The sequence below is a fragment of the Erythrolamprus reginae genome, chromosome 3, assembly GCF_031021105.1.
Source record: "Erythrolamprus reginae isolate rEryReg1 chromosome 3, rEryReg1.hap1, whole genome shotgun sequence".
In the NCBI taxonomy this organism is placed as follows: Eukaryota; Metazoa; Chordata; class Lepidosauria; order Squamata; family Dipsadidae; genus Erythrolamprus; species Erythrolamprus reginae.
Window position 1 is genome coordinate 101,471,542 of NC_091952.1, and position 72,089 is coordinate 101,543,630.

Sequence of the window (72,089 nt, forward strand, 5' to 3'; positions counted from 1 at the left end):
GTGTGGTTGCCATACTCCAGGCAGAAAACTTGGCCGCGTGGAGGGTGGCATCAGCTGAAAATTCTGCCGCTGCCAGAAGTTTACCTAGGTCTTGCCGAAGGCGGCCGTCCTCTGGTCCTAGTCGGGCTTGCATTTCCTGCAACCACACTATCGATGCCCTGTTGAAAAATGATGCAGCAGCCGCCGCTCGAAACCCCCAGCTCGCCATCTGGTGCGTTTTACGCAAGAGGACCTCAGCCTTTCTGTCCTCTGTTTTAAGGCTGTCACCCATCTCGGAAGGAACTAAAGCCTTGGAAATCAGCTGCATTACTGGCTGATCTATGGGAGGAAATTCTAAAAGCTTTTCCACCTCCTCATCGAAGGTGTAAAATTTCCTCTCCATGGCTGAGGGGCCTTAAGCAGCTGCCGGGTATTGCCAGGGGCGCTTCACGCTTTGACAGAAAATTTCCGAGGAAGGAATGTGGTCTGACTCGGGTTGAGGCTCCTTAAATAACACCACAGAAGGTTTGGCCTCGCCAGTGGTCTCATCAGGTTTGGTAGGCCCAGGTAAGTCTACTGCCTGCTTGGCTTTATGGAGTAGAACTCTAAAAACTGATGCTTTGAACAACCCAGCAGTAACAGGCTGTTCAGGGGCCGTTTCATCATCAGATAAATCATATTCCTTTTCAATTTCCTCAAAGGGAGATTCTTCAGTCCAAGACCCCAAACCCGAGGGGGGCGGAGCAGACCACAAGTTCCTAGATTGTAATGGGTGAGTTGGTTGACTATGTTGATTCACCCCAGCTGCCATTCCTTGCGAATAGGTGTTTGTGATAATGTCCTGCAGCATGGGGAACATTTGTTGCCAGGCCTCTGGCTGTACACGAAGCCCTGCCACTGTAGGCGTGAAAGTTGCTGTTGGGCCTTGCATGCTCCTCACTGAGTGAGATGTAGAGCCTGGCCTAGGTATGCTGAGGCCTGGAGAAGGAAGAACCTGAGGCATGGATGATGTCTGCCTGTCTGGAGACCAATCCCTCTCAGATAAGGCCTCTGAAGGTCTGGAGATGAACTGAGGAATTGAGGATTGTCTGACCAAGCCCAAATGCTGCAAGGACAGTGAAGGGATGGGTGGGGGAACATGAAGAGCTGCCTCCAGCTTCTGTTCCAAGGCCTTGATACGCCTTTCCGCCTCTTTAAGGGAAGAAGAGGGGGCGTGAAATGTCTTGGCCTTATTTATTTATTTATTTATTTATTTATTATTTATTAATAGAGTTGAAAGGGACCGTTAGGTCATCGAGTCCAACCCCCTGCCTGAGCAGGAAACCCTACAGAACCCCAGCCAAATGGAAGTCCAATCTCCTCTTGAAGGTGTCCAGAGTTGGGGAGTTCACCACCTCCCCTGGCAGGCAGTTCCATTGGTTGATCGCTCTGACCGTCAAGAAGTTCTTCCTTATTTCCAGGTTGAATCTCTCCTTGGTCAGCTTCCAACCATTGTTCCTCGTCCGGCCCTCTGGTGCCCTGGGGAATAAAGAGACCCCCTCCTCACCGTGGCAACCCCTCAAGTATCTGTAAACTGCTATCATGTCCCCTCTAGACCTTCTTTTTTCTAGGCTGTCCATGCCCAGTTCTCTCAATCTCTCTTCGTAAGTCTTGGTTTCGAGTCCCCTAATAATTTTGGTTGCTCTTTTTTGCACTTTCTCCAGAGTTTCGATGTCTTTTTTGTAGTGAGGTGACCAAAATTGGATGCAGTACTCCAGGTGGGGTCTGACCAGGGCATAGTACTTCCCTGGTCTTCGAGCGTATTCCTCTGTTGATGCAGCTTAGGATTGAGTTGGCTTTTTTGGCTGCTGCTGCACATTGCTGACTCATGTTTAGTTGATTGTCCACCAAGACTCCAAGATCTCTTTCGCAGTCACTACTGCTGAGTGGGATATCTCCCAGGCTGTATCTATGTCTAGGGTTCTTTTTGCCAAGGTGGAGGACTCTGCATTTGTCGGTGTTGAACCTCATTTTGTTGGTATGGGCCCACTGTGATAGTCTGTCTAGGTCTTCTTGTACTCTGAGCCTGTCCTCAAGGGTGTTGGCTACCCCCGCCAGCTTGGTGTCATCTGCAAATTTTATTAGTTCCCCTTTTATTCCCTCGTCCAGGTCGTTGATGAAGATGTTAAAGAGTACAGGACCCAGGACAGAGCCCTGTGGTACTCCACTGTCTACTTTTTTCCATGTGGATTTGGTGCCGTTGAGGACAACTCGTTGGGTGCGATTGGTCAGCCAACTGTTTATCCATCTACATGTGTAGTAGTCTACTCCATTTTTTTCTAGTTTGTGGATTAGGAGATTGTGGTCGACTTTATCGAAAGCCTTACTGAAGTCCAAGCATATGAGGTCCACTGAGTTGCGTTGGTCAACTGACTTGGTTATGGTGTTGAAAAATGATATGAGATTGGTTTGGCATGATTTGTTTCTGATGAATCCGTGCTGGCTATTGGATATGATCTTGTTTGTTTCTAGGAAGTGGGTAAGTTGTTTTTTGATTATTTTCTCCAGTATTTTTCCAGGTATAGAGGTCAGACTGATTGGTCTATAGTTACCTGGGTCGGTCTTTTTGCCTTTTTTGTGGATGGGGACTACGTCAGCTCGCTTTCAGTCTTCCGGTAGGTCTCCAGTGATCCAGGATATTTGGTAGATGAGGAGGAGTGGTTCCGCTATGGTGTCTGCCAATTCTTTTAGGACTTTGGGGTGAAGTCCGTCTGGCCCTGGTGATTTGTATTCGTTGAGTTCCCTCAGTTGTCCCTCACTGTGCTTTTGTCTATGTTGAGTTTGGTTCTGGGGCAGTTTGTTGCAGTTAAATTGCAGATTGGTTGGAGGGAGGTTTCCTTTTGTGTGAAGACTGATGCAAAGTAGGCGTTGAGTAGCTGTGCTTGGTCATTGCTGTCTGTGATTTCTCTACCCTCTTCGTTTTTTAGTGTGACGATTGTTTCTTTGATTTTCTTCTTATTGTTGATGTGTTGGAAGAATCTTTTTTTGTTGTCTTTGACTTCCGCTGCAAGGTGTTGTTCATATTGTGCCTTTGCTGTTTTTATTTTTTGTTTGCAGGAATTGGCTGTTTGCTGATATTCCGCTTTGGTTATGAGTCCTTCTTTCCATTGTTTGTACTTAGCTTTTTTTCCTTTTATGTCATCTGCGAGGGCTTTGTTTAGCCATGCAGGTTTAGTTTTGGTTTTCCTGTTTTTCATTTTCATGGGGATTGCGTTGTTTTGCGCGTCTATGATGCTGTTTTTTAGGATCGCCCAGGCTTCCTGAGTGGTTTTTCCTTCTAAGAGTTCGTTCCAGGGGCATTGTTCAAGGTTCGCTCTGAGCTTGTTAAAGTCCGCTTTTCTGGAGTCTGGGACTGTGGTGGTGTTGGGTATAGTAGCTAGTGATTGCACTATGTTGAATTTGAGGATGACGTGGTCGCTCTCTCCCAGTTTCCCTTCTTCTTCTGTTCCCTCTATTGTTTCTTCCCTGTTTGTTAGTATTAGGTCTAATATAGCATTCCCACTGGTTCCTGTTTCAACTTTTTGGGTTAGAAAGTTGTCAGCTAGACTGGAAAGAAATTTGGCAGACTTTCCGCTTGGTGCTGAGTTAGTTTTCCAGTTGATGTCTGGGTAGTTGAAGTCCCCCATTATTGTCGTGCTGTGTTTGTTGCATATGTCTGTTAGTTGGCATGTGAAGAGGTCGTCCGTTGTGTCTGTTTGATTGGGTGGTCTGTAGTATACTCCAATTGTGGTGTTGCTCTTTTTTTCTTTTATGATTTCTAGGGGGTTATCATCTTTGGTTGGATGTAGTTCTGTGGCAGTGTAGTGGTCTTTGATGTATAGTGCAACACCTCCTCCTTTCTTGTTTGACCTGTTCTTCTTGAAGAGGTTGTAACCCATTATCTGTGTGTTCCAGGCGTGCATTTCGTCCCACCAGGTTTCTGTGATTCCAATTAGATCGTATTGGCCCTCGTGTATTAATAATTCCAGTTCATCCTGTTTGTTTCCCAAGCTTTGTGCGTTTGTGTACAGGCATTTTAGATGTTTCTGTTTGTTTGCAGGTAGAAATTTTTTATTCTCAGGTTTGTTTGTAGGCTTGTCCCGTTCCCCTTCCTTGTTTTGTTCAGTGTTTTGTCGTATAGTTTGGTCACCCTCCCCTCTCAGAGCTAGTTTAAAGCCCTCCTGATGAGTTGAGCTAGTCAGTTGCCTAGGAGGTTCTTCCCCGCTCTAGTGAGGTGTAGCCCGTCGCTTGCTAGAAGCCCTTCTTGGAGATAGTGCAGGCCATGGTCGAGGAAGCCAAAGTTCTTATGGCGACACCATCCTTTAAGCCAGTGATTTATCTGGGGGATTTTGCGTTCTCTGGCGGGGTGTCGTCCTCTAGTGGGGAGGATGGAAGAAAAAACAACCTGAGCACCTGTTTTTCTGATTGTGTTGCCCAAGTGGTCATAGTCTTTAATAATTTGGTTCATGTCTTTCCCTGTGTCGTTGATTCCCGCATGAATCACCAATAGTGGGTAGTAGTCCGTGGGTTTGAGTATTTTGGTGAGGTTTTCAGTTATGTCAGAGATTTTAGCTCCAGGGAGGCAGCACACCTCTCTAGATTGGTGGTCTGGTCTGCAGATGGGAGGCTCAGTTCCCCTGAGGATTGAGTCTCCAATTACCAGTACTCTCCTTTTCTTTTTGGCTGGCTTGGGGTGAGGGAGGTTAGCTTCTGTTGTTGAGGCTTTTGGTGGAGTTGTGTTGTGCTTGGTTCTTGGTGGTTCTTTGTCAGATGTTTGCAGGTTTTTTGTTCCGAGAGTACTGAATATTTGTTGCTTGTAGGCAGTGGGGTTGGGAGGAGGAGGGTTGGAGTTGGTGGAGGCTTGTTTTTTCGTCTTAGGGTGATGTGTGTCCAGCTATTACTGCTTCTGGGGCGTGGATTCGGCTTAGCTCCTCTGGGGTGTTGGTTTTGTTGGGAGTCTGATGGATTTTCTCATTGTGGTGTTGGTGCTTCAGGGTTGTTAGGTTTTTCTCTAGGTTTTCGATTTTTTCCTCAAGTAGCTGGATGAGTTTGCATTTGTTGCAGGCAAAGTTTGGGAGGTTTGAGGGGAGGAGTGAGTACATGGAGCACAAACTGCAGCACACCATGGATTCAGTTCCGTCTTCATCTATGCTTGTTCGGGGAGTGACTTCTGTGTGCATGGTTGGTGTATCTTCTCTCTCTCTCTCTGTGTTGTTCTTTATGTGTGTGGTAGGTTGCAGGGTGGGTGCGGGAGAGTGCAGAAGTGACATGTCTGCTCTTGTTGCTGGGTTGGTGATTTCCTCTGCTTCCCTGGTCAGCAAACCCGGTGTTCTTTTGCCTTGCGGTGAGCTTTTAGCTTCTTCCCAGCATGCACCAGGAGTATGCAAATTACCCCCTGAAGCTCAGATTCCTGGGTGGTGAGTTCCTCTGCTTCCCTGGTCAGCAAACCCAGTGTTCTTTTGCCTCGCGGTGAGCTTTTAGCTTCTTCCCAGCATGCACCAGGAGTATGCAAATTACCCCATGAAGCTCAGATTCCTTATCTTTGGCCTTGGCCTTGACCTTTTCCTTGGAACTTGCAGCAGGAGAAGACACCGCCTCCGGAGCGGCGTGATCTTCCATTCTACTCACAGATTTATTGATCAACCAACAGAATAAGCCAGCAACCGTTCTCTCCTCTCATTCGGCTCAAATAGTTGCTGTCAAAATAGGGGCTTGCGCAAACGCAGAATAGCCCAACGTTCATTCGCGCCCATTTGGGCGGAGAGGAACTTTCCCGCCTTTAAATGACAGCAGTGCAAAGAGACCGCCTAAAAATGGCGTTGCCCTGAGGCGTTAGCCATTCGCCCGCTTTACTTCTCCACAGTGAGAAGGACAAGCCGCTTGCTTCTTCCAGCCCTTGGAATCCGGCTCGCAAGGCAACGCTGACAGGAAGGCAAAAAGTGGCGAAATCAGCGGCGGCGGCGAAATTGGCGGCGGCGGCACGGCCGCCAAACAGCTAACAGACGCTGGCAACTTGCCAGCGGCTTCTCGCCACGGTTCTCAGCGCTCATCGAGCCTCCCAGTGGGGAGGACAGACCCCCCCACCTTCGGCTCGCAGCCGGGTATGGCCTCGGAGGCCAGGGCCCCCAGGCTGTGTTGCTCCTCGATCAGCACGGTACCCTCTGAGGGAAGAGGCTCCCGAGGAGATCTCAATGGGGTGGTGCCCACGGAGGGCAGAGACCCCTCTGAAGAATTTTCATAACCTGTAGCAAAGACAAAAAGAGAAAAAAATTAAACAGATACAATTTATTACTTTAAACACATTTTAAACCATTTAAAACACATTTTAAACTCAGTAGACAAAAACTACAGTCTCTACATTTGGACTGAGTCTTTAAAACTGAGCTCTTGGGGGCTACTAGAGGCGGTGCCTGCTAATTATTTAAATTAACTCAGTCTCTACCAATAGGATTGGATTTTAACCCATGTTGGACTCTCCTTCCAGTAGCACTGGAGAACAGCCATTATTTTTACAATATTTTCTTCTTTATTTTCCTGTATGTTCTGGAACCTCAGAAACAAAGCAGTATTTTCAAGTTCCATGGTAAGTAAAACTTCTTCCATATTTTTAATAGTTGTCAACCTGTTAGTTTCTGTTTCTTGCATTTTTGCCTCCATCTTTTCACTCTTCTCTTCTATTTCTTTTATTTTTTGCTCATTCTTTGATAATGTTAATTGAATAGACTCTATTTTCCCATCCATTTTGACTACTCTATCCTTTACTCTTTTAATATTACCCCTCATATCTTCCATGTTTTCTGTCATCTTTTCGTAATTTTAATTGATTGATTGCTGCATCCTTACCATGGATTGGAATGTAGTCGCTGAAGACATCAACATTTTACTACATTCTAATCCAAAACTGGCAAAAAGCCAGTTTTAAATTAAATATGTTAATTTAAATATAACAAGAATATAACTCCAATTAACCATATACTTCTATTATATTTATTTAAACTATTTCAAAAAAGAGTTGCTATGTGTCAGGTTTGTCTATTAATATCTCTGCCTCTCTAATATTGAATAGTTAATGTAATTAAAAATTAAAGATCTAATAATAATAATAACAAGCAAGCAATCTATCACTATAGTAAGGAATAAAGCAAATCAATCAATGACAGTTCATTTACAAAGCAATGTTAAATAAAGTAGCCAATAAATAGTTAAGTAATTTTGATTAATTAGGTTTGATCAGTACTGTATTTATATTAACTCTATATTTAATAGGGAGTCAATTTTAAATGAATATCAGAAGAGGAAACAGAGAAATAGGAATTAGGATATACCTAGACAGTTTTATATTGATTATTAAATAAGATCAGTTTTGAACTCTTAATGTTATTAATAGAATAGAATAGAATAGAATAGAATAGAATTTTTATTGGCCAAGTGTGATTGGACACACAAGGAATTTGTCTTGATGCATATGCTCTCAACGTACATAAAATAAAATATACATTTGTTAAGAATCATGTGATACAACACTTAATGATTGTCATAGGGGTCAAATAAGCAATGAAGAAGCAATATTAATAAAAATCTTAGGATATACGCAACAAGTTACAGTCACAGTCAACATGGGAGGAAATGGGTGATAGGAATAATGAGAAAAACTAGTAGAATAGAATAGAGTAGAATAGTAGAATAGAAGTTATAGTCATACAGTCAACATGGGAGGAAATGGGTGATAGGAATAATGAGAAAAACTAGTAGAATAGAAGTGCAGATTTAGTAGAAAGTCTGACAGTTTTGAGGGAATTATTTGTTTAGTAGAGTGATGGCGTTCGGGAAAAACTTGTTCTTGTGTCTAGTTGTCTTGGTGTGCAGTACTCTGTAGCGACGTTTTGAGGGTAGGAGTTGAAACAATTTGTGTCCAGGATGCGAGGGGTCAGTAAATATTTTACCCGCCCTCTTTTTGGCTCGTGCAGTATACAGGTCCTCAATGGAAGGCAGATTGGCAGCAATTGTTTTTTCTGCAATTCTGATTATCCTCTGAAGTCTGTGTCAGTCCTGTTGGGTTGCAGCACCAAACCAGACAGTTATAGAGGTGCAGATGACAGACTCAATGATTCCTCTGTAGAACTGAATCAGCAGCTCCTTGGGCAGTTTGAGCTTCCTGAGCTGGCGCAGAAAGAACATTCTTTGTTGTGCTTTTTTGATGATGTTTTTGATGTTAGGTGACCATTTTAGGTCTTGAGATATGATAGAACCTAGAAATTTGAAGGTCTCTACTGTTGATACTGTGTTGTCTAGTATTGTGAGAGGTGGAAGGGTTTCTCTTAAAGTCTACCACCATTTCTACAGTTTTGAGTGTGTTCAGTTCTAGATTGTTCTGGTCACACCACAAGGATAGTTGTTCAACTTCCCGTCTGTATGCGGATTCATCATTGTATCGAATGAGTCCGATCACTGTTGTATCATCTGCAAACTTCAGTAGTTTAACAGATGGATCGTATGAGATGCAGTCATTAGTGTATAGAGAGAAGTGGTAAGAGTACACAGCCTTGGGGGGCACCTGTGCTAATTGTACATATATTTGATGTGATTTTTCCTAGCTTCACCTGCTGCTTCCTGTCTGTTAGGAAGCTTGTGATCCACTTACAAGTGTGTTCAGGTACCGCTAGCTGATTTAGTTTGGTTAAGAGAATGTCCGGTACGATGGTATTGAATGCTGAACTGAAGTCCACAAAGAGGACCCTGGCGTAGGTCATTGGAGATTCAAGATGTTAAGTTAAGAAGTTAACTTAAGTTAAGTTAAGTTAGTTAAGAACCTAATTGTCTTCTAATTAATGTATCAGTCTGACCCAATCCTAAATTAATTCAACAATGTTCCTTATTGGTCATCAAGTTGCTTATAGTTCTAATCCGTTTATATCCAAATTAATAAACCCGCTGAGCTGGTGATACTCCCTTTATTTTCAGCGTGGGGCTTCCGGTTTGCCTAGTCACCTCTAAGTCTTCTGTTCTTTCAACTTGCACAAAACTTCATATACATTCAAAAAAACCACCGTGCCCTTTGCTATTCAAACAGCTCATCCGGAATGATTCCCAAGTAGGTCTAAATCTGGTATTAGGAGGAGGGAGTCTGTGGCTGGTCTCCTATCTCCGATTTCCGATCTCCAATCACCCATCCGCCACTTCAACTCTTTCTCCTCGCCCATCTTTCAAGTCCTCACTGTTCCTGATGAAATGCAATGACTGCTGCCTTGCCCCGATCAAATCAAATACAATCAAATCAATCCAACCAGACAGCATCAAGGGCTCCTCTCTCCAAGTCATTCTACTATTACCACCTCTTACTCCGAACCTTTCCACAAATCCGCAATCCCCATCGTTTTAGTCCCTTATTTGGCTTATTTTGGCTGTTATTTCTTGCTTCCCTTTTAAGTGTCAGGCAGCTGCATCAGCTGTGGTCCTGAGGGTAATTCTCGCTTTCTGGGGGATCACCACAGATACACGGGAAGTTCCTCTTTAAGTTGTGGAGGCTCTCCAAGCTGCAACCAAAAAAGCTCAAAAGCAGAGAACAGCCCTGGAGTTCACTGGAGGCTGCCCTGCCATGATGCGATGTCAAGTTGGAAGTAAAAAAAAAAAATCAGGACTTTTAAAAAATGCTGCGGGATGTGGGACAAATTGTTAAAAATTGGGACTGTCCTGCCCAAAAGTGGGACATCTGGTCACCTTACCTAAAGGATCAGAGTAGAGGAATTAGAGGGCAAATATAATTTTAAAATTATGTGCTATTCTGGACACTGTCTCTCAAGTCTAGATTCCAATTTTGGAAATAAAAATGTCAAGGCTGTTCTGCATTCTCACCTATTACTTTGTCTTCTAGTTTCCATTACTGATTTTGTGATGGAAAACAATTTGTTGACAAAATTAAGAGAAAACATGAAACGTCTCCAAAAGGAGGTAAGAGAAAACATTTGTTCATACTCTGTCACAGTAAATGTGTGATGGAACATATAGAAATTTTAGGCAGGTAGCTAGGTAGCTAGGTAGGGATAGATAGATAGTATAGAGAGAGAGAGAGAGAGACAGACAGACAGACAGTCAATCAGACAGACAGATAGATAGAAAGAACAGTAGGTAGTTGGAGAATGCCGCTGGCGACTCACCGCTGGCGAGGGTTGCGGCGTGGGCCGGGGAAGGAGGCCGCCATGTTGGGGCGGAGCCTGCGGATCCCACGTCATCCCCGGGGGCCGCAGCGCAGCGTGTGGGTGCTCGGTCACCCAGTGAACCGGGCAGGAGGGAGGCAGCCCTATAAAAGGGGCTGCCTCGTGGCGCAGTGCCTCCTGCCCGCTGGCGCGGGACATCTCTTGCTCCCCCCCGATCTCGCCGCAGGACTGAACGGCGAGGGGGGACCAGCGCGCTTTTCTCCCCGTCGGGAGGACTGAGGTGGACGGTTTGTGAAGCCCCCGGGATCGATGGCGATCGCCGGGGGCGGCCCTGGTCTACGGGGGTGGGGGTGCGGCGGCGCCCAGCGCCCGTGCACGGGCCGTTCATGGCGACATCGCTTCTCCTTGTTCGTTGCCGGCAGCGCACAGGACGGCGCCGGCCGGAAAATTGCAGGATTCGCCGGCGGCTTGCTTGGGAAAGGGAGGAGGGGGTCAGATGGCTGCTGTGCCGGCGCCCCTCCTCCCCCCCCACCCCCATGGCATCGTGTAAATGGCGGCAGGGCGCGCAGGGCGTCGACGGCTTGCCGGCCGGGTTTGCCGGGCTGGTGTTCCGCCGGGTGGTTGCTTAGGGCTCTGAGGGCCCTGCCGGCTACGCGCCTGGAGCGTTTCAGTCAGGGAGGCTCGGGCGAGAACTGGGGAGTGGGCGACGGCTGTGGAGAGGCCGTTCGCCCTTCCTCCACGTGGTGGTTTTTTCCTTTTGGCCACAGAGTTCGGGGTCGGGACTCTGCGCGGCGGGGGGGGGTTTCTTGCCTCCCGGCGGCCCCTCCCCCATTAATACCAGCCAGGCTGACGCCGCGTGGGTGGGCCCGTTTCCCCTGGTGGTGGAGTGCTTTCCATGGTCGTTGCCCCTGGCCAGTTAAATGAGTACACAGCGTTTGCTGTGAGCCGCCCCGAGTCTTCGGAGAGGAGCGGCATACAAATCTATTAAATTATTCTGGTTGTGGTTGTTATTATTATTATTATTATTATTATTATTATTATTATCATTATTATTGCATAAATCAGTTCATATGGTAGTGAACGGTTGGGAGAATGGTTCCAGCTGTGGGCAGAAGTTGTTTGCTTCACGGAACCCCACAGGATTAATTGGTTGAGTCACGGCAGCCCGGATTGAGGGCGGGGGATTTATTAATTGGTCATAAAATTAACTGCTGGTTTGCCCCCCCCCTCCCATTTCGTGGCAAAGGGGTAATTTATCAACTATAATGCCAATAGTGAACTATTTATTCCCCGATCTCATTTTGCATATAGTTAATAGGGCAACCCAGTTATTAGATAAGAGGCATTTCATTCTTGACTGATTATTGAACAAGGAATTTTACACACACATAATTAAGGTAATAATTATTATTAATCCACTGGAATCAGGAGGAACTTACACTGGGGATATGGATGAACGCAGTGCTTGAGGGAACTAATTCCTCCCCCTTTTTAGGGAGCTTTAGCTGATTAAGTGGTGGGATTAATTGAACCACTGGGTTCAGTTTTATTTAATATACTATTAATTCATGTTATTTATTTTAGTCCTAGTGGTGAGTTTAGGGTTTACAAATGAGAGAACCAAGATATATATATATGGTCGGTGGCAGGGGGGCGACATGCAAAATTAATGAATGGTTATTATGATTGTTATTACTGTCATTATAAGGGATATAATTAATTTTAATTTATGATTTATGAGCTGGATACCAGTAATTTAGCTGGACACCAGCTTCACTATGCCCTTATTGCGAGGAGGGGGATTGCCCACAGGGTGGTTCCCACCTTTCCCCAGTTAGGGCAAGGCCTGGAACACACACATACACGTCCTGGCGGTAAGCAGGCGAGGCGCAGTCCCTCACCGTAACGGTTTACGTCTCTAGCAGATTTGAGGGTATCTGTGTGCACTGTCCGCTTGGGTGCCTTGTTTGTTGTCATTGTCATTGTTATTTATTATTTTATGGCTTTATTGTAGGAGTAGTTGATCCTTGGGACAATCGTTCAGCAGACATGGGCAGTGGATCGGCAGTGGCTGGATTTAGACATGCCTGGGATAAACATATCCATTGTATGATGGCATACGGGAAAGAGTGTGAGGGCAGACTGGATGACCATGGGGTCTTTTTCCTGCCATCGATCTTCCATGTTTCTCTCATTGGCCACTTTGGCCTGGGCACATGGTCCATAAGAGGTACCTGTTGACCTTGTTACATGGGGAGGTAGTAAAATTGGCAAGGGACGTTTGGGCGATGTGGGCAAATACTTCAGGACACTTTGAACCTGGGGTACGCTATGGCAGTTCCATTCGGGACAAGAACCATAAGGAAACAGACATTGGTAAGAGGGACATTCCAGCAGGGAAGCACTCCCGCCTTTTACAAGATGTTTTATGGGTTAAGGCACTAATACCGCCCCAGACGCTGGGGGGTAGGGATTTGTCACTATAGGCATGACTGTTGGTGGCTCCTCACTACTAATGTTTCTGAATTTTGCCACAGGTCTAAATGTCATTTTGTACTGGGGGCCATAACATTACGGGTGCAGTCGGTAAGCAGGCCTTTTTCTGTACCAACAAAACTGGGAGATACTATTAATATCATAACTACAGCCGGCAGATTCCCAGGTCATTACCAGGCCGAAGTTTGGAAATCCCCTAATCTCTGGTTAATTCTAGCGGAAGTACGCAATGGGGAACCAGATTGTGGGGGCAATAGCCGGGCTCTGTGTGAAAGGGGCTGCGGCCGACATTTTGTGAGCCGCCACGGGTCTAGGGACAAGGGGCGGCATGATAATTGCATAAATGAAGGAATGAATGAATTAGTCAGTTTATCGCAGCCACCTTTAGTGGTTCAGTGAAACGGTGTAGTCATTTCCTGGTATGGGGGGCTTGCACGAACGCTAAGTTTTCCGGTCATCTGAGTCGAACTCACGCTTCAGTTGACTTGACCTTAAGATGGGTTATTAAGCATGGTACTAATTGTTTCAGGGAAGAATAATTATGAAATGTTATTATCATCAGATTTATCGAAGTGGGGGTGTCAGGAGGTTAACATTAATACTATGGTTATAATGATTAAGTCAGGTTGGTCTAGCTAATTCATGCGCTTACGGTAAAGGAGGCATTTTCAGGGGCCTTTGCTTCTCTGCATAAATTTCTCGCTACTATTCTACTCCCTGGGGGATCGAGCAGGGCCACGGAGCTTATTGGCTCGTCTCCCAGACAATTTAAGGCTGAAGAAGAGTGTGGTGACTGCCTGAGAGGAATACAGGAACATGGGGCTGCGACGGTGGCACAGCTGGTTCTGCGGCAGGGTAGCGAGACAGCAACAGAAGGCCTGGTTTGTTAACAGGGAGTATGTGCGCATGGGCAGGTGGTTGGCAGCCACATGGCATGGGCGGGGGCACAGGGTACCCAGAATGGTGGGCGGCGCCTTCGATCAAGCAAAGGAGTGCAGGTGGGGACCGCACGGTTACACGCCCTCGTGTATGGGCAACAAGGGGGGGCTTAGCTCTCCTAACGAAAGACCCGGTGGCTAACTATTGTGGACGGGGGGAACGATCAAGGGATGGTCCAGGGAAGGGACACAGATGGGGGAGAATTAGTAAGCCGCTATACCTTACCCAGTTTCAGGGGCAGCGGCATTGGTGGAGACCCAGCTTCTCACCCAGCGAGGCAAGGCCGTTTCACTCGACAGCCAAAACTATGGCCTTTGGGACACGGGGGTATGCCAGGTGCTGTCCTGGTCGCACAGTAGTGGATCGGGTACGGTTCCCTGGGCCAGGAAATCGATGTTAAATTGGGGGCTGTGGCAACCGCATTGGTTGAGCTCGAAGTCTCCAGTAACGCAGATGGTGGACTGATCACCGGCCAGGCGTATCTAACAGGACAGAGGCCTGGGTGTGAGGGACCCAGCCCAGGTACAGCGAGGAAGCCAGGGAATGGTCCCTTTGTACCATAATACGGGCCTCCACTGAGCAAATAACAGTGGGGGCCGTTTTCGGGAGGATTGGCAGGTATCGGGTGGTATTCCCTCAGCAATACTGATTGCGGTTTTCAGCGAGTTCTCCGCAAAGTAGCGAATACGGTGGCGGATTGAAGTCAGTGGGTTTTCATGGCGTAGATTCGTGCACCTGAGTACAAGCGTTTTTGGGAGCGGGTGGCTAACACTGTCTTGTTATTCTTATCGTTTTTCTAGGTCCTGGCCCTGCTCCACTTTATTACGCGCAAAGTGCGACGGAGTTGCCCTTCCTTTGCCCACAGTAGCGAACGGCGGCCACTGCGTGGCATGTCGGCTGGATGTACAGCTGCAACATTGTCTTCAGGAATGTGGAGGTTGCTGAGTCACTGGGGCTTCAGTGGAAGGGGCTTGAGCTCGGAGGTCTCCATATGAGACGAGCCTCTCCCGTTGTGGAAGTTGGGAGCAGTGAGGGGCCGGACCCAGATTGTTTGGTGTGGCCCACTGGTGGCAACCGCCTGTTGCTGGTGAATTTGGAAAGGAGGACTGACACACGCCTGTTATACCATGTATTATCGGAGGTGTGGTGGTATGCCAAGAGCACAAGGTGGTGGAGGATGCCAGGTAGAGAGTCAACAGGGCAGCGAAGGAATGGGTACTCCAGACGGGGGGTGGAGTGATAGATCTCCCCAACATTCAGAGTATCACAGTTAGCTTTATTCAGAAGGGACGGGGTACATTTGACAGACGAGGGGAATGACAAATTCATAGCGGACCTGCAGAGGTGCCTGCACATTCATGTGCAGGGGGGGGAGCAGGGGGAATAAATTTATAATTTCACCCCCTGCTGTGGCCGAAAGGGGGCGGAAATGGGCGTAAGCAGCAACTGTGTGATCTCCTTTAGGGGCACCTCTACTGAGGTGAGGGGCGATCTCCTTCTCGGATTACAGGGCTCGACCGGCTTGGGTTCGGGGAGGGGGTCGCTCCTGTGGCTCGCTCCTGTGGCTCGCTGCCTGTGGCGTATCAGAGACCAGTGGCGAGCCATCCCACACGCCGTGGGGGCGTAGCATTGGGCAGGGGGCAGGTGTAATTTTACCTGACCCTGCACCCGGGCAAGGAGCTTTCGCCCTAGAGTTGCTCAGTTGAGTTTGTTGGAAAGTTAACTCCGCCCCCATTTGATTTATGCACCTTTGCAGGTCACGTGGTTTAATTGGCTAAATAGTTAATTTGAATTTTGTTTAATAAAAGTGACCCTATTTATACCCACACCTTTGTGTCCGACTGTTACTCCGCCTGCGCCGCAATGCCGCTGGCGACTCACCGCTGGCGAGGGTTGTGGCGTGGGCCGGGGAAGGAGGCCGCCATGTTGGGGCGGAGCCTGCGGACCCCACGTCATCCCCGGGGGCCGCAGCGCAGCGTGTGGGTGCTCGGTCACCCAGTGAACCGGGCAGGAGGGAGGCAGCCCTATAAAAGGGGCTGCCTCGTGGCGCAGTGCCTCCTGCCCGCTGGCGCGGGACACCCGCCCACCCTCCCTCTGTTACAGGGCGCATATGATGGGTCGCCCTCGGTGGGGCCGAGTAGGAATTTTTTGCAGTCACAAGGAATTGGCCGAATTGTGGCTGTTTTTTCGCCTACTCCACTCTGTGCGTGGGAGTGTGGTTAGGGGGTGGTCTCACCAACTAGCGCCCCCCCTCAAGGTCACTGGGGGGGGACGGCCGAAAGGGGGCGGAAATGGGCGTAAGCAGCAACTGTGTGATCTCCTTTAGGGGCACCTCTACTGAGGTGAGGGGCGATCTCCTTCTCGGATTACAGGGCTCGACCGGCTTGGGTTCGGGGAGGGGGTCGCTCCTGTGGCTCGCTGCCTGTGGCGTATCAGAGACCAGTGGCGAGCCATCCCACACGCCGTGGGGGCGTAGCATTGGGCAGGGGGCAGGTGTAATTTTACCTGACCCTGCACCCGGGCAAGGAGCTTTCGCCCTAGAGTTGCTCAGTTGAGTTTGTTGGAAAGTTAACTCCGCCCCCATTTGATTTATGCACCTTTGCAGGTCACGTGGTTTAATTGGCTAAATAGTTAATTTGAATTTTGTTTAATAAAAGTGACCCTATTTATACCCACACCTTTGTGTCCGACTGTTACTCCGCCTGCGCCGCAAACACAGATAGACAGACAGAATATGAATTGTGATTTCTGTTTATCCTCAGTTGACCGTTTAGGTTTTTGTTTTGACCTTTGAAATACATAGTTAGCTTGCATTAGCAACCCAAGAAAGCCAGTTTGGTATCGTGGTTAAGGCATCACTCTGCGCACCCAGAGACCGACATTCCTTGCCCCACTTTAGGCACAAAGCCAAGTGGGTGACCCTGACCCAGTCACCTTTTCTTCCCCTAGAAAGGAGGCAACACCAAACCACTTCTGAAAAATCTTGTTAGGAAAACAGCAGGAACTCATCCAACCGAGAAGAAACTGGACTTTCCTTTTTGTTTGTTTGGGGTTTTTTTGAAAAATTTTAGACCGTAATCCAAGAAGTTTCTTCAGTTTTGGAAGAATAGTAAAATGTTATTTTTTTCAGTAGTGTGAATTTCCAGGCATGTGTCAAAGATTAGATGGCAGAGATATAGTTGGTACCCCAGATTTGAAGAGGAAACAATGTTTAATATCATTTAGAATTGTTGATAGAAAAATTAGTGTCTTTAATCACTGTCAGTTTGCTTTTAAAAAATAGGGTATTTTGCATCCGGAAGAAGAAAGTTCGAGACTTCCTCTTCTGGCACAAAGACATGCTGAGGTATATAATGTGTAGCTCACCTTAGAATATAATTATCAGAAAAATGAAAATAAATGATTTTTTCACAATTGGTAATGGTTAATAATGCATGTGCAGCATATTTTATGTAGTATATATGTTCGCTGTATATTTCTATTGCATATATGAAATCCATACACACATCTATACAGACTAGTTTATTTGTAATTTCTGTAAAAGAATGGCAATTATCAGAGCTGATGCTAATTCTTGGTCGGTTCCTTCTTTGCTACATTAGCTAGTTTCTTTGGCCACATATAAAACCAATAGTAGTGAAATAAAATTTAGATGATTCACAATTGTTTTGAACCACTGTGTTTTACATTTCCTAAAGAAATTAACTAAGACTACTTTTTTTTGTAGCCCAGCATAAAGTTGCGTTCCCATCAGGTAAGCAATCTAGTACATAAGGAACCTGTTGAGTGTGCATGACCGAGACATAGTTCATATCATAAAAAGAGGGGGGAAAGCCCAGTGTGACTGATTGGGTAGTGAGGGGTAGCAAGTGGGCTGCTACGGAAATATATTCCTGACTTATGATCTATTTTGGCTTCTCTAGATTGTTCAGACAAAAGCGGAAAGAGCAGATGCTGATTTGAAGAGATTGAGGGAGCAGAGTTATATGTAAGTCTTCACATAGTTCATCAAATCTTTGCACAATCCTATTAAGTTCACCCTGTCTGTATGACATTCATAATTTCCTAAGGTATTTTTAATGTATATTTAATAAAAATTGAATAAAAAGGTTGATAATTCAAGTTAAAAAAAACCCTGGGGGCTAATTTCTCTCTGGTCTTCATCATTTGCAGGCAGACAATGGAAATTTCTAAACTCCTGAATGAAAAACAAGAAGAAGAAAAAAAATTAAACGAACTTGTAAAGGAAAATAAGCAACTTTGCAAAGAAGAAAAAAGAAATTTCTGAAGAGTTTGAAGAAAAGTTGAGGAGGTGAGAAAAATTTTGATAGCAACCCTGACTTTCTCGTCGTTTCTTCAATATTTCAATTAGTTTTTATTTTAAACAAATTTTACAATTTGAATAAAAAAAACTAAGGGGGCTAACTTCACTCTGCTCTTGATATTTTACAGGAAAATTAGTTCAGATAAACAAGAGGAGATTGAAAAAATTACAAAACAAAATGAAAGTCTCAGCTCAAAAATTTAAAAATATGCCATCAAGAAAGTAGAGCTCCTCCATGAAAATAATGAATTAAAAGAAGAACTGTATAGGTGAGAAATTTTTATTTTATTTATTTTATTTATTGGATTTATATGCCGGCCTTCTCCAAGGACTCGAGGTGGCTTAGAACATATAAAAACAAATACAATACAAATACAATAGCAAATCCAATTAAATTAAAACTATAGAGACAATCTAAAACCCCAATTATGTTAAAAATCAGTCATACCCATTCAAACAACAGCCATACAAACATTTGGTCGGCCAGGGGGACTGAGATCTAACTGCCCCAAGCCTGGTGGCATAAATGAAGTGGGGGGGGGCAGAGCGAATCTCCAGGGGGAGCTGATTCAGAAGCCCCCACAGAAAAGGCTCTTCACCTACGCACCACCAAACGACATTGTCTAGTTGATGGGACCTGGAGAAGGCCAACTCTGTGGGACCTCACCAATTGCTGGGATTGATGCGGCAGAAGGTGGTCCCACAAGTACCGCCAAGTACCGATGCCATGTATGGCTTTATAGGTCATTACCAACACTTTGAATTGTGTCCAGAAACCAATCACCAACCAATGCAATCCACGTAGTGTTGGAGAAAGAGGGGCATGTCTAGGAATGCCCATGACCATTTGCACGGCCACATTTTGCACAATTTTAATTTTCCAAACACTCTTCAAAGGTAGCCCCATGTAGAGAGCATTGCAGTAGTTGAATCTCAAGGTGATAAAGGCATGAGCGACTGTGAGCATGAGCGACTGTGACTGTGCCACAGCTTAAAGATGATGGTTCCTTCCCCCCCAGAGTAATGGACCAGCAGATGGAAGTGTTCTCTGAAAGCCCCCAGGGTCCATCGCACCTGGGAAGGAATCACCTAATCAGTTCCATCTCCCTGCGGAGGAGGATTGAAGCCTTTAAATCAAGCCGTAGGAGAAAATGATCTGACTATGACAAAGGCAACATATTTAAGACCCTTAATTTCAGATCATTGCTCAACTGCTCTGTGGGGAATACCATGTCAGGAGCATGTCCCCCTCATGAGTTGCACCCTAAATTACTTCGGTCAGGTCCATGGTTGCCATGGTGGCCATAAACTCCTGCACCAATCCAGAGGATTCTCTGAGCAACAGGTTAATGTCCACCAAGACAATAAGCTTGGGGAACTCCACTGCCAAGCCCAGCTACCTCCTCGAGTAGCGCAGGTAGGGCTGTTGACACGCAGCTGGGAGGCAGGTACATGAGCAACAAGCCCACCTGAACCCCTAGGTCCAACTTCACAAAGAGGGACTCACAACCCGTAATCTCAGGAGCAGCGAGCCTGCATAGGCTGAAGGTCTTTTTCGCTATAATAGCCACTCATCCCACCTTCCCTGGGGTCGTGGCTGGTGCCACACCTGCAACCCAGCTGGGCACATTTCAGAGAGAGGGACTCCTCCTTCTGGGCCCAGCCAGATCTCAGTAACACATGTCAGGTCAGCCTCCTCATCTAGGAGTAAATCCTGGATGAGGGGAGCTTTATTTACAACTGACCTGGCATTGAATATCAACAGCCTGAGCCTAAGGTCCGAGATTCGCTTGTCGCCAGTACCCCGAGCTAAGCTCATGGGGCCGGAACAAGGGATCGCTTTCAAGCAGCGAGCTCTTGTTCCCCGAGAGCAGCCTACCCCATGTCTCCCAACATATCTGCCTCTCCCCAGCAAAACCGGGATATTTCGGCCCTGTGCCACCCTAGATATGGGCTCCTCCACTCCTCCCGCCTCTATATTGCAAGAGGGCTAATATCTCTCTGGTCCTTATATTTTACAGGAAAACGGCAGTAATGGAAGAAATTACAATAGAAAAAGTACAAATGAAAATTGAAATGGAAAAAATCACATTCCAAAAAATGGATACAATTGATAAAAATGAGGAGCTCTGCCGAGAACATTACAAATTGCAGTGGAGGTGAGAAATTTTTAGATAGCCACCAGAAACTACAGAGGAAAGGCTTGTAAGTCTTCACATAGTTCATCAAATCTTTGCACAATCCTATTAAGTTCACCCTGTCTGTATGACATTCATAATTTCATAAGGTATTTTTAATGTGTATTTAATAAAAATTGAATAAAAAGGTTGATAATTCAAGTTAAAAAAAACCCTGGGGCTAATTTCTCTCTGGTCTTCATTATTTGCAGGAAGACAATGGAAATTTCAAAACTCCTGAATGAAAAACAAGAATTAGAAATAAAAATTAACGAACTTGTAAAGGAAAATAAGCAACTTTGCAAAGAAAAAAATGAAATTTCTGAGAAGATTGAAGAACAGTTGAGGAGGTGTTTTTGTATGCGTCGAGGAATGTAGACGCTACGCTGAACGCTCCTCAAATGAAAAAAATAAACATTGGATTTTAAACCCCATTGAACCTCTTGGAGTCTCAAATAAACTGGACTAAGTAAAAAGCTAAAACTTTGGAACCTGGAAATACCTTGGGCTTATCGGGGGAGAGCAGAAACAACGGGAAAACAGCCTGCTTTCCATTCGGAACTGTGAGTAAACAATAAGTTAATTGGGGGAGGGAAATGGCGGAGGCAGTTGGGGCAGAACTGACAGAGAGAATGGACGCTTTGATTAAAACTTTTGTTATGGTCGGTCAGCAGCTAAAAGAAATGCAAGATGTGGTGGCTAAGACTGAGACCGAGCTGCAAAAAGTGAAAATAGAACAGCAAGAAGTGAAAATAGAACAGCAAGCCCAGGGTATTAGGGTTTTAAAGATAGAAGAAGGAAGGGAACAGGACCGCCAACGTATAAATATGCTGGAAGACAGATTAAGAAGAGCAAAGTTACGTCTGAGAGGATTTAAAGCAGATTTTGCCGATGGCAGAAATATGATCCAAAATATTCAGCAATGGTTTAAGGAGTATAAGATTGAAATTCAGGATCATCAAATAGAACGTGCACATTGGGTTTTCGGAGCGCGAAGAGACGGGAATCAACGAGACATCGTAATTAAATTCCTCTCAGAAAAAGCAGCTGAAACAGTCTACAAAGAGTTAAGGAAAATTACTAACCTTACTTTTAAAGGAGCCTCGATCCGGGTTTTGAAGGATTTGTCGGTGCAAATTTTGCAAGCTAGGAGCCAGATTTTCTAATGACATTAATTAAAATGATGCATTTTGGAGATAAATTTAATAATTTTATAGAAACTATATATTCAGGCCAACAGCTAATATAATAATAAATGGAGATAAGACAGATATAATTAATATTGAAAAAGGAGTTAGACAAGGTTGTCCAATCTCTCCGCTACTATATATTTTGTACATTGAAATCTTATTGAACTTTGTGACAACAAATCCAGATATTAGAGGTTTGAAAATTAAGCAGCAACACAAGCCTTTGCCGATGACCTAGTCTATATCATACCATTAAATTCGGGATTGGAATTGTTAAGGCTGGGATCGACAAACCCAGGCGCCTGGTCGACAGTGGCGCCTAGAAAATGTTGTCTGGCGCCTAGAAAATGTTGCCTGGTGCTTGAGGAGTTGAGAAGAAAAAATATTACTCTCAATCCAATCCCACCTCCTGCACGGAGTCATCCAATTGGAGGAAGCAGGGACAGTATCGCTCAGGCCGCCTTCCCCACTTTGCTCCGCCCCCCTTATGCTCCGGGACTGGACAGGGAGAGTTGGGTTACGGGGGAAGGATCGCTGTGGCCGGGGGCCCGTTCTCATCTCCCGCTACCTGTGTAAGTACATACAAAGGCCGTGCTCCCCGGGGAGACGCCGTGTGTGAGGGGGTCTATATGTACATACAGTGTGTGCCCCACCATCCCCCCTCCCCGGCCGCGTTCAATGAGGCCGCAGTACTGTTTTGGGGGGATCTACTGCACGGATTTTCCTAGGACTAGCGTGTTAGTGATGCATAGCGCATTACTAACACGCTACTGCACCCACTTTAACATGATTTTTGCAGGTGACAGGTTCCCTTTAAGCACTGTGTGGAACGGTCATGCGCGCCTAGCGCGCATGACCGCAGCTGTTCCCTGCCCCCTGCACTGACGTCATCTTTCCAGAGCAGATAAGCGCCGGAAAGATTGCGACCGCAGCCTCTGCACCCTACTGCGCATGCGCGGCTTCTGTGAGCGCGCATCGCAGGCAGTTCATTCATTCACCTCCCGGAGCTGAACCAGGACGTGCAGGGAATCTTGCAAGACGTCGCTGGACATCGCAGCTCACCGCTGAGTAGGTGAGTATGTTGTTTCATTGATTTAGAAAAGTGTTGTTCCTACAAAAAAGGATTTGAAACTTCTTATGGTTAGAAAATAAAATAGATGGATAATAAGGCAGATTGATTTTTAATCTTCTCTAGAAGTGCTGAGAGACCCTATCCTGCTGGACCACCACTGAATGGAGTTTCCTACATTGCTAAATCTTTTTGTAAGTAGGGTATAGCAGTATATACACAGTATATGCTGTAATTATATGGTTACTATATGGCAGTATATTCACAGTGTATCCCATTACCAGTACTATATGGCGGACTGCGGAGTGCTGCTGGAAGAACAAAGTCGGGTACCGCCAGGAGAACGAAGCCGGAGTACTGCCTCGTCCACTCGGACAAAGAAGGGTAAAGAGTTCATGTGTAAGTTATAATTGGCATAGCAGAGCAAAGTGCACTTTTTTTTTTCTTTTCTGGGTTCAGGAAAAAAATGAAGCGCAGAGCAACAGAGAGAATACCAGAAAATGAAAAGCAACTGAAAATGACACAGTTCTTTACAAAGACCTCTCTTGAAAGCGCAGTGCAACAGGTAGAAAGTGCCGGGCAACAGGTAACTGAAGAAACAAGAGAAGACCCACCAGCAGAGGAGTCCCCATCAACAAGCCGTTGTCAAACTGCTGGACCCAGGAGATTTAGGCAAGAGTGGTGTAAAGAACTCGCATGGCTTAAATTTGACCATACAACTGGTATAGCTATATGCGAGATTTGTGCTTCCTTCCCTGGCATTGCTGATCAAGCATCTAGGATCGTAAAAGGATTTTCAGGACCCTTTAAACTTGAAACCTTCAAAAAGCACGCAAAGTCTCTCCAGCATCTAAATTGTGTGGAGGCTACACATGCAGCGTTGGCTCCAGAAGCTACTCCATTGGCTGCTTGTATAAGGAAAATGGATGAAGACATGTTTAAACATATGACCATTCTATTTAATGTGGCCTATTATATTGCCAAAAACAACAGACCTTTCACAGATTTTGAAGGGTTGCTAGAGTTGACGGAGAAATTAGGGAGTGCTGTGCGACAGGAATATGCAAACGATAAAAGATGCAAAGAATTAATTTCCCATATTGCAGAAATAATCAGGAAAAACCTAATCAGTGAGCTCAAAGAGGCAAAATATGTCAGCTTGATGCTAGATGGCTCAACTGACAAAGCAGGGGTTGAACAACTGATTCTGTATGTCAGGTACATCAAGGACAACAGGGTCAAAGAAGTATTTCTTTCTGTTTCTCCTCTTGAAATGGCTACTGCAGATGGATATTTAGAAGCGCTCACAGAAGAACTTAGAACACTTGGTCTTGTAGGCTGGCTTTCTTCAAGTCACTTGATTGCCATTGGTACAGATGGTGCTGCCAGCATGATTGGGACCGAAAATGGCTTGGTGCAGAAAATACGCCAAAACATCAGTCATTTAATTGGCATTCACTGTGTTGCACACCGATTGAACTTAAGTGTATTAAGTTCAGTAAAACAAGCTAAATTAATTGATGACCTTGACTCTATTTTAAAGAAACTCTACCAATTTTATCAATACTCACCTAAGAGAATGCGACAGCTGAAGCAAGTAGCAGAAAACCTGCAGCTTACAATTCTGAAATTCCAATACTTGCATAATGTCAGATGGGTAGCAAGCAAAGTCGGTGCTCTGTCTGCACTTGTCAAAGACTGGAAATGCGTGACAATCCACCTAGAAAGTGTGGCTGCGGAAAAAGACAGTGCCTCTGCAGCTGCCCATGGTTTACTGAGAAAGCTCACAGATTTTAAATTTGTTCACATGCTCCATTTTCTACTGGACTATCTGGAAATTCTTAAAAACTTGTCACTTATATTTCAAAGGGAAGAGCTTTTTTTAAGCACAATTGAGTTGCATGTGAAAAGCACAATTTCAACAATCAATTCACTTAGAGATGCACCAAAACAACATGAGGCCAGATTTGTCTCAGGAACATCTCTTCAAGGACTGTTTCAAAATGTACAGCTACATGGACTGAGCAACACTGTAGCTGCATCAATTCAGCAGGAAAAAGCTAATTTAATTAATCATGCAGTTAAATACTTGACAGTGCGATTTCTAAGTGATATAAATATTGAAAGATCCACCGCAGTGTTTGACACCTTTGCCTGGCCAGCAGGAACAACATTGCAAGACTACGGTGTGGTTGAGATTACTGCATTGGCTCATCATTTTCGTAAACAGCTATCTCCACCTGAAAGTGATGACCAATGCATTCACTCACTCCTCAATGAGTGGTATGAGTTTAAGGTCCTTGGAAAAGGAAAGAAACTGTGTGAGCTTCTGGATTTGGCACTCTCCAACACCGAGAGATTTCCAGTTCTGGGAAACCTGTTGTCGATTGTAGCGGTGCTCCCTGTCTCAACCTCATGTTGTGAAAGAGGATTTAGTTTGATGAACATGGTCAAAAATAAATTCAGATCAAGGATGCAAGAAGAAAGTTTAAGTGACTTGTTTATGATCACCATGAATGGGCCATCTGTGAAGGCGTTTGATCCTGCCAAGGCTGTGGACCACTGGTACTTCAGCTCTAAAATCACAAGGCATGTTCATGGCCACAAAACGCAAAGTGAAAAACACTAGAATGTTGCCTAAAATCTAAAATATCAAAATATAATATTTATTATCTTTAAAAGTAAAATGTTGTTTATAACGTTTGTAATGTTTTTTTTTGTTAAATTAAAAACCAAGTTTGCTTAAAAAAAATTCTGGCTCCTAAATTTTTTGGCTGGCTCCTAGATTCTGAACAACTTTGTCGACCCCTGTGTTAAGGGAAATGGAAAAATTTGGAAAAGTAGCGAGGCTCAAAATCAACAAGGATAAAACAAAGATGTTAACTAAAAACTTGTCCAAGAAACATATAGAGGAATTAGAGGAAAGAATAGAAATTAAATCAGTTTAAAAAGTTAAGTATCTGGGGATTTGGCTTACAGCCAAATGTACTTCGATAAAAAAAGACAACTACCCAAAATTTTTAAAGGATATCCAGAAAGATTTAACGAAATGTTCTAAATTACAAATATCTCTGTTAGGGATCTCAGTAATTAAGATGAATGTACTTCCAAAGGTACTTTACCTATCTTCCTTGATGACTTCAACCCACCTCACATTTCCCAGGGAAAAAAAACAAGGAATATAAAATCTTACTGGAGAAGATTTGTCCAATGTCAGCTAAGTTATGGCATGCGCTGCACTCTTTTGGACTACTTTCAACGGACCTTCACTTTTGATCATTTTGTTTGCTTGGAAGCAAATCAGCTGTATGTATAAATTGATACAGAGAAACATGTGTATCTGGCATTGAAAAGCCAAATTGAAAGCTGGACATTTTGAAGGTGAAAAGGAATCAACCAAAATCAGGATTGCTTCCCTGACTGCAACATTGCTAGCATAACAGTACAGCCTTTGTGGAAGGGAAGTGCTGCCTTATGAGGAGAGTTCTCAGACTTCCATGGCCATCTCACAGTTATAAGCCGTGGTCTGGTCTTGCCATGACCCTGGAATTTGGGTGCCAAACTTTAATTAAAAAGTTGAAATTGGATTTCAACTGGATTTCAATTGAAGGGCCATGAAATTGCCCTTTCAGCTCTGAGCTTTGCAGTTGAAATCCAATTTCAACTTTTTAATTAAAGTTTGGCAGCCAAATTCCAGGGTCATGGCAAGACCAGACCACGGCTTATCCAGGGCCACAGAATATCTCTGATGCTTGAACTGGAGTTCCCAGCAACTATAGAATGATCTTTGGACTTGATATTTCCTCCATTTAATTTGCCTCCTACAGGTACTTAATAAAGCTTGAAATCTCCTTATGAACTGGTGTGTTTGTTTGGTTTTGATTCTCAAAAAGCCATTTATTTGGCAGCTGGCCATTGCCTGACACTTGCACACACATACACACACACATACACACACACACACACCACAGAAACATATCAGATTTATTTACTTTGAATAACAAGGTAAATTTACAAGTCTTCAGAGAGGGGTGGCATACAAATCTAATAAATAATAATAATAATAATAATAATAGTAGTAGTAATAATAATAATAATAATAATAATAATATTATTACAAACAAACCAAGGAGCCACCCACACACATTTATTGTTCAGAAGCAATTGTGCCAAGAGAACAAGATCACTGGTAAACCAGGCTGTCACCAGAAATCCATTGTATCCGTAAGGTACCTGGGATGGACCACCAAAATGGATCTGGCCTTGCATAGGCAGTCCAAAGCAGGCTGCAGCACTACCAAACCATCAAGCCACACCGTGCCAAGGATAGGAAGCTTTGCTTGCTTTCCTACGCAGTAACCTCCCCGGCTGAGCAAAGATGCTGGAGAGGAGCACAAGCCCCTTGCCACTTTGTCTGAAAGGGAAGAAGCCAGGCTCTGCTCACCCCTCCTGAAATGGAGCACAACATCTCCATGCCAGGAGAAGCCTTCCTCCCAAGTCATTTTTCTAGAAAGCAGAATTCTGGGCTGGCTCCTGGTTCTACAGCCATGACAGCTAGTATTTGGGCACCAGCAAAGAAAGCCTTCCGTTCCTTTCATTCTAGGTTAAGCTGAAAGAAAAGAGCCCACAAGGGACCACATAATGCTATACTACACCTGCCAAATGACCTCACCTAATGGTCTCATCTACTTTTAGTATTAAAAGGAGCAGGAGCAAACCCTGATCACTCAGACCATGCTATTCATGTGTTCACACAGTGCTTGGAAGCTTTGAATTTTGGATGAGGAGAATTTTGTGGGCGTGGCTTAATTTGTAGAAGTTGCTTGTCGGTCATATAACTGGGTGGGAGCGGCTTTGTGGTCATGTGACTGAGGTGGGGTGGTTTGGTGATTATTTGACAGGGTGGTCATGTGACTGGGTCGGGGTGGCCACCTTGACATCACTAACATCAAGGGTTAGTTAGGGTTAGGGTGTCTGACCTCTCCTCGCCTCAATGAGATACAATTTCCCTATTTACTATTACTCAGCATACAAACTATGTTATTTAATCCTATGTATATATGCCATATGTAGACTTGCATATTACATACAGGCACACAAAAATATACATTATCTACTATGTGTACTGTATGTGCATGTACACGCGCGAGCACACACACAAACACACCTCTTCTGAAACTATACATATTCAATCTCACTTATTGCGTTTGGAAAAAACATACCCAGAGTTCACGCTCTGCCACACATTTAACTCTGACTTCTGTACATTAAAACATTCCACATGCCTTCAGATTTACTTCCCTACTTTGCACATCACTATTAGAGCCAAGAGATGTCATGGATTGAATAAAATGTGGTGAAACTCACTTAACAACGCTCAATTGGGCTCAATTGTGGTCATAAGTTAAGGACTATCTCTGCCTTCCTCTGCATGGCAGCCTTGTCCTAGTAAACTCCTTCTTCTTTCTGGCAATTGTTCTCTCTGTTAGAGGCACCAAAATAATCCAGACAGTGTAAGCTTTCCTGCTGCAGCAGGGGGTTGGACTAGATGACCTCCTAGATGTCTTCCAGCCCTAAATTGCTGTGTTGTTTCAAAGTGTCTTCTGAAACGATGTCTATAACCACAGTTTGTGGTGCTTCCTTCCTCTTCTCTCTCTCTCTGTTTTCTCCCTTTTCCCCCTCCTCTTCCTTCCTTCCTTCCTTCCTCTATTTCTTTTTTCTCTTTTTCTCTTTTTTTGTCTCTCTTTCCCTTCATTCCTTTCTTTCTTCTTTGATGATTTCTTACTGAATCTGTGATGATTGTCCAGCTCCAGAATCTCCAACTACTTTCAGCAATTTTTGCCAATGTTTTTATTAAGACCTAAAAGAAGGGGAAAAGGTACAGAGATGTTATCCAGCTGCACAAAAATATAATAAAGAGAAAGAAATCAAAATGGTCCCATTTTATAAATCAAACAAGATCTATTGATCTAAAGAAAATAATTTTAATAAAAATAAGTCACCCTGAATAAGAAGTGCAAGGTTAGAAACTGTACTGTTAAAAAAACCCAAAGAATTAGTGGGGATAATCACAATTGCTCACTATACAAAAGTATAACTAATACCAAAGTTATCTTATGCACCATTATTTTAAAGGTTCACTGGTATCTTTATTCCTCAACCCTCAGAAAGTTTAAAATAAATCAGTAATTGCTTTCACTTTTAACCATTTGCAATTCTGAAAAATGGGTATCTATCTATCTATCTATCTATCTATCTATCTATCTATCTATCTATCTATCTATCTATCTATCTATCTATCTATGACATTGGGGGATCATGGGAATCCAGAGCAGCTTTCAAACCAGTGTAGGGTCACTAGGCTTATGAGAAAGTGCCTACAGTTTCACTAGATTCAACACTGATGTTCTATTAACCTGCTTTCTGTTCTCACAGCAGCCAACTTAATTTACCGTAATATTGAAGAAACCAAGCTGTCAGATGATGCATCTGTCACCCAGGCCTTTAGTCACCAACCTTTTACAACAACAGAAAATATTTATAGGACTGTCCTCTTCTAATCTGTATCTTCCAGAGTTTGGCAGGTCTTTGCACTGGGCTATGAATGAATGAAGTTCTGTCTCTGGAAAGCCTTCACGCTGGTAATGCTAAAAAAAAAAGTTGTTATGTAGTACAACTCCAGTGGATATTATATGGCTATGAAAAACACAATTTTTAAAGAGGGATGAGGAAAAATAGGAAAGGTCAGGTTTCTCCTGGTGAGTTAGAAGCTATTAAAAAGGAGAAAAGTGAGGTTCTTGCACCCTATTTCTCATCCACCTTCCCCCAAGTTTCCACAAGAGATTGGGAGATTAGGATGGACTTGTAATCTGCATTTTATTGGTCTTTAAACTCTGGTAGAAATGACAGGGGAACACAACTTTGAGCCTCAGGATTCCAGGCAGACTCTAGTAGCCTTGCAGGAAATATTCAGATGTCTTCCAAATGATGCTGCCAAATTATACTTTTTCATACGAGAGAAAAGGAAAATTCTGAAATCAAAGAGCAAAGCCATCTTCTCTAACTCCTTGTGATTTACATGGATACATCCATTCAGTTTTATTGCCCAGGAATAGTAAGAAAGTGATGTGGTTTTGCCACCTTCCAGGATGGGTTTTCAACCTCCCACAGCACTAGATTTTTTTCAACTTCCAATATGAAAGCTAACCAGAGCCAAATCTGCTTTGTCAAATCGTACGTTAGCTACCTGAAGTTGCGGACGGCTGCTAAGGCAGTAATAAAATAATAGAGAGGAGCAAGGCCTTTGAAATATGGCACTGGAGAAGACTTCTGCGAGTCCCTTGGACTGCAAGGCGATTAAATCGGTCAGTCCTAGATATCAACCCTGACTGCCCTTTAAAAGGCCAGATGCTGCAGATAAAACTCAAATACTTTAGCCACCTAATGAGAAGGAAGGACTCACTGGAGAAGAACCTAATGCTGGGAGAGATTGAGGGCAAAGGAATAAGGGGATGATAGAGAATGAGGTGGCTGGATGGAGTCACTGAAGCAGTCAGCGTGAGATTTAATGGATTTCAGGGGATGGTAGAGGACAGGAAGGCCTGAAGGAATGTTGTCCATGGGGCCACAATGGATTAGACACAACTTTGCATCAAAAACAACAGAAATCATAGGAATTGTTTTGAATTAAATATCCTTGTAATTCAATATAAACATAACATTAACTTAAAATCTTGTCTTGCTCCTGGGGTCTTCTCACGTCAGTATTGCAAGAAGAGTGCTTGAGGGCTTTTCATTTTTTTTTGTCTTTAGGGCCTACAGAGGACATTAGGAAGTTGGAGCACCCAAACTATCTTCTGAAGAGATTCCCTCATATTATAGGCAATGGGAAGGGAAAAACAACTGTTATCATAGTACATGTCCTCTTGCCCAAGGGAAATTAAGCATAGTAGTTCAGATTAAAGTAGAGTTGGGAAATTAAGCAATAGGTTATAGCCTTAAACTTCAGTCTTGGTTGTTCTAAAGAACTTGCTCACAAAAAAAAATTAAACACAAAAACTTATCACTCAGCTATGGAATAAATGGAACAGATGGCCTGTGATTTGGATGCATTATGCGCAGGCCAAGCCCACCCCAGTTCCGCAAAGGGGGGAAACATCGCAATACATCATATGACGGTAACATGACTCTGTGAGTTTGACATAGACCGAATAAATGATGACACTGCATCATGATGTCATCATGCAAATGGCCCTTTTTAGCTTACTTGCAGTAAATATGAACTTATCAGAGCTCGGTGTCATTTGTATGATGATGTCATGATGTTATGCTGAATTCTTGCAAAGGTGTAGAATATCTCTGTTTGCACAAGAGACTAATGAAATGAACAAAATCATTTGATATTCAGAAAACTATTTCAGAACTTTTGGAAATTCACATTTCAAAAATTAAACGTAACATCCTATAGTGATGTTTATGTACCTTCACTGTTTCATACGTGTCTGTAATTAAGGCAATGAAGAGACTCAGAACCATGTAGATAAAGAGGCTAATGAAAGAGTAGAGGTAGATCCGGCTGAACAGCCACACCAGGTAGCTTTTCTGTTGCATTTTTGCAAAAGTAGCAAACATGTCATCTCCATTTATCAAAGAGAAAAGACATTCAGAAACCATATTCAAGGTATGGAACTAGAAGAGAACAAATATTCAGTAACAAACAGACAAAAGAAAAGAAAATTATTTCCATTTTTTGCTCAAGTTGTTTAAAAAATACTGGTCAAATACAGTAAACTGCAAATAAATGTTACATGTTTTACTCAATACCAGCCCTTGAAAATCTCTGGATATTACAATATTTTATTAATGTGCATCAATGCCTCAGATAATGCAGAATATATACCTATACGTGACAACTCCATATTCTGGTGATCATGTATAGTTACATAACTAAAGTGATAAACTGGCCCTTTCAGATATCTTGGCAGCGTGCTCATTTTGTTAACATTTGCGCAAGACCCTTCAGATACAAAACTAGATGACAAACATCCAACTCACAGTACCTTAGCATGATATGGGCCCAGCACAATCCAGCCACAGAAACAATAACCCAGATAGATCATAGCCGCACAGGAGCAAAATCGAATGACATTGGGCAATGCTGCACGGAGAGTCAAAATAAGCAGCTGAAAAACAAGGCCCAAGAAAAACCCAGAGATGCTCATTAGACTTTCCAAAGACATTCAGCACTGCCAGGTAATAACAGAAAAGAATACCAAGAGCATGAGTGTTCCAGAAGATCCTTACATTATATTTCTTAAAGAAGCTGAGGTAGCGGATCACTCCAAGCCACACAAGCATGGTGGAAGTTCCTAACAGGATACTGCAGACGTCATAGCTTGTCAGACTCTATATGAAGATTAAGATGATGTTCAATAAATTACACTAACGGAATTTCAGTTGGGGTGCCCATAAAAAAAGGACCTTTTATATTCATTTTAACTCTTGGGGATACCATATTTTCTTTTCTTTTGACACTGAGATGGGAGACATAAAGTTCTGCTAGATTAGGAGACCGTTCTTGGGAGGTGAGTAAACCTTATTCCATTAAAAAGAAATGGGCTAAAAATGTCAGGGCTGTTTCCTGGTGGACAAAGAGCACAAATGCATTGCACAGCAAATTAATAGACTTTTGATGATATGCACAGATACTGCTCATTTCTAATTTCTAATGATATTACCATGGATAGGTAAAATATACAGCTAGAAAAATGCCTTCTCTGGAGCAGCAGTTTTCTCAATGTGACCATTTTCCCCAGTTGAAGACTCAAGTGAACTATTAAAATAACAAAATTCAGGTTGGTCAATAAGATTTCAATTGGGACTTCCAAAACTGGAACACAGGTAATCTAATCAGCATTCAAGTCACTTACCTTAGCTTGTATCTCCATCTTTAATGTAGAACCAACTATGGTAAGAAGGTCACTAACGATGATCATGATATACCATCCATTGACAAATTCCACTAGATCAGAGAAAGATACTTCTTTCTTATAGTGATGTTGGAAAAAAGTCACAAATTCCTAGGATACGTGAGAGGGCAACAAAAGAGAAATTGCTGTTGAAAAGCTGCAATTAAATTTATTAAGAGATACTGACAAACATAAGCTTACCCTTTGTAGATAAATTCCTTTAATTACAGATCGTGTGCAGAGAATCAGTGATGCAAGACATGTCAGTATGACAAAACCATCAAAGATCATCATATAATGGGTATTCTTCTGTACTGGGAAAAAAAGATTGATTTACTTTTCTATGCATAATAGTTAACCTGATACTCTCATAGAACACATACTCATTTGTGTCTGAGGGGAAATTTTCTTCGTGAAATTGCCTTGAGAGAGTGCTAATAATGGAGAAGAGGCCTCCATCTTACTTAATTTTTCAATACAGGGAGAGGTGGATAATTAAAGGATTCAAAGCCATCAAAAAGAATGAATGCTTCACACTTTTGGTAGTCTAAAGAGGACCCCTCCTCCCTCAAGTTATGTAGTTATTTGCATTTGGGGCAAATTTCCCATTGTGGGGAATTCCCTTCTAATATACTGTAAATCAGAAGTGAAATTCAGCAGGTTCTGACAGATTCTGGAGAACCAGTAGCGGAAATTTTGACTAATTAGGAGAACCGGCAAATACCATCTCTGGCTGGCCCCAGAGTGGGGTGGGAATGAAGATTTTGCAGTATCCTTCCTTGCCACGCCCACCAAACCTCACCCACCAAACTGGTAGGGAAAAATTTTGAATTTCGCCAGTAATTCAAATATTAACCATATAGAAAGAGACTTTTTTAAGGACTATAGGTGAAATGATGTAACACACATATTCAAATTGTGTGCTCAGTTGACAAACATACTTTAAAAAATATAGTTACTACAGAACATAGCAAATACTATATTTAACTTCATGCATCACTAGGCCTTCAATAAAACCTAATAAGCACTAAATAAGTAATAACAAAAGTATGTTTTTTAAGCTTACTTGATCCAGAAACATGCCAGTCTTTACATTCCTTGATGGCAATATCATTGTCTAGGCTTATTTTAATTCTTCCACTATGAGCTTTGTTATCAAAGAGTATCTGTAGATATTGTGGAGATAGAAAAGATGCTATTATTCTTATTTCTAAACACTCATTAGTTCAGATAGAATCTGAATAGTTTATGCCTAATGCTTGGTAATAAAATCAAAATCTATATCTATCTACCTACCTACCTACCTACCTTCCATCCATCCATCTATTTATCTATCTACTATTCTTCTCAAAAAAGCCATAAAGTCTTATAGTTAGCTTGAAGTATAACTTTGAAGCAGTGATGGCATATAAAAAGCATGTTTTGTAGAAAACAGAAAATGCTTGGAGTTAGTTTAGTTCTGTCAGTGTACCATTCTCCCCCAAATCTAAGCAGTTTAAAAATAAGGTGGAGAAATAGAATAAAGGAAGACTATATCTGAATAATCCTCGAACAAAACTTAACAAGAGAACATGACCCAATGTCTTCTATCTTTTTAATATTGTTTCAGAAATATTGCTATTCTTATCACTATTTGGGTTTTATTGCACTTTTCCATCTGAGGAGTATTCAAGTTGATCGCCAGCCACAGTCAACCAAAAATAAATAGAAACAAATTTTAAAATGTACAATTACAATATAGTTACACGCATAATAAAAGTATTAATATTATTGTTAATATTATTGTCAAAAAGCTAATACTATATAGAATTATGTTTTGAACTTAACTAAAAGAAGAGTAGTTGAGTTACCGCGAGAATTAATGTGAATTGTAGGACACACACACACACACAAAGAATAGCTGATTTACCAAATGGGTATTTGCAGCTGTGGTCAGGCAAATCTCTGGTAGCAATAAATCATTGGTGCCTGCCTCTTGATTAGCTTCAGCGTTATCATTTCACTTTATTCTCTACTTCTAAGTTGCTAATGTATATACTGCAATACAGTAGTCCCTCGCTATACCGCGCTTCACCTACTGCGGCTTCACTTCATCGCGGGTTTCTGAGGAAGGTGATCGGCAGATTTAAACAGCCCGCCGAACTCGATCGGCAGGTTTTTTAAAAAAAATATATATCTAAAATTGTAAATACTGTATTTAAATTCTGTATCTAAAATAAATACTGTGTGGGAAGGGTTTATAAACACTTAAAACAATGAAAACTTACCAAACAATTACCATATACTTAAATAAGTACTATCAGTCGATAAATTCCCCATTGCGGATTTCACCTATCGCGGCCAGGTCTGGAACGTAACACCAGCGATAGGTGAGGGACTATTGTAGTCCACTTTAAGAAGAAGCTGACACAATCTAGGCCCATTTCTCCCATCCCAAACCTGCCCTTCAGAAAATAACTAATTACAAGTCTTCATCAGTTCAATTTTTTTTACTTGCTTCCTAGTTTATCTGCACATAAACAACCAAGCTCAGAAAGTTTCAAGGACTCCACCTCTGTACTTACTGTTAGTGTGAAATCATAGCAGTCTGGGAGTTCGTGTTGTCGAACAGTCTGGAGATTAATGGCCTTCAGTTTGAACGTGAGTGTCAGAGTTACAAGTCTAGAACAGAGACCGGAGCTTTATTTCACCATTACCAAAAATGTTCAAGAATGCCAGCAACTTTTATTTCTCCTCACCTCTGGAAGTCCAAAGTAAAATTGAAAGGAGTCTTCCTCAGTGTCCCATTTTCCAGAGGTAGCATTGGCTCCACATAAAGACACTCTGTGGGAAGACAGATGCTTTACGGCATATAGAAAATACTCAATATTTAATAAGACGAGGAAGACAGAAAATCAGTAAAAAGGAAATTAAATCCAATCTGGTCACTAGTAGTCTTATCTAAATAATACCAGATGTAAAATCTTTCTTCACACTTGCAAGAAAAAAGCAGCTATGTTTTTTCATTAATTTAATGCATATATTTACTGAACTTCTGCCTTATGGGAATTCTTATTTGATAAAGAATCCCTGAAAATATCTGCTTGTTAAAAATAAACCCAAAAAGGAAATTTTATACTTGATCCACAGATCAGTACCCTAATACCCTAATTTCTATGGTTACAGGCCCTTCTACTTATGACTGTAGAATGATGTTTCAATGCAGTTATGAATTACTTCCATCTAAATAAAATGAAGAAACAGTAATTCAGAAAGTTCTTGTACTGTAATTATTTGTATATGTTACACATTGGTTCATGTAATTGCATACATATATCAAGAAAAGACCCTCAATCTGTCAACAGTCCTTTAATATCTTTCATACCCAAGAGGTTTAAGCTAAGATATCCTTACAGAATTCAGCTTTTGGTATTGTTTGGAAATGTTGTGCACATATGTTTACTACATTAGTTCGCTAAGAGATTATTATTTATGTCACTATTTCCAAACTCCAAAAATAAGTCACAATGCTTCTGAATTCTCATAACAGACACTACCAATAATTCTATATGTTCAGTAATCAATATTCATGTTGAACAGTTAAGACTGTCCACTCAAATTTATTCACAAAGTTTCAGAGGCCAGTAGAGTCAGCCAATATATTTCGGTATTTGCCTAAAGCACATAAACATGAATGGCTCAGGCAAGTAAGCTAACTGGATTTGTAAGTGCATTGTAAGGTGACATTTTCTTCAATACTTCAGGGCAAAAGTAAGAGCGCAAAATAATCCACACAGCAAACATTTATGTCATCCAACAGGTTACTAATGCTTTCTATCACATGTCTACAGTCTGAGGGCACTGCCTCACTTTTCCTAATAGTAAAGTTCACCATGAACCTGAATCACCAATTAGTGTTGGTGATGTTTGCAATGTTGAGTTGGCAAGACACTTTTGTGGATGAGGGACATCAATTGCTTCAATTTTGATTATACTACAGTATCTTGCAAGTAGATGCACCCTTAACTCTGTTCAATAATTACCAGTATGAAGAACCTGCTTCAGATACAATAAAGTCAACACACTGGGCTATGAGTCAGCCATTTTTATCAGCAGGGTATCAGGCCACTTGGAAACTAAACCACGTACACCCTAAAGGTGCTTTTTCAAGAGGCACCTGGACTTTCTGGTTTTTCTTTCAAGATGTTCTGTTTCTCATCCATGAAGCTTCTTCAGCTCAGAGTTGAAGAAGCTTATTGGATGAGAAGCAAAACATCTTCAAAGAAAAACCAGAAAGTCCAGTTACTTCTTGAAAAAGCACCTTCAGGACAACCATAACCTGGATGACTGAGAATCTCCATAGATATAAACAATGTACATCTATATGGAATATACTAGGTCTGACTGAAGCTGACATCATTTGAGTGAAATGGGGCAAGGAATTAAATGAAGCACCACTACTGCAGTTTTCATGACTTAAACAAGACTCTAATGTACAAGTAGTCCTCACTTACTAATCACAGTTACTAAGTGATATAGTCATAAAGTGAAACATCCCATGACAGTTCCAGTGCAGTCATTAACCAAATCACCTCAGGTTGTTAAGCAAAATGGCATATGACTTTTGTGACTTCCTGCCATTTTCCACAATGATTCTGCTTGTTGGAAACAAGCTGAGGAGGTGACAATGGATGTTGCAATAGCTGCAAGTTCAGGGATTGGTCTTAAATATACCTTTTCACTGTTGTCGTAACTCTGAACTGTTACTGAATGAAGCAATTGCTAAGTGAGGACTATCTGCAGTAGTTGAATTTCTTCCTGTACAAATAAAACATCTGAAGTGTCTACCCATTATATTGTAATGATACTGGAAATTACTATGTGTTTGCTTTTAAACACTATGACTTTGCTCAAGTTGTCTCTCTTTCTGACCTCCGCCCACCCCACTCTCATTCTCCTTTCTCTCTCACACACAGAAACAATCTATCTGATTTGAGTCGTTCAGTATATCACCAGTTTCAATTTCTGGGTCAATATCGAAAGTGTCATTTCCAGGGCTGATAATTCCTCTCTTGTAGAAGTACTGACATATTGCCATGGGCGTCTCTTCTGATCCTTTCTTTTCGTAGGCGTGATTTCCAACCGAATTAGCACGCAGCTGTAAGAACTAAGCGACAAGGTACAACCAGTTAATGGAGCTGCCTGATAATTAAAACTGAACTAATTGGAGACGCAAGAGAATGTCTGCGATGGAACATCCTGCTTTTCAGATTTATTGATCTCATGAATAGAATTACAAAGACTAAAGTTCAAATAAAACTCGGTGAAATGGATTCAGTCATAGAAAACCTCATTTTTATGGGCCAATTGCCTGTGTTACCTTTATCTCATGAGGTTACTATGGAATTAAAAGGTCTGCATCTCTTGCCTCATTAGAGCCAATGCAAGCTCTATGGTATAGGAAACCAATGTGATTTTCCTTCCATTCATATCTGTTTACATATAATGACTTGGCTTTTTCAAGCTTAGTTTAGGTTCAGTGTACAATATTTTATAAAATACTAGCTGAAAACCCAGCGCTACACGGGTATTTATAGACCTCAAAGCATTTGTCTGACAGGGAGCCATTGAGAAGGGTCTTTTGCCCCCTACTCCCATGCCTATCACCCCTGCCCTCCCCTTCCCATGTGATCTTCTTTCCGCTCTTTCTACAATCTTGGCACTTTGCCCCAAATCCACCAGGGGGCGTCGTCTGCCTCTAACAGGGAGTCATTGAGAGGGGCCTTTCTTCCCCCTACCCCCATGCCCATCACCCCTGCCCTGTCCCTCCCCCCTCCAACGCACTCCTCTTTCCCACCCTTTCTACAATCATGGCACTTTGGGCCACCTTCTGTCAAGAGAAGGGAATATCAAGTGCTTTCCCATTGGCCCAGTGGAGGGCAAATGTCATGGCTGGCTTTCTAGAGGAAGTTGTGACAGAAGTGAATCATAGACAATGTCCACTCTAGGACGCTGCACTCGCTCTCATTAATGGCCCAGATGTTTCAGAGTTATGCTGGAACACACACACACACTAAGGGGTACTAGGGTGTCTTACTCCCACAGTATTTGTTTCCAGAGGGTAAATCATCTGTGTACCAAGTTTGTTTAAAATTGCTTGAGTCATTCCAGACTTATGCTGGAACATACAGCCGATAGATGGATGGATGGATGGATGGATGGATGGATGGATGGATGGATGGATAGATAGATAGATAGATAGATAGATAGATAGATAGATAGATAGATAGATAGATAGATAGATAGATAGATAGATAGATAGATAAATATTACCTGGTTTATTGCGAAAGAGATCTGGTCATAGACCTCTTTTTGCGTGTACACTGCATAGGTGTCATCCATGCTGTCCATATAGCCTTTCAGGAATAGATGCTTAAAGGATACCGTGTTTTCTTCTTTAAATGTAACCACCATTTGATTGCTTAAACCAAAAACTACAAGCTGAAAATATCAATAGAAAGGGAATTCTTCAGCTAAAATACTCAAAAAGTCCATTCTGACCACAAGTACATTAAATTTTTTAATTGATGGAGCATTCGTAGCTACCGTATCTTTCAGAGTATAAGACACACTGGAGTATAAGACACACCTTAGTTTCGGGGGAGTAAAATAGAGGGGGGGAATCTACCTATCAGGTATTCATCTGGTTAGTGTTCTTAGTCAGTTCAGCTCGAACACATTATTTTATCCTCTGGTTAGGGCTGAAAAAGCCTTTTTCAGAGGGGATAGGAATGAAAGCAAGCCTGCAAAGACTTAGGGCTGGAAAAAACCTTCTTCGGAGGGCATAGGAAGCAGAGAAGATTGTCAGCACCTTGCTAGGGCTGGGGGAAAAAACTTTGAAAAAGTAACATTCAAAGTATAAGTCACACCCAAATGTTCAGCCTCTTTTAGGGAGGAAAAGGGTGCCTCTTATCTGTATATTCCGAAAAATACAGTAGTTCTACCACCATTCCCTACTCATTCTCTTGGTAGTTTCATTTTACCCTGAGAGTGTGAAAGGTAAATAAATCAGGAATTGAACATATAGGAAAAAAGAGCTGGGTACCATCCCTCCGATTTACAACTTTTATTTTCATTCAGTGGTCAAAGACTCCTCCTATATTTATGTAACTATATTCTTGTTACACTTAAAATTTAGCCCAGTTCAATATCATGACTATTTTATTCTTTTTGATCTTGGATCTGTTTTGCTGAATAAAAATATAATATAATATTAGTATAGTTCATATTGGACATTTTCAAATTCTGCTGCAACCATCATTAGTACATGCTGGCTGTCAAGCGCCCAAATTCTAATTATATGACCAAGCCCTTGTAACTTTAGACAGTTGCTAAACAAATGGTTATAAGTCGAGGACTGCCTGTATTAAGGTCTGAAAGTTTCAAATACCAACCGTACAAATGGTTCTAAAAACACAAGTCACTAAAGCAGCAGTAAATCAGAGGTTGTCACTCAACTGGTTATAATTTCTTGAATTTATATAGCAGTAGCTAAAAATGTGTAAGTAATAATTGTACTGCAGCTTTGTATCTCACCTGGATAGTGACCATAGCTATTTTCAGAATTTGTATGCCCAGCTTCCACGGTTTCCTTCCTCGGGCCCAGAATTTTTCACAGGGATTCATAAAGAAAAATTTAAGTTTTCTTCTTAACTGATCTTCCAGAAGCTGGCACATTGATGCATGATGTTTTACACTGTATAAATGTTCATCATCCTGAGTACTGCAGCTGCCTACAAGCACTTCAGGATTTTCCATTGCTGGAATAGAAAAAAACATTAGCAATATTGGAATGATTAACCAAAAATGCTATGCATGTATTTGTGAGCATATCTAAAACTCAAGGTGTGATTGTCTCCTTTAACAACAAGAGTTTCAACTCTAAACTACAAGTATTACAGCACCTTCCATGCCAACTTATAGCCCATTGATGTTATTTCATCAACTAATCACAGCAGTGAAAAAGATATTAACAGTGAAGAAAAATGAGTTCTCCCACAGTTCTCATGTTCCTATCATAGAAAGCACTATTTTTGGAACCAAACATAAGGAGGTTTTTTCCATAAACACATTATTTTGTTTATCAGTTTTCCTGTTAAGATTTTACAGGATATTGTTTCACGAGTTATTTCTCAAAAAAATCTTCGACATTTCTCCCATCCTCCCCCTCTCTTACGTGCACATTTATCCTTGGCTCTTGCTTGATTTCTGCACCATCATAAAATGGCTGAGAATCACGGCTTCTGAATGGTCTAGAAGTCCAATAAATAATAACTGGGTTCTTTAAGACAGTGATTTTCAACCTTTTTTGAGCCATGGCACATTTTTTACATTTACAAAACCCTGGGGCAAATTGAGTGTGGGGGGGGGGAGGGCTAAAAAATGTTTCTCTCTCTTCCTTCCTTTCGCTCTATTTCTCTCTCCCACCCTCTTTCTCTCCCTTCTTTTTTTTTTCTCTCCATCCCTCTTTCTTTCTCTCTTCCTTCCTTCCTCTCTTTTTTGCTCTCTTTCTCTCTCCCTCCCTACCTCTCTCTATGTCTTTCTCTCTCCCACCTTCCCTCCCTCTCTTTCTCTCTCTCTCTTTCTTTCTTTCTCTCTTTCTTTCTTTCTCTCTCTCTTTCTCTCTCTCTTTCTCTCTCTCTCTCTATTTCTTTCTCACTCTCTCTCTCTTGTTTTTTTTCTCTCTTTCTTTCTCTCTCTCTGTCTTTCTCTCTTTCTCTCTCTTGCTTTCTTTCTCTCTCTCTTGCTTTCTTTCTCTCTCTTGTTTTCTTTCTCTCTTTCTTTCTCTCTCTCTCTCTTTCTTTCTTTTTTTCTTTCTCTCTCTTGTTTTCTTTCTTTTTCTCTCTTTTGTTTTCTTTCTCTCTCTGAGCTTCGCGGCACACCTGACTATGTCTCACGGCACACTAGTGTGTCGCGGCACACTGGTTGAAAAACACTGCTTTAAGACATGTATATTATATGGAACTCCATTCTATGTCTTACCGTCATACAGATCACACTTTCAGAGAAAAGTCACAGAACAAACCAATTTTTAAATCCAATTCCTTGAGCTAAGAAACTTTAGCACATTGAGGGAGTTCCATAAACAACTTCCTGGGCTTTTTAGTATTAGGAACCCTAGAAATTACAATATATTCTGTTTGCTCTTAGAGTACAGATGTCACAGAATCTGCTTAAACTTCCTTCTAATTCTATTGACCCTCTCACAGAAGGCATGTGAATTATTTAGTTCTGTATTTGCAACATTGGCCTTAATGTATTACAAATTGTTGTTAGAGGACAACAACAATGTTAAAAGCCAGTGTGGCTCCATTCCAAAATAAGTGTGCTCAGAGGCAGGTCTCTCATCTGAAAAATGGAGCTTTCTTCCATTCATGTCTGGGTAGAAAGACAATAGATAGGAAGTAGATCCACTGTGAGAATGAAGACAAGGTATTATCAACATCTTTAATACTGAAGATACCAGAAAACCAGGTTAACTAAATTCAAAGAATTTATTATTGAGAATTGTATGGTGCTCAAGAAATATAATTGCATTACTGGTATTGCTATGAAAAACACAAGAAGCAATATTTGGGGAACAGATTCCTACGCATACGAAGGACAAAGAAGTTAATCTATAAAGCAGTAGCTCACTTCCCTTCTCTTTCCCTCCTCTTCCCTGGTCCAGGATCTATATTATATGTGGCAGATTCCTCAATTCATCTCTTTCTCTTTCAAAAAGCACCAACGCACAATTGATATATTAAGATAAATGGGAGGAAAATAATTGTTATCTCATTTGACACTGGCATTTAAACGGGAAGTAATTTTGTGCTCATTCTAAAGCAGTACAAAAATATTTTCATATACTGTATTAAATTATTTTGTGGGACCTATCATATTTGTGCAAGGTGACTGTCTATTCCACAGGATTATTAATGTCATATCGATCCTGTAATACTGCCAACCCAACAGGGATGCTCATAATCTCATAAGATACAGCAAAACCCATGCAAATCCAAATTATTTATATAAATGTTGCAGTCAACTTATCAAATATAATGCTAAACATTTTCTTTATTGATTTCAATTGCCAAATCAGAGCCAGAGGAAGTAACTATATGCACAGAGTTAATTAGTGAATATACAGTCCATTTTTGGTATCATCATTTGAAAGTAATACGCCGCCTCCGAACTGATTTAACTGTTGCTCATAAAATCATACATCACAATGTACTACTCCCTGTTGGCGACTACTTCACCTTTAACAACAACAACGCAAGAGCATGCAATAGATACAAACTAAATGTAAATTGCTCCAAACTAGACTGCAGAAAATACAATTTCAGCAATAGAGTGGCCTGGAATTCACTCTGTTGTTTCTTCCCCCAATCCCAAAATCTTCAACCTTACATTATCTACAATAGACCTCTGCCCTTTTCTAAGAGGTCTGTAAGGGGTGTGCATAAGTGCACCTTTGTGCCTACCGTTCCTGTCCTAATGTCTCTTTATCTTTTCTATCTCTACTTTATACTTATATTATGTTAAACATACTACAATACAATACTATATTTGTATGATAAATAAAATAAAATAAAGAAATAAAATAATCAGAATTCAGAAAAATTTTCAAAGAACGGGAAGGCAATAATATACCGGTAATCAAATCCTTGAGTTGAATTTTATTCCTGATGACAACATAGGTAGATTCATAAAGTGGGGTTTTGTGGGGGGGTGGGGTGGGGGGTGGAGGGCTACAATCAGTGTGAAGGGCTACCAAACCTTTTACTACCACACTGTGGGCATTGTTTATGCAGGACGCCCTGCATTTCCTTTCATCATCTTTCAGTGCAAATTGGATGCTCTGGGGTGGAGCTCCATTTTTGCTACCCCACTGCATCCCCCCCGCCCCGGTCCGTGCAGTAGCCCACACCCGGCTACAATATGGAAATGGTCTTGCCATTGCATTCTAGGATTTTTTTTCAGCTAGTCTACACATGAGATCCTTCACAGACCAAGTGTTTCTAAGTGCTAAATACAAGTACGCCCTACTCCACTGTTCAACTAGACAAGATTTGTTGAAATTTTGATTTAGTTGGTCATACTTTTCAATTCAATACAATTAGTATATTTTTCATGTATTTATTAGATTTGTGTTTAGGAAGTTCAGAGTAGGTTTATAAATTAAATTAGAGTGGTAGATTTAGCTGGCCATCTATGGTTTGTCAACACTACTATAGGAGTGTCTCATAGAAGCAGAATCTAAATTTCTGACACTGTCTCAATACTAGCCACTGATGATTATTATATCATACCCTATAACTAAAATCCATTTCAAAAAACTGAACTGTTCCAAGCTAAAATTAAAAAGCCAGATGAATTTGAAAAAGGGGCTATGATTAACTTTCACCACTCAGTTGAAGTTAAAAACAAAGTTCTAGAAAGCTTTTGTTCATTCACTTAGATATGCAAGTACAGTATTTTAACTTTTTCCACAATTTTGAAAATTATTCAACTATCCTTTAAATAAAAAATAAGCCTCCAGAAAGATGTGGAATTTTTTTCTTTGTAGTTATTCAGCATCATCATGTTTATGGGAATGATAAATAGCCATGATTCATCTGCATAACCAATAACATAGTGTCATTCATTAAAATGATTTCAAAGAAAGGACATATAAAATTAACATTACCTCTATAATGTAACATAAGGCAACAATAATTCCATAGCAATTTTAATCTGAATGGAAGGAACATATTTTAGCATCATCCAGTGTTTTTTTTAATTTAAGAACTCTCTAAGTTGTCCAGTTGAAGAAACTTAACACCATTTACCTAAAAAGAAATCTACTGTACAAAGAAAGGGCATATAGATTTAATATTACCTCCACAATAAAACATACGACAGCAACACATTCATATAACTTTCATATACCGGTAATTTATTTGAATGGGAAGGAAGGGATTTGATTATTATTATTAATATTTATTATTATTATTTATTAAATTTGTATGCCGCCCCTCTCTGCAGACTCCAGAAGACTTCCCCAAATCCAGAAGACTTCCAATTGAAGAAACTTTTTTAAATGTTCATTTATCTAAGGAGGAATCGAAAGCAATGCCCATCTATCTAAGAACTTAACCTTAATTAGAATAATGAATATTTCCATTAAGTCAACATAGGCTTCCACTGATGAATTAAATTAGTTTTTAACAGTCGATCGCTTCTATACACATTGCTATCGGAGTGAAAGTATAATTTCTGAAGGAAAAAAGGATGCCACCTTCATGTTTAGATGGCATATGCATTTACGCCCAGAGTCCTTCAGGAGTTGGGCATCATATTATTTATTTCTTATTTATTAATTGGACTTTTATGCCACCCCTCCCCGAAGACTCAGGGTGGCTTACAACAGTGTTTCCCAACCTTTTTTGAGCCGCGGCACATTATTCACATTTACAAAATCCTGGGGAACACTGAGCGGGGGGGGGGGGGTGTAAAAAAAGTTTGGACAAAAAATATCTCTCTTCCTCCCTTTCGCTCTATTTTTCTCTCTCCCTCTTTCTCTCTCTCTCTCTCCCTTCCCTCCTCTTTCCCCTCTCTCTCCATCTCTCTTTGTTTCTCCCTTCCTCCCTCTCTTTTTTGCCCTCCTTCTCTCTCCCTCCTTCCTTCCCTCTCTCTGTCTTTCCCTCACCCTCCTTCCCCCCTCTTTCTCTCTCTCTCTTGCTTTCTCTCTCTTGCTGTCTTTCTCTCTTTATCTCTTCCCCCTCTCTCTCCCTCTCTCTTTCTCTCTCTAGCTATCTCTCTTTCTCTCTCTCTCTTTCTCTCCCCCTCTCTCCCCCTCTCTCTTGCTATCTCTCTTTCTCTCTCTCTTTTGCTTTCTCTCTTTCTCTACCCCCTCTCTCTCCTTCTTTCTCTCCCCCCTCTCTCCTCTCTCTTTCTCTCTCTCCCTCTCTTGCTATCTCTTTCTCTCTCTCCCCCCTCTCTCCCCCTCTCTCCCTCTCTTGCTATCTCTTTCTCTCTCCCTCTCTCCTTCTCTCTCTCCCTCTCTTGCTATCTCTTTCTCTCTCTTTCTCTCCCCCCTCTCTTCCTCTCTACCTCTCTTGCTATCTCTTTCTCTCTCTTTCTCTCCCCCCTCTCTCCCTCTCTTTCTCTCTCTCCCTCTCTTGCTATATCTTTCTCTCTCTTTCTCTCCCCCCTCTCTTCCTCTCTCTCTCCCTCTCTTGCTATCTCTTTCTCTCCCCCCTCTCTCCCTCTCTCCTTCTCTCTCTCCCTCTCTTGCTATCTCTTTCTCTCTTTCTATCCCCCTCTCTTCCTCTCTCTTTCTCTCTCTACCTCTCTTGCTATCTCTCTCTCCTTCTTTCTCTCCCCCTCTCTCCCTCTCTCTTTCTCTCTCTCCCTCTCTTGCTATCTCTTTCTCTCTCCCCCCCTCTCTCTCCCTCTCTTGCTATCTCTTTCTCTCCCCCCTCTCTCCCTCTCTCCTTCCCTCTCTTGCTATCTCTTTCTCTCCCCCATCTCTCCCTCTCTCCTTCTCTCTCTCCCTCTCTTGCTATCTCTTTCTCTCTCTTTCTATCCCCCCTCTCTTCCTCTCTCTTTCTCTCTCTACCTCTCTTGCTATCTCTTTCTCTCCCCCCTCTCTTTCTCTCTCTCCCTCTCTTGCTATCTCTTTCTCTCTCTCCCCCCCCTCTCTCTCCCTCTCTTGCTATCTCTTTCTCTCCCCCCTCTCTCCCTCTCTCCTTCTCTCTCTCCCTCTCTTGCTATCTCTTTCTCTCCCCCATCTCTCCCTCTCTCCTCTCTCTCCCTCTCTTGCTATCTCTTTCTCTCTCTTTCTATCCCCCCTCTCTTCCTCTCTCTTTCTCTCTCTACCTCTCTTGCTATCTCTTTCTCTCTCTTTCTCTCCCCCCTCTTTCTCTCTCTCCCTCTCTTGCTATATCTTTCTCTCTCTTTCTCTCCCCCCTCTCTTCCTCTCTCTATTTCTGTCTCTCCCTCTCTTGCTTTCTCTTTCTCCCCCCCCCCCTCTCCCCCTCTCTCTTTCTCCCAGTATCCGTGGGGCGACGGCAGGGTGATCAGCTTGAGGCGGAGCTCCAGAACGGAGTCACAGACGGCGGTGGCTAGAAGCCGTACATTTCTGGCGTTGCGCTGGGCATGGACGTGGGGCTTGAGCCTCTGTCCTGGTCCAGCCAGCAGGCAATGCCAGCCACGCAATTCCAGCATTTCCAGCCGCCGCCGTCGGTGCCTCTGTTCCTCTGTTCCGGAGCTCCGCCTCCGGAACAGAGGAACAGAGGCACCGACGATCACCCTGATGTCGCCCCGCGGCTACTGGGAGAAAGAGAGAGGGAGAGAGGGGGGAGGGAAAGAGAAAGCAAGAGAGGGGGAGAGAGGGACCACCCTGCCACCACCCCACGGCATGGCTCCTGCCCGCTGCCGCTGCCGCCGCCATCACCCTCCCCCTGTGCGCCGCCCTCCCGCTGCCCTCCCACCAAGCCCCAAAGCTCACCTGCTGACAGGGAAGCTCCAGCCGGGCGGGGCGCCGCAACTGCTGGAAAACTTGGAAGGCGCAAAGAAGCAAGCTCAGCTTCCGGTATCACAACTTTTTTCTCTTCGCAAAAAGTTGCGAGACCAGAAGCTGAGCTTATTTCTTCGCGGCACACCTGACCATGTCTCGCGGCACACCAGTGTGCCGCGGCACACCGGTTGGGAAACACTGGCTTACAACACATAATGAAACAATATATAACGTCCCAAATCCAGTTAATTTAAATTATAATCTTATTATAATTTATAATCGAGTCTGTGGAGATGGGCGGCATACAAATCTAAATAATAAATAAATAAATTTAAAAAAACAACCCAAACCATAAAAAGTCAGTCAGTCAGTCAAATCAATCAATCAGCATGCAATTTTAGAAAAATCATTCCCTTCACATAGCAGCAAAAGTGGGAGGATGCAAACTTAAGAGTTTGTCCCAAATAAAGCATCCCTTTTGAGAAAAATTAACAAACGTGATATTAAATAAATATTAAATTATTCTTCTTATTATTTTAAAAATACTCAAAAAATCACCCAATCAAGAGGGAGAAGAGGTTTTTTAGTTCAGCAGAAAGGCTTAGAAAAATTCAATTCAGTTCAATACGTTGCTCTCTTCCTCCTTCCAGCCACAGCTCTCAGTCCTGGAATTTTACCGCTTCGTCCTTTATTGGTCCGTCGTCGAAAGATTATCGGGGCCACCACAAAAAAGCAAGCTTCGTCGCCGGGAAGGGTCTGCCTTAAAAACACGGTCAGACCCTCTCGATGGCCTAGTTCTATAATTCAGAGGCGGATCCCATCCGAAGCAGCCCCATTTTTTTCGCCTCTCTCTGTGCTCAGGAAGCCCCTTCCTCCCGCCATCCCAAGGAAGGACAGAAGCGGCCGCCGACCCCAGACTCACCTTCCCAAAAGAAAGGCCGCCCCTTGAACTCCTACAGCCGGGCAGGGGGGGGGGCTTTTTTTTTAAAAAAACCTCCTACTTCAGCCCTAGCAGGTGAAGCTGGTTCCTCGAAGCGAGCGAGGGAGCGAGCGCCGGGCTTGCCTTACATCGCCGCCGGGCAGAAGAGTCACCTGAGCCGCGCGGCAAAGGCGAAGCGACGCAAGACGTCGGCGACTTCGGCCTGACTCTGCTACCACAAAGCCGCGTCTGGGGAGCATCCCCAGAAAAAGCCGGGCGATGAGCAGCCGGCGGAAAATTGTAGGCGGCAGAAGCTGCTCCTCTGCGCCGGCACCACGTGACCGAGGCCGGCTTCTGCCGCCCGCCTCGTCAGCCGCCTCCTCCTCTTCCTCGCCCAAAGGCAAGGAGAAATCCGAGGCCAGTCAGCCGCCCCGCCCGGGCGCAAACCGCAGCAGGCCTGACGGGTTGTTTGGAGAGAAGGCGGCATCTGAGTTCCCTCGCCCCGATTCTCAGCTGCCTTTGTCTCTCTCCGGACCAAATCTCAACCAATAAATGCTCTGTCCTGCACATTGGCAAATACAGTAGATCACCAAATACAGGCTGAATAAACAAGACCTTGCAGACAACCCTCACTCGCTAAGGACCTTGGAATACTCATATTCCAAGGCTAATATGAAAGGCTAGTATGAAAATAAGGAACATAATATCAGTCTGTCAAATATAAATTGAGTGAGGATAGGAGCCACTCAGGAAATGGACAAAATAAATAAATAAAATAAATAAATATTAAATGCCCTAAGTGTCAAAGCCCACTGCAAGGACATCGCCAAAAAGGCTTCAAGAGTTGTTAACCTAATCCTACATAGCTTCTGCTCCGGTAATCTCATACTAGCCAGAGCATACAAAACTTTTGTCAGACCAATCCTTAAATACAGCTCATCTATCTGGAACCCGCATCACATTTTGGACATAAACACTCTAGAAAAAGTCCAGAAATATAGAAACATAGAAACATAGAAGTCTGACGGCAGAAAAAGACCTCATGGTCCATCTAGTCTGCCCTTATACTATTTTCTGTATTTTATCTTAGGATGGATATATGTTTATCCCAGGCATGTTTAAATTCAGTTACTGTGGATTTTTCTACCACATCTGCTGGAAGTTTGTTCCAAGGATCTACTACTCTTTCAGTAAAATAATATTTTCTCATGTTGCTTTTGATCTTTCCCCCAACTAACTTCAGATTGTGTCCCCTTGTTCTTGTGTTCACTTTCCTATTAAAAACACTTCCCTCCTGGACCTTATTTAACCCTTTAATATATTTAAATGTTTCGATCATGTCCCCCCTTTTCCTTCTGTCCTCCAGACTATACAGATTGAGTTCATGAAGTCTTTCCTGATACGTTTTATGCTTAAGACCTTCCACCATTCTTGTAGCCCGTCTTTGGACCCGTTCAATTTTGTCAATATCTTTTTGTAGGTGAGGTCTCCAGAACTGAACACAGTATTCCAAATGTGGTCTCACCAGCATTCTATATAGTGGGATCATAATCTCCCTCTTCCTGCTTGTTATACCTCTAGCTATGCAGCCAAGCATCCTACTTGCTTTCCCTACCGCCTGACTGCACTGTTCAACCATTTTGAGACTGTCAGAAATCACTACCCCTAAATCCTTTTCTTTTGAAGTATTTGCCAACACAGAACTGCCAATACAATACTCAGATTGAGGATTCCTTTTCCCCAAGTGCATTATTTTACATTTGGAAACATTAAACTGCAGTTTCCATTGCTTAGACCATTTATCTAGTAAAGCTAAATCATTTACCATATTACAGACGCCTCCAGGAATATCAACCCTATTGCACACTTTAGAGTCATCGGCAAATAGGCAAACCTTCCCTACCAAACCTTCCCCTCTTCCATTCCTCTACTCACAACAGAATACCCTACGCAACTAGATTTACAATCCTAGGTTTAGAAAGCTTAGATCGATGTCAGCTAAAACACGACCTAAGTATAGCCCATAAAATCATCTACTACAACGTCCTTCCTGTCAACAACTACTTCAGCTTCAAACACAACAACACATGAGCACATAACAGATACAAACTTAAAGTAAACTGCACCAAACTTCACTGCAGGAAATATGACTTTCATAACCGAGTAGTTAATGTATGGAATTCACTACCTGACTCTAGTATCATCATCTAACCCCCAAAACTTTACCCTTAGACTATCCACTGTTGACTTCTGATTGTTAAGATATCAGTAAGGGGCATGCATAAGTGCACCAGCATGCTTTCTGTCCCCTGTACTAATGTTTCCTCTCTTATTAGTATCATGTATATAAACATTGTTATATCTTTGTATACTACCAATATGTACTTGACAAAAACAAACAAATAATAGAATAGAATAGAAAAGAATAGAATAATAGAGCTCCACAAGAAATGATAATTAGTTAAAAAAATTAAGCTATAGCAATATTTTAAGAAGAAAAATTGAATTAATTGGTGGTTGGCCCAGGAGACAAAACTAGGGGATTAGGTGACATTAGAGTCATGTAACATATGCCAAGGTTGTACAAATTATAAACATAGCAATGAAACAAAAATAATAATTTGAGAAGTGGCACCGCTAGTATGAAAATAAGGAACATAATATCAGTTTGTCAAATATAAATTGAGTGAGGATAGGAGACACTCAGGGAACGGTATTAGAGGGAGGAAGAGGAAGTAGAAGGGGAAGTTAGAGGAGTGAAAAGAAGTAGAAAATATAGAGTGTTAATAGAGGATGAATGGAGGGAAGGAGAAAGGGGAGAGAAGGAGTAAGAAAGTAGGAAGGGGATGAAGGTTGAGAGAGAGGAGTGTTGGGTCAGACTGAAGAATAAGAGTTGAAAAGGGTGCAAAATAAGATATTGGTTTATGAAATATTGAAAATGTATATATATCTTATTGATATATTTTAAGGCGAATATGTTTTGTTATAAAATGGAATTTGTGAAGAGAAAAAATAGAATAATAGAGCTGGAAGGGATCTTGGACGTCTTCTAGTCCAACCTCCTGCTTAGGCAGGAAAGCCAACACCACTTCAGACAAATAGTTATCAAATCTCTTATTTGAAACTTCCAGTGTTGGAGCATTTACAACCTCTGGAGGCAGGTTGTTCCATTGATTGTTTTAGGTATCAGGAAATTTCTCCTTAGTTCTAAGTTGCTTCTCTCCTTGATTAGTTTCCACCCATTGCTTCTTGTCCTACCGTCAGGGCTTTGGAGAATAGCTTGACTCTCTCCTTTGTGACAGCCTCTGAGATATTGGAACACTGCTATCATGTCACCCCTAGTCCTTTTCATCAGACTAGACATACCCAGCTCCAGCAACCATTCTTTGTATGTTTTAGCCTCCAGTCCCCTAATCATTTTGTTGCTCTTTTTTGCACTCTTTCTAGAGTCTCAACATTTTTTTTAAAGTTGTGGCAACCAAAACTGAATGCAATATTCCAAGTGTGGCCTTACCAAGGCATTATAAAGTGGTATTAACACTTTGTATGATCTTGATTCTATCCCTCTCTTTATGCAGCCTAGAACTACGTTGGGTTTTTTGCTCACTGTAGCGCTCTGCTGGTTCATATTTAAGTGATTGTCCACTAGGACTCCAAGATCCCTCTCACAGTTACTGCTGTTGAACAAGGTACCGCATATACTATATCTGTGCATTTTATTTTACTTGTCTAAATGTAGAACCTTACTTTTTTCATCTTTGAATTTCATTTAGTTAGATAATGTCCAAATTCAAATCTATCAAGATCCTTCTATATCTTAAGCTTATCTTCTGGAGTGTTGGCTATTCCTGCTAGCTTGGTGTTGTCCGAAAATTTGATGAGTTCTTCATCTAAAGGGGCGGCATATAAATCCAATAAACCTAACCTAACCTATACGCTTATCCACATCATTGATGAATATGTTGAAGAGTACTGGCCTTAAAACAGATCCATGGGGTACCCCACTGTATATGTCCCTCCATGTAGATGCAGTTCCATTGAGGACTACACGTTGAGTGTGGAGTACAGTGATACCTCATCTTACAAATGCCTCGTCATACAAACTTTTCGAGATACAAACCCGGGGTTTAAGATTTATTTGCCTCTTCTTACAAACTATTTTCACCTTACAAACCCACCGCCGCCGCTGGGATGCCCCGCCTCTGGACTTCCGTTGCCAGCGAAGCACCCATTTTTGCGCTGCTGGGATTCACCTGAGGCTCCCCTCCATGGGAAACCCCACCTCAGGACTTCCATGTTTTTGTGATGCTGCAAGGAATCCCAGCAGGGGAATCCCAGCAGCACAAAAATGGGCACTTCACTGGCAACGGAAGTCCAGAGGTGGGGTTTCACAGCGAGGGGATTCTCAGTGAAATCGCAGCATTGCAAAAACACAGAGGTCCGGAGGTGGGGTTTCCTATGGAGGGGAGCCTCAGGGGAATCCCAGCAGTGCAAAAACAGGCGCTTCGGCTGGCAAAAGGGGTGAATTTTGGGCTTGCACGCATTAATCGCTTTTCCATTGATTCCTATGGGAAACATTGTTTCATCTTACAAATTTTTCACCTTAAGAACCTCGTCCCGGAACCAATTAAGTTTGTAAGACAAGGTATCACTGTACTGGATTAAAGTGACTTGTCATTAAACATGCTGCTAACCCTGTTTGGCTAGCCTTACTAGTGCCCATCTGAAATTTGCCCCTGGTGTTTATGGGTTTTCTGCTGTATTGCTCAGTGTTGGTAGACTTACACAATCTACAACAAAGGAGTACACTTTCAAGCAACTAATGAACATGACATAAATCAATAAAAACAAAGCATAGGCGCCGTGTCATATTTAATAAAACAGTTAAGGTCATATAAAGCCTAGGTTTTTTTAGAGAAGCTGTACCCAATCTGGTGGCCTCCATGTGCACTGGACTTGTAACTCCAAGACACATCATACATGAAGGGAATTCTCCATTGTAGAAACCTGTTCAAAAATATTGAGGACTTTCATCTTCCTGAAATGTCCAATGAGCCATTGAGGCTCTGAGCTATTTTATGGATGAAACATCCCAAAAAGGCAGATCAGAGAAATGCAAGGTAAATAAGGCCAACCAACAGAGTTGACTTTTTCCTGTCCTGTCCTGGATTATAATTCCCATACTCAAATGAAAATACAAATTATAAAAGTGGAATTCTTCAGGCAAAATAGATGGCTTTTGGGACTATTTAACTTGCTCATATTGCATTTTAGGAATTGAATATTTGACTCATCGTGCACACAAAGTTCCATATAATTCCAATAAATTTTATTTTATTTCAGATCTTTGGAGCTAGACTTCACAATGGTTATTGAATGATAATGAAAGACACATTATGTTATAATTACTATTATTTTCTTTGGATTATCACATTAAACCAAACCAATATCTGTGCCAAAGAGCTTATAAACGTTCAATCTTGAATCTTGGCAGAGTTAAAAATTGTACAAAGATTCACTTCAAATAAATCCAATAACTCATCAACAACTTGACCCAGAACTGGGCATATCATCTGCTCGGATTAGGATTGATTGATAGATGTGTTCAGTGAAGTGCTACCAAAATTTTTACTACCACAATATGGGCATTGCTTCTGCAGGACACCCTGCATTTTCTTTCAACATCTTTCAGTGCAAATTGGGTGCTCTGAGGTGGAGCTCCATTTTCACTACCCCACTGTGTCCCTCCTCTCCCCGTCCGGGCAATAGCCCACCCCTGGATGTGTTGCCCATCTACTTCCACTCTGTTGTGCAATCAATTGTGCAGACTGGGGGCGCTGTTAGATTTGCTATAGCTTCTGGGTGTTCAAATGATAGCATTGTCTATTTTATATATCAGATAACTCAACATAATCTTACACTTGAAAACTATAGTTATTGCAAGGCCTGTGAATCAAAGCCATATATTGTGAACTGTCGTTTTTCCATTTTTTTCTAAATCCAATTGAGAATTCTAGTTCTTACCTATACAATTACTCAACAACTATCGTCCAGTCTCCAACCTTCCCTTCATGGGGAAGGTTGTCGAGAAGGTGGTGGCACTCCAGCTCCAGCGGTCCTTGGAAGAAGCCGATTATCTAGGTCCCCAGCAGTCGGGCTTCAGGCCCGGTTACAGCACGGAAACCGCTTTGGTCGCGTTGATGGATGATCTCTGGCGGGCCCGGGACGGGGGTTTATCCTCTGTCCTGGTGCTCCTCGATCTCTCAGCGGCTTTCGATACCATCGACCATGGTATCCTTCTGCACCGGTTGGAGGGGTTGGGGGTGGGAGGCACTGTGCTTCAGTGGTTCTCCTCCTACCTCTCTGGCCGGTCGCAGTCGGTGTTAGTGGGGGGTCAGAGGTCGACTCCGAGGTCTCTCCCTTGTGGAGTACCTCAGGGGTCGGTCCTCTCCCCCTTGCTATTTAATATCTACATGAAACCGCTGGGAGAGATCATCCAAGGACATGGGGTGAGGTATCATCAATATGCCGATGATACCCAGCTTTACATCTCCACCCCATGCCCAGTCAACGAAGCGGTGGAAGTGATGTGCCGGTGCCTGGAGGCTGTTGGGGCCTGGATGGGTGTCAACAGACTCAAGCTCAACCTGGATAAGACGGAGTGGCTGTGGGTTTTGCCTCCCAAGGACAATCCCATCTGTCCGTCCATTACCCTGGGGGGGGGAATTACTGACCCCCTCAGAGAGGGTCCGCAACTTGGGCGTCCTCCTCGATCCACAGCTCACATTAGAGAACCATCTTTCAGCTGTGGCGAGGGGGGCGTTTGCCCAGGTTCGCCTGGTGCACCAGTTGCGGCCCTACCTGGACCGGGACTCATTGCTCACAGTCACTCATGCCCTCATCACCTCGAGGTTCGACTACTGTAATGCTCTCTACATGGGGCTACCTTTGAAAAGTGTTCGGAAACTTCAGATCGTGCAGAATGCAGCTGCGAGAGCAGTCATGGGCTTACCCAGGTATGCCCATGTTTCACCATCACTCCGCAGTCTGCATTGGCTGCCGATCAATTTCCGGTCACAATTCAAAGTGTTGGTTATGACCTTTAAAGCCCTTCATGGCACTGGACCAGAATATCTCCGAGACCGCCTTCTGCCGCACGAATCCCAGTGACCGATTAGGTGATAGGACTACTGGACTCTGACGGCTTCCTGATAAAAGCCCCAGCAGTGGTTGGTGGTCTGTGACCAATTCGAACTGTCTCCCATATAAGTAATCGTGGAACCGCTTGACCCCCGCAATAAGTGCCAGCGCCTCCTTGTCTATATGACCATAATTTCTTTCAGCTGGTGCCAATGTGCGAGAGAAAAATGCCAGAGGGGCTTCGGCTCCATTGGGCAGCCTGTGACTAAGGACAGCGCCCACCCCATGTTGTGAAGCGTCACAGGTCAAGATTAAAGGTAAACCTGGAGAGTATTGGGCCAGCACATTGTTGGACAACAGTATGTCCTTGACCCCATTAAATGCCGATTCCTCCCTTCCTTCCCAGTGCCAGTTCGAGTGCTTGTCCAAGAGCCGGTGCAGAGGTTCGGCCACCGACGCCTTATGCGGGATGAATACCGCGTAAAAATTTAAAAGTCCTAAAAAGGCTTGTAGCTCAGCCTTGGATCGTGGCCTGGGGGCATCCCTAATCGCCCGTGTCTTTTCAGGGGTGGGGTGAATTCCCTCCCCATCAACAATAAAGCCCAGGAATTCCACCCTTGGGACCCCGAAAACACATTTCTTTTCCTTTAGCTTAAGCCCCGCGTCCCTGAACTTGGACAAAACCTTCCTTACTCGTGCCATCAACTCGTCAGTGGAACTCCCCGACACCAGGACGTCATCGAAGTATGGCACCGTGCCATCGAGCCCATATAGCAACCTCTCCATCAGGCCTTGGAATAGTCCTGGGGCAATAGAGACCCCAAATTGTAAACGGTGACACTTGAAAAACCCCCGATGGGTGATGATTGACTGCGCCTCTGCAGCCAGGGGGTCAACGGGAAGCTGCTGATAAGCCTGAGATAAATCCAGCTTCGCGAACACCCGACCCTTTCCCAAAGTGTGCAGCAGCTGTTGCACCACTGGCAACGGATATGAATGGTGTGCCAACGCTTTGTTAATGGAACATTTGTAGTCCCCACACAGCCTAATTTCCCCATCCCCCTTAAATGCAATGACCACTGGGGTTTCCCACTTAGCCTGATCCACCGGCTCTAGCACCCCCTGGGCGATCAGTCTGTCCAGTTCCTCATCAACTTTCGGCCGGAGGGGAATGGGCACCCGGCGGGCTTTCAAACGAACCGCCGGTTCTTGTGGGTTTAAACCGAATGATATCGGGGTTCCCTTATAACAGCCCAACTGACCATCAAATACGGTAGGAAACTCCCGCGCCAAAATCTCAAACCTCCCCATGTCATTTACAGCATTTACCCCAGTCACAGAGAGTCCCAAAGCCTTGAACCAGTCCAGACCTAAAAGATTAGAGAAAGGTCCATTAATTACAATAAGAGGCAATTTGCCCACGAAAGTTTTGTAACGGACTGGAAAACGGCCCTCCCCCACAATAGGTATTGGTGTCCCTTGATAGTCTTTCAGTTGCACAGAGCATGGAGACAGGCGACCTCTGCTGATAGCTGGAAAACAGCGCTTCAATGTTGCCCACGAAATTAAGGAATGGGCAGATCCAGTGTCCACTTGCATAGGGCACCTCGAAGTGCCCAACTGGACCTCCAACGAGATCTTTTCCGCTGAACTGGACATCTCCTTCACAAAAGTGGTAGCCAAACGTGGCCGACTATAGATAGCGTTGCAATCCTCACGCCGGTTGGAGGGAAATTTTTTCTGCCATCGGGGAATAAAACTCTGGGGCTCCCGTTGCTCTCGGCCAGTGGCTGTAGAAACTCTGCGAGAATGGCAGACCCTGGAAAGGTGCCCTTTGGCACCACAATGCCAACACAAGGCATCACGGGAAGGGCAGGAGGACCTCAGATGGTTGCCCCCACAGCCCTGACAAGGTGCCTGGGGTGGCCTGGGACGGGTAACAGGAGCGTCTCGGTTCCTATTCACTGCCAATTTACACACCTCCTCCTCCTCTGCTTCATGACTGCCATCCTCTTCTGGGAGAACGGTGGCCTTATCAGTGGTTACCGTAGTCTTTCGGGTAACATTGACGGTGCTGTCCATGGCTGCTAGCGACTGCGTTGACAGCTCAAACGCACGAGCCTCCGCTAGCGCCGCTTGAAATGTCAAATCCCTAATGGCCAGGAGACGCCGCTTAAGCCGACCGTCTCTTACCCCTATTACAAGCCTGTCTAGGAGATAGTCATTCAGGTCTGCAAACTCGCAATAAAGTGCCACTCGGCGCAGGGCGGCCACATAGTCATTTATAGACTCCCCCTCAGCTTGGTTCCGCTGGTAAAATTTATAGCGCCTCGCACACTGAGATGGAGCCGGGGCATAATGATCCTGCAAGGTTTTTAAAAAGTCATCCCAAGACACATCGTGGATTGAAGTAGGGGCAAACAATGCTCGGGCCGTTTCGAACATCTCGGGGCCACAAAACCCCAGGAAATAAGATCTTTTCCTGTCTCCGGAAATTTCCGTGTACCCGTTGGAGATTAAGAAGCAATCGAAACGGGCAACATAGGAGTCCCATGTCTCCCCTTGGGGATTGAAGGGGGCGAAAGTAAGCTGCACTGACATTGTCACTTACGTCCAAAGTCCAAGCATAGAATTCTTGAAGAAATGGCGAGAATCCTCGTCGCCAGTAAAACAGAGGAGGCCCTGTTTAAAAGATCACTTTAATACGGAATGCATGCCAGACAGGCAGGTACAGGCTTAAAGAAATCCAACAACACAAACAGAGTTATATAGCAAGCCCTGGCTGAGGCAGGAACCAATCATATACACAGTAGCTTTCCCGCTTACAAAGTAACTATGGAACGCGCCCTATCAGAACCTTGGATAGGGACGCCAATCGCACGGCTCTAACCGGCCGGCTGTTTCTAAGCAAACACAGCACCTATTTTTGTTAAATACGTAAGCAAAAAGTTCCAATGCAGAAAAGTAGATATATGTTGTGACACGCACACACCCAGCAGCTTGTGCAGCTGGTAGCGGATCCCATCCGAGATGACGCCAATGAGGTGATGCTGGCACACAAGTTGGATAGTGAGGAGGCTGGTAAGGATTCGGTGGCAGTGGCAGAGGTTCAGCCAGGACTTCTGAACCTCCAGCAGAGATGAGGAAGAAGAGGAGGAATCCCTTCTTAATGCACATGTGCTAAGTTTTCTCTGGTCTGTAGTTGAGGCGGAGCAATATAACAATTAATTCTGGCACCACAATACTTGTTTTTTTAGGTTGCTAGCCAGTACGGGCCACACTGCGTACCGGTAGCGAAAAATGGAGCTGCGCTTGCAGCTCTGTGTTGCCGGCATGTGTGCGCCCCAGTGAGATTTTGCTTCTGCGCATGCGCAGAAGCAAAAAAAAATACTGAAATCTCACGCGCACATGCCCTTTCATGAGATTTTGCTTCCTTCCATATGCAGAAGCAAAATCTCGCTGGGGCATGCGATCGTGCACACTGGCGACGCAGACCTGCGCATGCATAATACCAGTAATGGCGGTAAGTACCAACCCCACCTGAACTGCAACATTGTTTGAGCTAGGAAGTAGGCAAGGTAGGACCTGGTCAATACTTGATTAAGAAATTTCTAAATAGCTCAGGATCTAGTTTAGGATCTAGTCAGAAAAAAATTATAATGGTAAGAATATTATAAATACATAGAGTAAATCCTATTTTCCTCTTGTTTCATTTCATTCACTAGATTTTATTATAGACCATAATCATCTGCTACTTAGTAAGTTTATTCTAACTTGTTATCTAACTTGACTCATGTAAAAGTTTTTACGTGTAACTTAAGTTATTCTGAAAATAATTCATTTTAACTATGTGAGAGCAATCCCGTAGGAATAAGTAGGAACTTTCTTCATGGTTTTGCAAATTGCTTTCTAAAAATAGCTCGGTGATTAATCTCTGAAACTACAATGTTGTCCATGTGACTCAAGTGTTTGGATGACTTGATAGAAGCAATCATATTTTCCAATCTGTGGGTTATTTCAGTTCCTTATTGTCAAAACAATAATCCTTGTTTCTACAATATCCGGTTTTTTATTTTCTATTTAGGAGCATTGAGCATTCTTGTGCGTTTCTCCCATTTTCTGAAATCTGCTTTTACATCAAATTTAGTACTTACTTTGATGGGATGCCTGTCCTGTAATATGCAGTTTCAGGAATGACATCCGAGCAAACCTAAGGTCTTTTAATTAAATGAATGCTAATGCTAACCTCAAAGTAAGCTAATGTCATTCCTGGGAAACTTTGGAAAGAAAACTTGTTTCCGTCCAATTCTGCCATGTGATGTAGACCATCTTCACACGATGGTGCTACAATTATTCTTTACTCTTATTCCCCATTAATCTGGCCATTCATTTACTAAGGAACAAAACAACCATCTCAACAGACCTGTGATTTCTGACCCTGACATTTAAATAGTATTAAATGGCTATTACGGTATATAGGGCCACGTAAAAAAAAAAAAAATCCTTATCCACATAACAAATACAAGCAGGCTTCCACAGCCCCATAACTGGAGACCAAAAACGATCAAGGGTGTTTGAATCTTCATAGGAAGGTTGTTTATAAAGCAGGAATCTTGAGACAGAAAGCACACTTCCTAAATCCTATCTGTAAGCCCTGCGTGGAAACCAAAACTGGTGGGACACAGAACTTATCCACCTTGCCTGATAGAATAAAATAACATTCTTGTGATCAATGTTCCCTCTAATTTTTTTCCGGTGTGGGCGGAAAAGTATAGTATCTGAATGGCAGTCCCCTTGGGACTGGGTCGCATAGAAATAAATAAATAAACAAACAAACAAACAAACAAGAAATAAATAAGAAAAAAATCCCTTCTTTTTTATTAAAAGAAATTAATAATTTAAAAAAACCAAAATCCATTACTATTAAAACTAAAACAACCAGCAAAACCAAAAACATAACTATTAATAAAAACAGGTGAGGGCTGGGTTTTTTTTTTCTCTGTTATTATTTAAGTGCTTTTACCATATGCTTTAAATCAAGAGTCACTTCTCTCTCTGTTTCTCTCTCTTTCCTGTCATTCTAAGCCTCAAATATTTTCTCATTTCTCTTTTTCTCCACTTTTTTCTATCATTTCTCTTTCTTTCTCTCTCTCTCTCTTCCTTCCACTCTTCTCTCTCTCTTGCTTTCTCTGTCTGTCTCCCTCTTGCTTGCTTTCTTCCTCTCTCACACTCTCTTCCTTCCTCTCTCATCTCTCTCTCTCTTTCTTTCTCTCCCCCTCTTGCTCTCTCTTTTTCTCACTTTCTCTCTCTTGTTTTCTTTCTCTCTCTCTTGCTTTCTCTCTCACTCACTCTTTCTCTCTTGTTTTCTTTCTCTCTCTTGCTTTCTCTCTCACTCACTCTTTCTCTCTTGTTTTCTTTCTCTCACTCTTTCTCTCTCTTGTTCTCTCTCTAGCTATATCTTTCTCTCCCCCCTTTCTCTCTCTCTCTCTTTCTCACATTCTCTCTATCTTGCTCTGTCGCTCTCACTCTCTCTCATTCTCTCTCCGTTCTTCTCACAGCGGAGACCGGCAAAGGTCATTTTCAATGTCGGGCTGTGGGCGGGCGCGCGCACTCCCCATCCCCCTGCCAATCCGCCCGGAACATTCAAAGTAAGAAAAACCTTCGCCGGCGCACCCGACATTAAAAATCACCTTCGCCGGTCTCTGCAGTGAGAATGCCCGTCCCACCTCTCCTGCAGCCCCCTCGCTGAGAGGGGAAAGAATTCCTATCTATCCATCCATCCATCCATCCATCCATCCATCCATCCATCCATCCTCCTTCCTCTCAATTTGCCTTCTCTCTTTCTCTTTTTCCTCCCCTCTTGAAAATGGGACTCTCTGTCCTCCTTCCTCTCCATTTGCCTTTCTTTCTCTCTTTGGAAGACGGGACTCAACCCTGACTTTCTCGTCATTTCTTCAATATTTCAATTAGTTTTAATTTTAAACAAGTTTTACAATTTGAATAAAAAAAACTAACGGGGCTAACTTCACTCTGCTCTTGATATTTTACAGGAAAATTAGTTCAGAGAAATAAGAGGAGATTGAAAAAATTATAAAACAAAATGAAAGTCTCAGCTCAAAAATTAAAAAATATGCCATCGAGAAAGTAGAGCTCCTCCACGAAAATAATGAATTGAAAGAAGAACTGTATAGGTGAGAAATGTTTATTTTTATTTTATTTATTTTATTAATTGGATTTATATGCCGCCCCTCTCCAAGGACTCAGGGTGGCTTACAACATATAAAAACAAATGCAATACAAATACAATAGCAAATCCAATTAAATTAAAACTATAGAGACAATCTAAAAACCCCAATTATGTTAAAAATCAGTCATACCCATTCAAACAACAGCCATACAAACATTTGGTCGGCCAGGGGGACTGAGATCTAACTGCCCCAAGCCTGGTGGCATAAATGAAGTGGGGGGGGGCAGAGCGAATCTCCAGGGGGAGCTGATTCAGAAGCCCCCACAGAAAAGGCTCTTCACCTACGCACCACCAAACGATATTGTCTAGTTGATGGGACCTGGAGAAGGCCAACTCTGTGGGACCTCACCAATTGCTGGGATTGATGCGGCAGAAGGTGGTCCCACAAGTACCGCCAAGTACCGATGCCATGTATGGCTTTATAGGTCATTACCAACTCTTTGAATTGTGTCCAGAAACCAATCAGCAAGCAATGCAATCCACGTAGTGTTGGAGAAAGAGGGGCATGCCTAGGAATGCCCATGACTGTTTGCACGGCCGCATTTTGCACAATTTTAATTTTCCAAACACTCTTCAAAGGTAGCCCCATGTAGAGAGCATTGCAGTAGTTGAATCTCAAGGTGATAAAGGCATGAGCGACTGTGAGTAGAGACTCACGGTCCAAATAAGGCCGCAACTGGTGCACCAGGCAAACGTGCCCCTTGCCACAGCTGAAAGATGATGGTTTCTTCCCCCACAGAGTAATGGACCAGCAGATGAAAGTATCCTCTGAAAGCCCTCTGAGTCCATCAGGCGCCTGGGAAGGAATCACCTAATCAGTTCCATCTCCCTGCAGAGGAGGATTGAAGCCTTGAAATCAAGCCGTAGCAGAAAATGACAAAGGCAAAATATTTAAGACCCTTAATTTCAGATCATTGCTCAACTCCTCTGTGGGGAATACCATGTCAGGAGCATGCCCCCCTCATGAGTTGCACCCTAAATTACTTCGGTCAGGTCCATGGTTGCCATGGTGGCCATAAACTCCTGCACCAATCCAGAGGATTTAAAATTTAAAAATCAGATCTAAACCCCCAATACATTAAAACAAGAATCCACACTCATCCCATGTAGATTCCAATCCGTTGGCCGGAGCTAGTCATCACACTCAACGGCCCCAAGCCTGCTGGCAAAGGTGAGGTTTTAAAGCCTTGCGGAAGGCCAGGAGGGTGGGGGCAGTACGAATTCCTGGAAGGAGTTGATTCCAGAGAGCCAGGGATGCCAGAGAAGGCTCGTCTAATAGGCCCTGCCAGGCGGCATTGCCTAGCTGGCGGGACCTGGAGAAAGCAAACTCTGTGAGACCTAACCAGCCCCAACTCTCACTTCAACTTGGACGAAAGCATATTATTATGTCTTCTGCCGGGCTTCTCGTTGCGAACCCCCAATTAAGTCCAAAAAGAGAAATTCAAACACAGATGTTTGTAAAGGAACTATTATTATAATATTATATTATTATTATAATTATGCATACTTATTTTCTCCTCAGCCAACAACATGGCATGATTTGCATTCAAAAACACACATCCATTCATGTTGCCAATCAAACACTTTTAACATGAGAAACATTTGTTATTAAGCATTCAGGGGGATATGACGTTATTCCCTCAATGTTGAAAAATTTGCTATGGAAGAAGGTTTAAAGTATACATGAAAATTGATATGGAGGAGATTTTGAGAAAATTGAAACATTATGATCTAATTAATTTGATGTGATTAAGAATAGTAACAGGCTAAAATGTATATTGGCTAACATTTTTCTTTCTTTCTTATCATATAAGTAATTGGAATAATTATTTTTTGTTCAGCTGTCAAATGGTAAGGAGGTGGCATTGGTTAATCTATGTATACCGAAATTGCAAAAATGATATACTATAATGTAACTTAAAATTAATGGTATCTTTTTTTCTATACACATGATTAGAGAAGGAAAATTCAAAGGTAGCCCCATGTAGAGAGCATTGCAGTAGTTGAATCTCAAGATGATAAAGGCATGAGCGACTGTGAGTAGAGACTCCCGGTCCAAATAAGGAGGATTGAAGCCTTGAAATCAAGCCGTAGCAGAAAATGATCTGACCATGACAAAGGCAACATATTTAAGACCCTTAATTTCAGATCATTGCTCAACTGCTCTGTGGGAAATACCATGTCAGGAGCATGCCCCCCTCATGAGTTGCACCCTAAATTACTTCAGTCAGGTCCAACTCCTGCACCAATCCAGAGGATTCTCCGAGCAACAGGTTAATGTCCACCAAGACAATAAGCTTGGGGAACTCCACTGCCAGCCCAGCTACCTCCTTGAGTAGCGCAGGCAGGGCTGTTGACATGCAGCTGGGAGGCAGGTACATGAGCAACAAGCCCAACTGAACCCCTAGGTCCAACTTCACAAAGAGGGACTCACAATCCGTAATCTCAGGAGCAGCGAGCCTGCGTAGGCTGAAGGTCTTTTTCACTATAATAGCCACTCATCCCCCCACCTTCCCTGGGGTCGTGGCTGGTGCCACACCTGCAACCCAGCTGGGCACATTTCAGAGAGAGGGACTCCTCCTTCTGGGCCCAGCCAGATCTCAGTAACACATGTCAGGTCAGCCTCCTCATCTAGGAGTAAATCCTGGATGAGGGGAGCTTTATTTACAACTGACCTGGCATTGAATATCAACAGCCTGAGCCTAAGGTCCGAGATTCGCTTGTCGCCAGTACCCCGAGCTAAGCTCATGGGGCCAGAACAAGGGATTGCTTTCAAGCAGCGAGCTCTTGTTCCCCGAGAGCCGCCTACCCCATGTCTCCCAACATATCTGCCTTTCCCCAGCAAAACCGGGATATTCCGGCCCTGTGCCACCCTAGATATGGGCTCCTCCACTCCTCCCGCCTCTATATTGCAAGAGGGCTAATATCTCTCTGGTCCTTATTATGTTACAGGAAAACGCTAGTATTGGAAAATTTTACAATAGAAAAAGAACAAATGAAAAGGAAAATCGAGAAACTCAAGCATGTATGTGCTGAAGAGCTAAGGCGTGAAAGACCTGAGGATCCTGGTAAGGACACAGTTTTGGAAGAATGACCCAGTGGGTCCCACTTTTAGAGAAAGCACTGAGATGTCATTTCCCATCTTGCACCAAGCCTTGATGACACGTTTGCATTCAGTATTTAGTTTTTACATCGAAACTGAGAGGCAGACTTCTTGGTAAATGTCTATAAAATTCTGTTGCTAATCCTGTTGCCAATCCCCATTTTAAAGGCAGATAAATTATAGACTAAATATAGAATACCAAAAAGACATCTGCTATTTGTTGACCTGCATTCTGATCAAACTTTGGAGAAAAAAAACCTGCATATATAAATAGTTGAGCTTTTGATTCATATGAAGCTCTCATCACTATTGCAAATTTTGTTAAAGCAGTTGTGATCTCATGCAACCTCACAAAAAGGGTACTGTGAGAAAGCAGCTTGTTGGCCTACTTTGGCAGATTGGCATTTGGGAACAAAGTGAGAACTTTTCCCACACACTAAATCAAAAACATTAACTCTAGAAATTGTTTTGAATATTTCGTGTCTGTTCTGCTATGAAAGAGAAAAATATTCTTTGAATTGAAAGGCTCTTCATGGGGAACATTCACAGCCAAGTACTATGATAGATCCATGATAGTTCAGCAGGTCCATGGTTACATCCCCTACACAGAAGGATTCACATTTTTTAAACCATGTTACTGTTGATGTTTCCTTTTACAATCTGTTAATGTTTTATTTCACTTAGTTACCAAGTATTGCCTTTAGGTAAGGCAAGCCACATATAAATAGAAAATGTGTTTCAGCAGACACTGAAGTCTGCAGGAGATACGCAGAAACTCCGCTGCTCTTGAGACTGAACTATTAGGCCGATGGGAGATGGTCTTTTCCTGCATCATCTCCAGAGTTTACAAGGCAGTCTTGAGGCAGCTGCATTTGGCTACAGCTCTGTCTTTATAAAATCCATAGAACACTTATTTTAGTATGGTCTTTAGGGGCCCATGTTGTTATGGTTTAGATTTTAATTTACCAGTCACATTTTTCATTATTGTGTCTATTCGTCTAGATCTTTTAGGACAGAAATATTATTTATTTGCTTATCTTTTTATGTTACTTGTGTTCAACACTTGTCCTAAAGGAAAGGTAGCCAGATTTTAACATTGGTAAAGCAGGACACCATTGACCGGGGGTGTTTCTTGATTAAAAATTTGGTCTATATGGAGCAACAAAAAGTTTCATAGAACACGAAAATAGTATTGCAATATATATATTTTAATTTTAAGTACAATTTACAAATATAATACATTAAAAAGTTATGCATAGTATTATTTTATTCTTTGCCATATTTAATGCCATATAATGCTAGCTACTATTTCAGCCATTATTTTCTTCTTTATTTTCCTGTATGTTCTGGAACCTCAGAAAGAAAGCAGGTTTTTCCAGTTCCGTGCTAAGTAAAACTTCTTCCATATTTTTAATAGTTGTCATCCTGTTAGTTTCTGTTTCTTGCATTTTTGCCTCCATCTTTTCACTCTTCTCTTCTATTTCTTTTATTTTTGGCTCATTCTTTGATAATGTTTATTGAATAGACTCTATTTTCCCATCCATTTTGACTACTATATCCTCTACTCTTTTAATATTACCCCTCATATCTTCCATGTTTTCTGTCATCTTTTCATAATTTTGATTGATTGATTGCTGCATCCTTACCATGGATTGGAATGTAGTCGCTGAAGACATCAACATTTTACTACATTCCAATGCAAAACTGGCAAAAAGCCAGTTTTAAATTAAATATTTTAAATATTTTAAATATTTCCAGAATATAACTCCAATTAACCATATACTTCTATTATATTTATTTAAACTATTTCAAAAAAGAGTTGCTATGTGTCAGGTTTGTCTATTAATATCTCTGCCCCTCAAATATTGAATAGTTAATGTAATTAAAAATTAAAGATCTAATAATTAATAATAATAATAACAAGCAAGCAATCTATCACTACAGTAGGTAATAAAGCAAATCAATCAATGACAGTTCATTTACAAAGCAATGTTAAATAAAGTAGTCAATAAATAGTTAAGTAATTTTGATTAATCAGGTTTGATCAGTATTTATATTAATTCTATATTTAATATGGAATCAATTGTAAATGAATATCAGAAGAGGAAAGAGAGAAATAGGAATTAGGATATACCTAGACAGATTTACATTGATTATTAAATAAGATCAGTTTTGAACTCTTAATGTTATTAAGTTAGTTAAGAACCCAATTGTCTTCTAATTAATGTATCAGTCTGACCCAATCCTAAATTAATTCAACAATGTTCCTTATTGGTCATCAAGTTGCTTATAGTTCTAATCCGTTTATATCCAAATTAATAAACCCGCTGAGCTGGTGATACTCCCTTTATTTTCAGCGTGGGGCTTCCGGTTTGCCTAGTCACCTCTAAGTCTTCTGTTCTTTCAACTTGCACAAAACTTCATATACTGTACATGCAAAAACACCACCTTGCCCTTTGCTATTCAAACAGCTCGTCCGGAATGATTCCCAAGTAGGTCTAAATCTGGTATTAGGAGGAGGGAGTGTGTGGCTGGTCTCCTATCTCCGAGCTCTGATTTCCGATCTCCAATCACCCGTCCGCCACTTCAACTCTTTCTCCTCACCCATCTTTCAAGTCCTCACTGTTCCTGATGAAATGCAATGACTGCTGCGTTGCCCCTTGGAACTCCCGATCAAATCAAATACTGTACAATCAAATCAATCCAACCAGACAGCATCAAGGGCTCCTCTCTCCTAGTCATTCTACTATTACCACCTCTCACTCCGAACCTTTCCACAAATCTGCAATCCCCATCCGTTTTAGTCCCTTATTTGGCTTATTTTGGCTGTTATTTCTTGCTTACCTTTTAAGTGTCAGGCAGCTGCATCAGCTGTGGTCCTGAGGGTATTTCTCGCTCTCTGGGGGATCACCTTAACGCCACAGGAAGTTCCTCTTTAAGTTGTGGAGGCTCTCCAAGCTGCAACCAAAAAAGCTCCAAAGCAGAGAACAGACCTGGAGTTCACTGGAGGCTGCCCTGCCATGATGCGATGTCAAGTTGGAAGTAAAAAAAAAAATAATCAGGACTTTTTAAAAATGCTGCAGGATGTGGGACAAATTGTTAAAAATTGGGACTGTCCTGCCCAAAAGTGGGACATCTGGTCACCTTACCTAAAGGATCAGAGTAGAGGAATTAGAGGGGAAATATAATTTTAAAATTATGTGCTATTCTGGACACTGTCTCTCAAGTTTAGATTCCAATTTTGGAAATAAAAATGTCAAGGCTGTTCTGCATTCTCACCTATTACTTTGTCTTCTAGTTTCCATTACTGATTTTGGGATGGAAAACAATTTGATGACTAAATCAAGAGAAAAGATGAAACATCTCCAAAAGGAGGTAAGAGAAAACATTTGTTCATACGCTGTCACAGTAAATGTGTGATGGAACATATAGAAATTTTAGGCAGGTAGTTAGGTAGCTAGGTAGGGATAGATAGCTAGGATAGATAGATAGATAGCTAGGATAGATAGATAGATAGATAGATAGATAGATAGATAGATAGATAGATACAGACAGTCAATCAGACAGACATATAGATAGAAAGAACAGTAGGTAGTTGGAGAAACAGAGATAGACAGACATACAGAATATGAATTGTGATTTCTGTTTATCCTCAGTTGACCGTTTAGGTTTTTGTTTTGACCTTTGAAATACATAGTTAGCTTGCATTAGCAACCCAAGAAAGCCAGTTTGGTATCGTGGTTAAGGCATCACCCTGCGCACGCAGAGACCGACATTCCTTGCCCCACTTTAGGCACAAAGCCAAGTGGGTGACCCTGACCCAGTCACCTTTTCTTCCCCTAGAAAGGAGGCAACACCAAACCACTTCTGAAAAATCTTGTTAGGAAAACAGCAGGAACTCATCCAACCGAGAAGAAACTGGACTTTCCTTTTTCTTTGCTTGGTTTTTTTTTGAAAATTTTTAGACCGTAATCCAAGAAGTTTCTTCAGTTTTGGAAGAATAGTAAAATGTTATTTTTTTCAGTAGTGTGAATTTCCAGGCATGTGTCAAAGATTAGATGGCAGAGATATAGTTGGTACCCCAGATTTGAAGAGGAAACAATGTTTAACATCAACCCAAGTCATTTAGAATTGTTGATAGAAAAAATAGTGTCTCTAAACCCAGTGTGACTGATTGGGTAGTGAGGGGTAGCAAGTGGGCTGCTACGGAAATATATTCCTGACTTATGATCTATTTTGGCTTTTCTAGATTGATCAGACAAAAGCGCAAAAATCAGATGCTGATTTGAAGAGAGTGAGGGAGCAAAGATATATGTAAGTCTTCACATAGTTCATCAAATCTTTGCACAATCCTCTTAAGTTCACCCTGTCTGTATGACATTCATAATTTCATAAGGTATTTTTAATGTGTATTTAATAAAAATTGAATAAAAAGGTTGATAATTCAAGTTAAAAAAAACCCTGGGGGCTAATTTCTTTCTGGTCTTCATTATTTGCAGGAAGACAAAGGACATTTCTAAACTGCTGACTGATAAAAATGAATTAGAAATAAAAATTAATGAACTTCTTAAGGAAAATAAGAAACTTCACCAAGAAAAAAATGAAATTTGTGAAGAGAAAGAAGACAAGATTCAAAAAATAATAAAAGAAAATGAAAGTCTGAGCACAAAAATTAAAAAAGATGCCATCAAGAAAGTAGAGCTCCTCCAAGAAATTAATGAGTTGAAAGAAGAACTGCATAGGTGAGAAATGTTTATTTTTATTTTATTTATTTTATTTATTGGATTTATATGCCGCCCCTCTCTAAGGACTCGGGGTGGCTTACAACATATAAAAACATATACAATACAAATACAATAGCAAATCCAATTAAATTAAAACTATAGAGACAATCTAAAACCCTCAATTATATTAAAAATCAGTCATACCCATTCAAACAACAGCCATACAAACATTTGGTCGGCCAGGGGGACTGAGATCTAACTGCCCCAAGGCTGGTGGCATAAATGAAGGGGGGGCAGAGCGAATCTCCAGGGGGAGCTGATTCAGAAGCCCCCACAGAAAAGGCTCTTCACCTACGCACCACCAAACGACATTGTCTAGTTGATGGGACCTGGAGAAGGCCAACTCTGTGGGACCTCACCAATTGCTGGGATTGATGCGGCAGAAGGCGGTCCCACAAGTACCGCCAAGTACCGATGCCATGTTTGGCTTTATAGGTCATTACCAACACTAATTGTGTCCAGAAACCAATCAGCAAACAATGCAATCCACGTAGTGTTGGAGAAAGAGGGGCATGTCTAGGAATGCCCATGACCATTTGCACAGCCACATTTTGCACAATTTTAATTTTCCAAACACTCTTTCTTCAAAGGTAGCCCCATGTAGAGAGCATTGCAGTAGTTGAATCTCAAGGTGATAAAGGCATGAGCGACTGTGAGTAGAGATTCCCGGTCCAAATAAGGTCGCAACTGGTGCACCAGGCAAACGTGCCCCTTGCCACAGCTGAAAGATGATGTTCTTTCCCCCCCAGAGTAATGGACCAGCAGATGGAAGTATCCTCTGAAAGCTTTCTGGGTCCATCAGGTGCCTGGGAAGGAATCCCCTAATCAATTCCATCTCCCTGCAGAGGAGGATTGAAGCCTTGAAATCAAGCCGTAGCAGAAAATGATCTGACCATGACAAAGGCAACATATTTAAGACCCTTAATTTCAGATCATTGCTCAACTGCTCTGTGGGGAATACCATGTCTGGAGCATGCCCCCCTCATGAGTTGCACCCTAAATTACTTCGGTCAGGTCCATGGTTGCCATGGTGGCCATAAACTCCTGCACCAATCCAGAGGATTCTCTGAGCAACAGGTTAATGTCCACCAAGACAATAAGCTTGGGGAACTCCACTGCCAGCCCAGCTACCTCCTCGAGTAGCACAGGCAGGGCTGGGAGGCAGGTACATGAGCAACAAGCCCACCTGAACCCCTAGGTTCAACTTTACAAAGAGGGACTCACAACCCGTAATCTCAGGAGCAGCGAGCCTGCGTAGGCTGAAGGTCTTTTTCGCTATAATAGCCACTCATCCCACCTTCCCTGGGGTCGTGGCTGGTGCCACACCTGCAACCCAGCTGGGCACATTTCAGAGAGAGGGACTCCTCCTTCTGGGCCCAGCCAGATCTCAGTAACACATGTCAGGTCAGCCTCCTCATCTAGGAGTAAATCCTGGATGAGGGGAGCTTTATTTACAACTGACCTGGCATTGAATATCAACAGCCTGAGCCTATGGTTAGAGATTCGCTTGTCGCCAGTACCCCGAGCTAAGCTCATGGGGCCGGAACAAGGGATTGCTTTCAAGCAGCGACCTCTTGTTCCCCGAGAGCAGCCTACCCCATGTCTCCCAACATATCTGCCTCTCCCCAGCAAAACCGGGATATTCTGGCCCTTTGCCACCCTAGATATGGGCTCCTCCACTCCTCCCGCCTCTATATTGCAAGAGGGCTAATATCTCTCTGGTCCTTATATTTTACAGGAAAATGGCAATAATAGAAAAAATTACAACAGAAAAAGAAGAAATGAAAATGGAAGTTGAAAAAACCACATTCCAAAAAATTGAAAATATTGATAAAAATGAGGAGCTCTGCCGAGAACATTACCAATTGCAGTGGAGGTGAGAAATTTTTAGATAGCCACCAGAAACTACAGAGGAAAGGCTCGTAATTCTTCACATAGTTCATCAAATCTTTGCACAATCCTATTAAGTTCACCCTGTCTGTATGACATTCATAATTTCATAAGGTATTTTTAATGTGTATTTAATAAAAATTGAATAAAAAGGTTGATAATTCAAGTTAAAAAAACCCTGGGGGCTAATTTCTCTCTGGTCTTCATTATTTGCAGGAACACAATGGAAATTTCAAAACTACAGAATGAAAAAGAAGAATTACAAATAAAAATTAATGAACTTTTTAAAGAAAATAAGAAACTTTGCGAAGAAAAAACTGAAATTTATAAGGAGTTTAAAGAAAACTTGAGGAGTTGTTTGCGTTTGTATCGAGGCTAGTAGACCAGTGATGGGCAACCTTTTGAGCTTATTGTGTCAAAATTCGCCAAAAAACCGAGCATAACTCGGGTGGTGTGTCACCTTGAGGAAAAAAACATAATTTTGTGCTAAAAGTGTCTGGTAACCGATTCCAGGCACTCCAAATTTTCCGTTCATAGTGGCACTCCTCTTGATTCTCCAAGCGGCACCTTTCTACATTCTCAAGCTTTGACCTCAAGTCAACAAACAAGCTTCTCCGAGTCTTATTTTCACTTTGTGGAATAGTCCCCGGACTCTTTTTTTTTAAAAAAAAAACCTCCTGCAGGAGAGGGAGGGGCGCCCTTGCCCCAAAGACTCACTGAAACGGCGAATTCTCACGTGAATTGCAGGTTATTTCCAGAAGCCTGAGACAGATATCCTTGCAAAGGTTTGACAGAAAAAGCAAGCAAAGAGCAAACTTCAAAAGAAGGGAAATGACGGGAGGGAAGGAGGAGACGAAAGGAGGAAGGGAGGGAGCAGAGGGGAAAAGGAAGGAAGGAAGGAAGGAGAGAGAGAGAAAGAATGGTAAGAAGGAAGGAAGACAGAAAGAAAGAGGGAGAGAGAAAGAGGGAGAGAAAGAAAGGAAAGAAAGAAATATGGTAAGAAGTTAGATAGAAAGAAAAAGAGAGAGAGATGGAAAAAATGAAGGAGGGAAGGACGGAAGAGAGAATGAAAGAGAAAAAAAGAAGGAAGGAAGGAAAGAAAGAAAAAGAAGGAAGGAAGGAAGGAGAGAGAGAAAAAAAGAAAGGTAAGAAGGAAGGAAGGTAG

General features: G+C 42.5%; 1 protein-coding gene across 1 annotated transcript; it reads right to left on the bottom strand.

Annotated features, from left to right (window-relative positions):
• Positions 1–28,822: 28,822 nt before the first annotated feature.
• Positions 28,823–40,111, bottom strand: LOC139165358 (mucolipin-3-like). The gene is made up of 12 exons (XM_070748549.1): positions 39,890–40,111; positions 38,627–38,794; positions 37,307–37,460; positions 35,053–35,137; positions 34,879–34,975; positions 33,381–33,480; positions 32,516–32,628; positions 32,276–32,425; positions 31,650–31,751; positions 31,406–31,528; positions 30,828–31,034; positions 28,823–28,993 (listed from the first exon to the last, which is right to left on the bottom strand). Exons 1-12 carry the CDS (start codon positions 40,109–40,111, stop codon positions 28,823–28,825), a joined length of 1,692 nt encoding a protein of 563 aa, XP_070604650.1.
• Positions 40,112–72,089: the final 31,978 nt, after the last annotated feature.

Bases quoted from the DNA above. Each gene is read 5' to 3' on its own strand.
- LOC139165358 (XM_070748549.1), bottom strand. From the start codon at position 40,111: ATGGAAAATCCTGAAGTGCTTGTAGGCAGCTGCAGTACTCAGGATGAT. The intron at 35,138-37,306 runs GTGATATACTGA...GTCTTCCCACAG, and splicing joins TGACCCAGAAATTGAAACTG to AGTGTCTTTATGTGGAGCCA. The intron at 31,035-31,405 runs GTACTGTGAGTT...GTTCTCTTCTAG, and splicing joins TGGGCCCATATCATGCTAAG to TTCCATACCTTGAATATGGT.